Genomic DNA, 72,089 nt, shown 5'->3' with positions numbered 1-72,089 from the left:
AATTAAAGTGAGTATTAGTGACAAAAATAACTTTTAATCTCTACCATAATATAAAAAATACTAAAAAAATGCATTACAAACCAAATTCCTTATTTTAAGAATTTATATATATTTTTTGATTTTTTTTTTAAATACCGATCGATCACCAAAACCGCCCAATACCGGTATCAACATGGAGTTGCCGATTTCCGTGTCGACCTGGGCGCTTCTGAGTCGACTCGTTGCTTTTTAAACCCCTCGTCAGAATCAGTGGTTTAAAAAATGGATCGATGCCTTGGATCGGGCACCCAAAAAACCCATCCGGATCGGTGAATCGACGATCCGGATCGGGAATCGGCGGAATCGGCCAAATTAATCTTTCAAAAAATACCAAAAAAATTATTAAAATTCATTGTAAATGTTGGTTTTTAGGAATCAAATAACAAATGGGGATATTATATTATTAACTTCCATTTTTTTTTATCAATTTACAAATCTTGATATGTTCTTTCCCTGTAAAATATATATATATAATTAGACCACTTATTCCTAGGTTGTATTAAAAAATACTTGTTGTATTAAGAAATACCAATTATGTTTTGTTGTATTAAGAAATACCTTGTATTAAGAAATCCTAGGTCTCAATGTTATATCACCATGTTCAAATCCGACGTCAAAGAAGTACGAGAAGTTTGATGGGAATAAATATCTCCTCAATACCGTAATCGTTCATGTGTTGAGAAAAAGAGACAGCGTAACCTAACACGAGCTACACGTGTAATCTCTATTTTAATGCCCTCGTCCAGTGACTCGCCGATCCGTAACGTCATAGACACGCAATTGACTATACAGAATTGTGATTTATGACATCATGTGAATGATTTACTGTTCATATACGGAGATTCTCCTCTAAAACCGAGCAAGTCTACATTTTTTAGAGGAATCGACACGGGGTCATCGATTCACATGTCGAGCCGGGCAAGTCCATATCGACTCGCCGAGTTTTAGATCACTGGTCAAAACTGAGCAGCCCGATTCATGTACATCATTTAGAATTTTTTTAAGCCAATTTGGAACACATGCAAAAGAAGATAGGCAAAATATAAAAAAAAAGTAGAATTGATTTAAAATTACATGAAAGGGTGGTTATTGTAGACTTTCTATTTTTTTTTGCAAATACCCTTCAATCCGAGGATACGATCTACGCACTGAGTTTAATTTTCCTTTTTTTAGTTTTCTTCATTGTGTCCTATGTTTTAGGATAGTTTGCGACCAGTTCGAGACCCCAATCCTTGGACTACCTAGAGCTCCGAGGTCCCCAAAACCTTGAAAGTCTGAGGATGGAGATCTCGGACCGCTCACTTAGACTCAATCCAGATAGCCGTCTGGGATCCGCATCCCTTGACCGCCCACACTGTCGTGTTCGACCACATTATAGATGGTCCGAGGATGGAGACCTTGGACCACCTATAATGTGATGTAACACTATAATCTGGGTGATCTGAGGATGGAGACCTCGGACTACCTGTAATGTGGTTCTAAGACCACAATGTAGGTGGTCCGAGAATGGGAACCTCCGGGTGGTTGCTAATTGCCCCCAAACATAGGCACAAGGAAGAAAACTAACAAAAAAGAAAAGAAGAATTAAAACCATTATGGGGATGGTATATTTGGACCGAAGGGCATATATATATATATATATATATATATATATATATATATATATATATATATATATATATATATATATATATATATATATATATATATATATATATATATAGTTATCAACCTTTCTTGTAATTTATGAGTCAATTCAACACTTTTTGTATTTTACCTATTTTTTTTGTGTATATGTAATTAGATTTTTTGTTTTTTATTTTATCTGACCAATTTTGCAACATCCTTCATAAAGTTGTAGTATTCTAATTTTATTTGCTGTGTTTTGCGTTTTCGATTTAGTGCTGGTCACCCAAAGCCAAAGGGGCGGGCAATTCAAAGAAAACCAACCTACTGGGTAGGTTACTTATGGAAATGGAGCTCACTACATTTTATCCTCTCCATATGGAAGTGACCCTAGTTTAAGCTTAGATTAAGACTCAGATAAATGTGAATTTATCTATAAAAAATGGAAATGATTCAATACAATATTCGTCGGAAGCATTAGATTAAAAGTCCTATTTGGAATTAGTGTTTTTGTTGATTTCATCAGAGTTTCGGTGATCGAAGTCATAAAACAGACATTGATTCAATTAGATCTAACTTCAAACTTGAAAACATAATTTTCGAATCTTTCAATTTTGATGAAACAAGGCTAAATTTAAAAGAAATAAGCTTCAAATCTAGTAGATTTTTCAAAAAGGACTAGATCATGTAATTTCGGGACGAGCCTAGAAAGCCTCATTCAGAAGAAAAGACGGGAAATAAAAGCATTTTCTTGGATTCAGCTGGCATTTGTGTAATCAGGAACTGCTCAAGCCATATGAATCAATCATCTCATTACCCACAATGCCAAATAAACTGCACAAAATTTTGGGGCTGTTGTGATTTGAGCTGCATTTTGTGGTTTTCATACACAAAATGCCCGATTAAAATTGAATTGAAATGATTGAACACGAGAACTGAATGACTTAATCTAATTTAAATTAATGAATCATATTCAAAGCGAGTTTTTGAAATGCACGACGGAAATCAGATTTAAATGGTTGAATATGATAAATGATCAATGTGACTAGAATTTTAATATGTTGAATCCTCTAAATGCCCTATTGGACAATTTAAATAAGAATTTTGAATGATCTAAATGCAATATTTCACTTGATTATTGCAATTTTGTTTTCTTTGTTAAATTATATAGGAATTTTTATTTGTTAAATTGTATAATAATTCTTAACTTAAATGATTTTTAGATCATTTAAATTTTGATTCTAATTTAAATTTCGAAAAAAGTCGAGTTTTCCTTACTTTTAACAGTTTTCTGCCGTAATATGACTTTGAAAATACGGAAAAAAATTTGTTTTCACCTTTCAATTATTTTGAACCTCGAAACCGACGTTAATTTGTGAAAAGAGTGATGATGTGGTGCGTTACCGGTCCTTGGTACAGTTATGAATCATATTCCCGTCATCAAAAATTGTTCGAGCCTTTATTTTACAAAAGCCAAATTTTTTGTCGCCATCAATTATCTGGGGACCACTAAACGATGGTTGATTGACGTGGTAGGGGACTCGGAACTGTATACGAAGGTAAATGAATAAATATAACAAAAAAAAAATGAAAAAAAAAAAAAAAAATATATATATATATATATAACTCCCAAAACCATATTAACTAAATTTTAAAATTATTAAGGGAAGACCGGATCATAAGCAAAAAATTGAAAAACCAAATTACAAAATTATTAAAAGAGGACCGGATCATAGCCGTATCTTTATTGGTGTGGTAAAAGTAGGAGGAAAGAATTTCACGATCCTATATAGATCCGAAAAAAGAAGCAAAACACAATGTAGCCTATGTTGCCATATCCAAAAGAAGCCATACACAATTGGTAAAAAGAAAAGAAGTAATTAAAATTAAAGATGACGAAGAATAGAAGATCAAAATTACTTATGTTGTCATATCACAATTGGTAAAAATGAAAGAAGTAATTAAAATTAAAAATGACGAAGAATAGAAGATCAAGATTGTAAGGGAGAAATAATTTAAATTAAAGATGAAGAAAAATAGAATATCAAAATTACAAGGGAAGAAAAAAATTTTGATATGAAGAAACATATTGAAAAAGATCTTCGTAATTTTATTGAAAATCATGTACAAAAAATTTAAAAAAATAAAAATTTTCATCTAATGGAGATTGTTAAGGATAATGCAAATAGTATTGGTGTAATAGGAGTTATCTCTCTCTATCTACGTAGTTATCCCTCTGTCTAGTAATGTGTAGTTTCTCTAGATATGGGTAGTTTTTTTCTCTCACTTTCATGTGCTGGGTAGTTTCTCTAGATATGGGTAGTTTTTTTCTCTCTCTATCATGTGTTGGGTAGTTATCCCTCTTTCTAGGTAATGGGTAGTTATGCAGTTTCATTGTACAAGCCTATATATATATGGGCTCTATGAATGAGATAGGGGCAACCTGTGGAAGAAACTTGTGTAATAGAACTCTATGTCTATCTCTCCAAGTGTACCTGTTTTGTCTCCATAAATGCGTTCTTTCAATCTTGAGAGCGTAATGCTTTCTATTAACATAACATCCATAAAAACTAATAGTTGTATATAGCCTTATCCCCATAAATGCGTTCTTTCAATTTTGAGAGCGTAATGCTTTCTATTAACTTAACATCCATTAAAATTATTAGTGGTATATAGCTTTATCCCCTGAATGTCAATATGGTCATCAAAACTAGGTGAATCTTCGAAAAATATAAAAATAATAGTTTACATTAAAAAAAATTGATCAAAATATCTCCGTAATATTACGGGGATATTTTGATCAATTTTGTGTCTTACAGATTATTTTTTTATATTTTTGTTAAGTATTACTTGATGAGAAGAACACACACCTAGAAAAAAATTAAAATTCACACACTAATGAACATTCGTGATAATCAGATCGGCCCAGATTCAATTTGGGCCGTTGGGCCTATTATTTCTTTTGAGTCCACTTGCTCACAACATCATTTTCCATATATATATGAAAAACACTACGCAATGCCTATAGGTGAAACTAAATAGTGATTTTTCCTACCTCCATCACCATCCAAAGTTCATCGTGGGGTCACAATTGCCCGGTAGTATTTCATTTTTTATTTTTTTCTACAAATCGAAATGACCTGAAATTTGGAGCGTGTATTCAATCAAAATAGGGGAATCTTTGAAATGATAAAAATAATATTTTACATGAAAAACATCGACCAAATTACCCCTGAAAAGTTTCGGTGGTATTTTAGTCAATTATTTTTTACGGATAATTTTTTTTATATTTTTATTAGATGCGCCTCAGTAAGATGTACATACCGTACAAATTTCCATTATTCCGATTTTTTAAAAAAAATGAAAAATAAAATACTATCGGACAATCGAGACCGCGTGATGAAATTTAGACGGTGATGAGGGTAGGCGAAATCACTATTCATTTTTTCTTATAGGCGTTGGAAAGACTTTTCTTCTATATATATATATATATATATATATATATATATATATATATATATTGAATTTATGAAATGCTCGATATGACCTAATTTAAATTACATTTAAGAGTTATTTAGATATGATATTTCAATTGATTTTAATGATTTCCTTCTTATTGTTAGATTTTATTTATTTATTTTTAAAAGGGTTTTTGAACCATTAAATTTTTATTGGAATTTTTAGTTTCAAAATTTGGAGATTTAAACTTTTTTTTGTTTTCTTTAGCAATACGTCGTTTCAAAATTATTTTCTTTTTCCTTTTATTTCTCCATTATTTTCAGCCTACCATAAATAATCCCAGCCGGATCAGAACGAAGGAGTACCACCCGGATCACCGAGTCTGCAATCCACAAAAAAGGCGGGGTAAAAGGCCATTTATTGTCCAATCCTTCGTATAATGATCGACTTTTTGTTTCCTTCACCACCAAATCGTGTTGTGAATTCCCCCGGCACAGAACAATTCAAGTTATGACACCTCAAAATGGTCGTCCACCGAGTGGTCCATAGGGTCGTACTCCATGCATGTGATGGACGTGGTCAAAATGGACCTCCACCGAGTGGTCCACAGGGTCGTACTCCATGCATGTGACGGACGTGGTTTAGGACACATGCTTACAAGACGCTCAACTATCTTTTGCCCACCATCCGCCCTCCCTGTTGCTTTTTACTCTACATGAAGGCATGCGTGCTGCATTCGAGAAGCAAAACGGGGGGAAGAATAAGAAGAAGAAATGGCCTCCTCTCGTCCTCCTCTTTATTTCCTCGTTTTTGTTGTCTTGGTGGCAGCAGTAGGTGATCGATGGCTGGGCGTCTGCGCCCTCTCACCACCATGCCCACCAGATTCAGTCTGTGCTCAGTGCCCAGATGACGCATGCTGTAGCAAAGGGGGGGACTGTGGGGTCGGACCACATCCCTCTCCACCACGCCCTCGCTCTCTACCACCACTCCGTCGCTCTCCGCAACCACCCCCTCCCTCTCCACCACCCCCTCGCTCTCCACCACCACCCCGTAGCTCTCCACCACCCCCTCGCTCTCCACCACCTCCCTCTCCACCACCCCCTCGCTCTCCACCCCCCCCTCGCTCTCCACCACCTCCCTCTCCACCACCCCCTCGCTCTCCACCCCCGCCTCGCTCTCCACCACCTCCCTCTCCACCACCCCCTCGCTCTCCACCACCGCCCTCACCACCACCCCCACAGCCCTCACCACCACCCCCTCTCTCTCCACCACCCCCACCCCCGCCCTCGCCCTCTCCACCACCCCCTAGCTCTCCCCCACCCCCTCGCTCTCCACCACCGCCCTCACCACCACCCCCTCGCTCTCCACCACCCCCACCCCCGCCCTCGCCCTCTCCACCACCCCCTCGCTCTCCACCACCCCCACCCCCGCCCTCTCCCTCTCCACCACCCCCTAGCTCTCCCCCACCCCCTCGCTCTCCACCACCGCCCTCACCACCACCCCCTCGCTCTCCACCACCCCCACCCCCGCCCTCGCCCTCTCCACCACCCCCTAGCTCTCCCCCACCCCCTCGCTCTCCACCACCGCCCTCACCACCACCCCCTCGCTCTCCACCACCCCCACCCCCGCCCTCGCCCTCTCCACCACCCCCTAGCTCTCCCCCACCCCCTCGCTCTCCACCACCGCCCTCACCACCACCCCCTCGCTCTCCACCACCCCCACCCCCGCCCTCGCCCTCTCCACCACCCCCTCGCTCTCCACCACCCCCACCCCCGCCCTCGCCCTCACCAGCACCACCATCGCCCCTACCGCCCCCAACGCCCCCCCCCTTCGAAACTCTAATTACTCCTGATCTGTTTAAAGGCATACTCCCGCATAAGGATAGTGAACTTTGCCCCGCACGTGGCTTCTATACATACGAGGCTTTCCTCACTGCTGCGAAGGTGTTTCCTGCCTTTGGGAACACTGGCAACGAAACAATCCGGAGGAGAGAGATCGCTGCTTTTCTCGCTCAGACCTCCCATGAGACCGAACGTATAAACATGCTTCCTATGTTTCTCTCTATTTTTGCTGTGAAAGTTGGGTTGTTTCCTGTTCTGACTAAGACATCTTCTTGGTGTGTACAGCCCAAGATGTGCCTCCTGTAGACCCTTACGCTTGGGGATACTGTATTGCCAATCAGACTCAACCTCCCCCTCATTGCCACTACTGTAAGGAATGTAGTGAAGAGTGGACTTGCTTTCCTGACAAGAAATACTACGGCCGTGGACCCATCCAACTCAAATAGTAAAATTCTATCTCTATATATATATCTTAGCATAGAAAAAAGTTTCCGTGACCCTTAATAGTTGCATATCCATATAAACTTTGAGCTCAATCAGAATTTTAAAAAATATTAAAATAAAATTCAGAAGTCAGAAAAACCCTCCACCATCCAATCATGCTCGGATGATATCCACCAGAATCAATTTAGCAATTTTGTGGCCACCTAAGATTACTCCTTTTGATATAGAAAAGTGTTATACACGTCGGGTGACGTATTTCTACATTTGCGTCCTCTGAGGCATGCACCATCCATCCATAGATGGATATGAATGGTAGTCACTTGGAAAAAGAAAAAAAAACAAGAAAAATGATATCAATAGTCTAAATATGTCTTTCAAAAATGTCATTTTTAGTTTTTCTCTTTATAACATATTAATTACCAGATTATACATTATTTTGAAATTAGTGCCTAAATCCATTTCAAAAGTGAATTATTAAGATGGTGCATTACTACATTCGAGTCTGGGGATTCATAAAAACTTTTTCCTTTTGAGTCCAATAAATATATATATATATATAAAAGCTCCACTCAAACACAATCTATTGTCTGAACGGTTAATTTTGAGGAACACTATGTCCAGTATTACAATAGCTGAATCTTCTTCTTTTTGGAATTGTTCACAGCGAAAATAAAAAATATTGGAAAATATTAAGACCGAAAATAGTGGCCCTGACTAACTTTTGTGCATGATAATGTGTTTACAACGGATTGTTAGAACATCGCATATATGATATATGATTTCTTTTATCAGTCATTTGCTCCAATGCATTCAAATATAAATATATATTATTGAAATATATTTTTATTTATAAATAAGGTGTATCAAATTACCTATAAGAGGTATCTCTTTATTTAATTTCCAACTATCCATATACAAATATATGATCTGAGTTGGATTTAGTTGCAAAACGATAGAATGTTAGATAGGCCGTCTTGACAAATTTGTCTGTTTATAGTTATTTAATTGCACGTCGTGGTGCAGCAACTGTAACTATGGTCCGGCGGGGAAAGCATTAGGATTTAAAGGCTTGGAAGACCCAGACATTGTTGCCAAAGATTGTATAATTTCTTTCAAGACCGCATTCTGGTTTTGGATGAATGCACAACCACCGATACCCTCGCCACACGCTGTGATCACCGATCAGTGGGAGCCCTCAGAAGACGACATCCAGGCGGGTCGGGTCCCTGGCTATGGTGTCATCACGAATATCATCAATGGCGGCTCGGAATGTAACCATATTGATTTACGTTCGGATTCTAGAATTGCATACTACGGACGCGCTTGTGCTTTCATGCGTGTAGATCCCGGTTACAACCGAGATTGCAAAACGCAAGAACCCTTTCTTCCCGCCAAAACCACACGTGACAGCTACAACGAGAGGCGCTTTATAATTTAGATGACGGACCGCACCCGTTTATGGTCGGTCCTGTGTTTCAAATGAAAAACTAGGAGCATGGAAATAAAGCCTTTTTATCGGCTCTTATTATTTGAATATATGTAAATTTCTAGTACCAAAACAGGCATGGTGGTTTTAGTAAATTGATAATGGATATACTATAAATTTTGGTGTTGTAGTTTTGAGCTGTTCTATAAATTACATTGATCTTTGTCATTGATAATGATATTTTAAATTTTCATTGCATGAAGTTCTTCATTAATCTCAATAGGATATATGTTTAACTAGATATATCAAAGTCCAAATAATTTTCCGACGAATACTAGAGTAAGAAGATAAAATTGCGGTAATCCCCTCTAATATCCCCAAGGCAAAAATTGTCACCAAACTTCTAATTAATCGTCACAAGAACGATTAGATCTTCATCTCAAGGGAAATTATTCATGATTTTGCTAAAATGGACACTTAGCAAACAACCCTTCACTTGATATTTTCGAACTTCCCAAAATCCTTTATCTACCCTAATGTACCACGGAGATTCTTTTTGTGGACTTCTCTTTATGATAAAAGAAAAGAAAATAAAGCACCACCAAGGACTCACTTTATTCTGGGATTTTTTAATAAATGGGAGAGAGGGTACATGTGGATGTTTTATTTATTAAAAAAAGAAAAGAAAATAGAGCACACCAAGGACTACTTTTTTCCTCTCTCAAGGGGAGAGAAAGAATTAGCAATAGATGAGAGAGGCAAAACCGTTTTGCAAGTTCTTGTACGAAATATCAAAGAGAGAGCCTTCTCTATTTCTTTTCCTTTTTTATATAAAGAGAGAGAAGAGACGGGACACAGATGAGATGACAATACCACCTTATCGGATCCCTTCTATGTGGGTGATTTCTACGAAGAAGTGATGAGCAAGAATTCTGTTAGGATTCCTGGGAGCAAATTAATAGGCAAAATCACAAGAAAATAGATTATTATTTAGATTTTGAGTTATGCTCCGGGTGCTAATCCTCAAATATGTTACAATTTATTTCGAATTGCAAAACAAAGCAAGAGGAAAATGCCCCTATGCTATAACTACCGTCTTCCTCTTGAAAGGAGCCTTGGCTCTCACTTCTATTTTTATCGAAGCTTAATTTCTGAGATTTTCTCTCAATATCTCTCTTCAAAAAGAGGCTTGTCACTCTAGTTTTTTAAGCTTTAGGAGCCTTCAAGCCAAGGTTCTCTCGAGGGAGTGACATAGCTCTAACAAGAAAATAAATTTGTTTCCCCCACGCCTTAAGGCGAAGGACGATGGTTATATATGTCCTTTGGCGAACTCCATAACTAAATATCCAATGCTGAACTGCCAACGCAAGTCCATCGGATGTTTGGTATTTTTTCCTAAGAAAGGGTAATCTTGTGCGTCAAAGTTATGTAATTTGGTGTTTGTTTGCTTGTGTCCAGTTTTATTAATGACAGGGTACGGTATTTAGCTTCGGAATGTTTCAGCTCAGATCTCCGGTAAAATAATCTTCATATTATTGATCCGTACAATTATGAATTTTGTTCCCTCACCAAAAACGCCAATAACCGTACAATTATGAATTTAAAAACGCCAAATGTTTCCCCTGTGTCCGCGACAAAATCATTTACTCGCCTCCAAATGGGGTTCGAGGCCTTGATGTGTGCGGCTTTTTTAGTTTAATGGATGGAACCGGTGGTTTAAAAACATATTAGTGCTTCGGATCGGACACTTTAAAAATCTATAAGAATTGGTGAATCAACGATTCGGATCGAGAATCGACTGAATCGGTAACATTAAGCTTTAAAATTTTTTTATAAAAAGTATTAAAATTCGTTATAAATATTATCTTTTAGGAATCCAATAAGAAATGAGGGTACTACATTATTAACTTTTATTTTTTTCATCAATTTGTGAATATTGAGATGCTCTTTCCCTGTATAAACTTATGTTAACCATTAAATTTGCATCACATAAAAGAAAAATCATAGAATTACTATGTCTAAGATATATAATTATACATGGACAATAATAAAGAGAAGACTAAATCAATGAAAGAATGGCCATTAAAATATCGTTTTGGAGAGAAACCCTAATTCGTTAAAAAAACCCAAATTATTGCAGCATAACTAACTATAATTCAAAATTATTACAACCTAACTAATTATAATATTATATACTAAAATTATAATTATTAGTTTATAGTTTATAATTATTTTATTAGACAAATAATAACAAATTAAAAATATTTTATAATATTATCTAATTTAAAATGTATTATTGACAACTGTAAGAAAAATAGTACATTACATGATTATAACATAAAAATGAATAAATAAAGTAAAAGATTTGGTTATCAATGTTAAAATTAATAAAATGCATACAAATTTTGGAAATAACATTTCAATTTTTCAAAAATTTAATTTTTTAGGTTTCTATAATAAATTTAATAAAAGAGATTGTTAGTAGAAAGAGGGAGATTTCAAATAGAATAAACTTTTTACTTTTTATTTTTTTATGCCTTTCATATTATTTACAAAAATAATTATACTACTATATACAACAAAAATTAACTGCTATACAAAAATTTAACTTTTTTATTTTTCATTTTTTTATGTCTTTTATATTATTTACAAAAATATTTATACCACTATATACAACAAAAATTGACTACTATACAACAAAAATTAATATCAAATGTAATGCTTAAGGGGATTCGACCTTGGGACCTCAAAGGAAATACCAGAGGTCAGAACCATCACGCCACATCACCGCATGTGATGATATAAGTTGCTTATTAATAGAATATATTTATATTCCATTTTCATTTAATGATGCTTGGAAATTATCTCACATCGAAGGATGGGTATTCAACTTTGCTAAATAAATAACTATGTATTATGAAATAAGGCATACACACAGAAGCATTCGGGCAACCTCACACGTGATATGCGGCACGTGATTTTGTTGCACGTGTCTGCTTGTCCGTGTCGAAGTGGTGACATCTGCACGTGTATGTGTAGAATTGGAGTGGTGACGTTAGAACCGCCGGTTAATGATGTCATTGGGCGGTTCACTGTTTAAAATCGTTTAAAACAGCTCGGTTCTATTTAGACACGAGTGGTTTCGTGTATTATACTAGAACCGAAATAGGGCTACCGATTTCCGTGTCAAACCGGGAGAGTCCGGTTCGACTCGCCAACATTTCAAACACTGGATGGAACCACCTCCCTCTTTTGTCTCCACCCATTAGTGGGGGACCAATATATCAACCATTCATTAATGGGATGCGAGACCAGGAACCGTGTACGAACGCATGCATGTGATTGAGTTCGGGATATTTCTGTAGCAGCGCAGGCTACTGTGGAAACAATGAAGCCTTGTACGGGACAGGCAACGTTGTTTATAATTTTTTGAAATCGAACCTTTGGCTTCGAAGAATCTCACAAAAGTTTTGAAATTCATGTAACTTCACATAACATACTTGAAGGCATCGATCCCTATGACCTTTTCCATGTATGCATAGCCAAGTAGAGATGAATTACTAACAAGAATCTTGTTTACATAAATATCATAACCGTAAATAGCAAGTGCAAGTATTAACTGCTGCTTACACCATTGTTTCTCATGTTGTCTAACCAATTCCTTATCAATCATGATCGTTGTTTATTATGCTTGCCTTCACTGTATAAAATGAATGATTTGGTGTGCCAATGTCATCTAATTTGGTGTTTGCTTGTGCCGAGTTTTATAAATGACAGGGTATAATCTTCTAGCTTAGATCCCATGCAAAAAATCCTTATATTATTGAATGTCATGTGCAACGGTATGCAGCTGATTCAATATATCCATCGAGCCTATCTTCTATTTGCTTCCAAATCTTGAACGATTCCTCTTGATTTCCATATAGGATTATAAAAAAGTGAAAGAAGATTCAACAACCCAAATTTCCATTGAATAAACCGAAGGATGAGTGGCTCTACTAAAACTGCGAGCTTTCAGGTCCACTTGTGCTCTTATTGAACTTTCTCTTGGAAAATTGCGTCAATATTAATAATAATAATAATAATAATAATAATACTTATAATAATTATTATTATTATAATAATAATAGAGGTAATAGTAATAGCAGCAATAATAATAAATATTTAATGTAAAATATTATAGTTACAGAATAATGGCATTATTATGAGAAAAGGAATGTATACAATGATACTATTTACCTTTTGTACAGGCAACCATCCGATGTGAAATACGATAGCTTGGGTGTGTCTCAAAGTTCGAGAAAGTAGCTTTTGAAGTTTGAGCTTCATCAATGAAGTAAATGTAGCCACCCAATTTTACCTCAAATAGTCAAAATTAATTGTGACCATCTTGTACCAAAAGTAAATAGTCTCATCATATACTTTCCCTTATGAGAATCAAAAAAGAAAGAGAGCAGGAGGCACATGACCTAATGCAAAAGCCAGCTTTTCCAATACTATACATTTTCTCATTCAAGTTACTTTTGGAATGAGCAAATGTTGGATATGAGAGGTTTCAAGGATGTGGATAACAAGTATATGATCTCAATAAATACACCCAAACGACCAAAGGGCATCAAAACCTAGATATGCAAAAGATGGATTAGCATATCTTAGGGTACCAAACGACCCATAAATCCCTAATCTTGAAATCGAGAACCACGATGCTTAAGGACCTCCATGATGTTGGGATGTGAAGCAAAGATCACACCTTATGGCCCTATGGTTTCCCCCTCTTATTAAAGGGTTTTTTTGTCACAATAAATAGACCTTCTTTAGTGGAGGCTCGTAAAAGGGGTTTGATAGAGAGAGAAACGTCTGGGTGAGTGAAAGAGAAAGGGAAACTTGTAGAGAGAGAGAAGCTTCGGGTTGGAAATTGTAGGTTTTACAAGAAAACTCTAGCACCACCATTTGGGGCTTATCTTGGGCCATTTTGTCGGCATTTCTTCGCAGCATCAGTAAAGCAAAAAAATGAGTCGATTGTTAGGTAGTTTTGTGGTAGGAAGTTCTTTTGTTTGAGCTTTCTTTGAGATTGTATGATGAAACTCTACGTGACCCCAATCATGTAAGTTTTCCTCTTGATAGTGAATACATATTTACCGTTTTACCTGTGGACGTAACCCATTTTAGGTGAACCACGTGTTTACAACACATTAACCATACTAATGTAAAGTTGATTATTCAAAAAAAGACCTTATGATTTCTCTAGCCCATGGTGTACCCTAAGTAATGGTATAACTGTATAAGGAATCCAAGCCTTTAGATATCCTAAATCTCAACGCCTATCCACTTTAGTACAAGACTCCAACCTTGGGTGCCGGAATATCTATAGTTTTGAACAAGGCTCCAACCTTGGGTGTCGGAATTGAGCGGCCCAGCTCACATATGTCATTTAGATTATTATTTTTTTTGAGCCAATTATGTGCACATAAAAAATAGTAAAAATATAAAAATAGTCAAATTGAATTGAAAATTACATGAAAGGTAGCTTATTGTAAACTTTTTAATTTTTAGTATTCTTCATTGTGTCTTATATTTTAGGACAGTTCGCAACTGGTCTGCGGTCTCCGCTCTTGTACTGCCCAGTTATTTGAGGTCCCCACTATTTGGGCTACCTGAGGATGGAGTATTGGATTTAGTGTTATCCAAAATCACCCACATAAGGAAATCCCATACTTTGGGATTGATTGAAATATTTCCATATTGTGTGGAATTGAGATATTTGTAGAATTGCGATTAACCAATTAGATATTCTTTAGGAATTAGTAATTGGGATAAGTTCTATTGGGATTAGGATGAACTTGAAGGCCCATATTTAAAGAGATAAAAATTAGTTTCCCATAAAAGAAGGAATTGAAAGCATGTATGGAAAAGTACGCCATACGTTGTTGCATTTTGGGTTTGTCCTCTCTTATTGAGTTATATTGTAGAGAGAGAAAGTGCATAGAGAAAAAATAGACAGAAATTTTGGGGGGTTTTGCAGAGAAAGAAAATTGTAGAGAAGAAGCCTTTGTAGGAGATTAAGTCTCTGGTTCTCTCAAGTAAGTTACCTTGTAAGTTTCTTTCTTTTGATTTTGTAAAATAACATCGACCGTCTTTGCGCGTGGATGTAGTCACATCTGTGACGAACCACGTAAATCCTGGTATTTTTTTTCTGTTTTACTTTTGTTGCTTGTTGCATGTTTTTGTCAATTCTTTTTCTCGTACTTTATTTGTCAAAGATCAACCTATCGGGTTCCGAGCACAACAAGTGGTATCAGAGCCCGATTTGATGTTTTCAATATAGTAGTAAATGTTTCGAATGCAAAGTTTGAGGTGAAGAAATTTGATGTCAAACACTATTTTTTAGCAAGAATGACGGACAAATTTATTTGGCAAAGGATGAAGAATTTGTGAAGGTATCAAATAGATGTTGATATGGTGAGCAAATGATTTTGATATCAATTTGGAGATAGTTGGATTTGTTGCGATCCAAAATCACCCACAAAAGGAAATCTCATATTTTGTGGGATTGATTTGATATTCCTATATGTTGTGGGATTGAGATATTCCCATATATTGTGGGAGGGATTGAGATATTAGATTTGGTGCTATCCAATCACCTACATAAGAAAATCCCATATTTTATGGGATTGATTGAGATATTCTCATATGTTGTGGGATTGAGATATTCTCATATTATGTGGGATGAGATGTTTGTGGATATTCTTCAGGAGTTGATTATTGGGATAAGTTCTATTTTGATTACTATGAACTTGTATACTCATATTTAAAGAGATAAATATTAGTTTCGCATAAAAGAAAGAATAAAATGCATGTGTGGAAAAAGTAGGGCATACATTGGTGCACTTTTGGGTTTATCCTCTCTTATTGAGATATATTGTAGATAGAGAAGGTGCATAGAGAAAAAATAGAGGAAATCTTTGGAGGATTTGCAGACAGAGAAAATTGTAGAGAAAAAGGGAAGCTTTGGGTGCTTTGCAGAGAGAGAAAATTATGGAGAAAAAGGCTTTGTATGAGATTGAGTCTCTAGCTCTCTCAAGTAAGTTGTCTAGTATTTTTTTTTTTTTTGATTTAGTGAAAAAATATTAATCGTCTTCGCCCGTGGATGTAGTAACATCTGTGACGTACCACGTAAATCCTAGTGTTCTTTTATGTTATTTATTTTCAGCTATATTTTTGTTGCTTGTTGCATGTTTTTGTCGATTCTTTTTCTCGTACTTTATTTGCCAAAAATCAACCCTTCGGGTTTCGCCCATAAAAAATGGTATCAGAGCTCGATTTGGGGTTTTCGGTATAACAGTAAAAGTTTCGAATGCAAAGTTCGAGGTAGAGAAATTTGATGGCAAACACTATTTTTAAGCGAGAATAACAGACGAATTTATTTGGCAAAGGATGAAGAATTTGTCAAGCTATCCAATGGATGTTTGGCATGGTGAGCAGGTGATTTTGATATCAAGGTGGAGAATGTTGGATTTGGTGCTATCCAAAATTACCAACATAAGTAAATCCCATATTTCATGGGATTGATTGAGATATTCTCATATGCTGTGGGATTGAGATATTGGATTTGGTGCTATCCAAAATCCCATATTTCATTAGATTAGTTGAGATATACCTATATGTTATGAGAATGAGATACTCTCATATATTGTGAGATTGAGATATTCCCATATTATATGGGATTGACATATTTGTGGGATTGCTTTTCGGAGTTGGTTATTGAGATAAATTCAATTTGGATTAGGATGAACTTGAAGGCCCAAATTTAAAGAGATAAAGAATAGTTTCCCATAAAAGAAGGAATAAAAAGCATGTGTGGAAAAGGTACGCCATACGTGGTTGCATTTTGGGTTTGTCATCTCTTATTTCGATATATTGTAGAGAGTTATTGCAGAGAGAGAAAGTGCATAGAGAAAAAATAGAGGAAAACTTTGAGGGGTTTTTCAAAGAGAAAAAATTGTAAAGAAGAAGGTTTTGTAGGAGATTGAGACTCTGGTTCTCTCAAGTAAGTTGCATTGTAATTTTTTTTCTTTTTGATTTACTAAAAAACATCGATCGTTTTCGCCCGTGGATTCACATCTATGACAAACATCGTAAATCCAAGTGTTCTTTTTCTGTTATTTATTTTTTACTTTATTTTTATTGCTTGTTATGTGTTTTTGTCAATTCTTTTTCTCGTACTTTATTTGCCAAAGATCAACCCATCGGATTTAGAGCTTCTGGTCACAACAAGCGATATCAGAGCCTGATTTGGGGTTTTTGGTATAGCAGTAAAGGTTTTGAATACAAAGTTTGACGTGGAGAAATTTTATGTCAAAAGCTAATTTTTAGCAAGATTTATGAACGAATTATTTGGCAAATGATGAAGAATTTGTAGAGCTATCCAATAGATATTGTTATAGTGAGCAAATGATTTTGATATCAAGGTGGAGATAGTTGGATTTGGTGCGATCCAAAATTACTCACATAAAGAAATCTCATATTCGGTGGGATTGATTGAGATATTCCTATATATTGTGGGATTGAGATATTCACATGTATTGTGGGAGGGATTGAGATATTGAATTTGGTGTTATCCAATCACCTACATAAGAAAATCCCCTATTTCGTGGGATTGATTGAGATATTCCCATATGTTGTGGGATTAATATATTCTCATGTTGTGTGGGATTAAGATATTTGTGAATATTCTTTAAGAGTTTATTATTGGGATAAGATCTATTTCGATTAGGATGAATATGTATGCCCATATTTAAAGAGATAAATATTAGTTTACAACAAAAGAATGAATAAAATGCATGTATGGAAAAAGTAGGTCATACATAGGTGCACTTTTGGGTTTGTCCTCTCTTATTGAGATATATTGTAGAGAGAGAAAATGTATAGAGAAAAAATAGAGGGTTGGGCTTTTGCAGAGAGAAAATTGTAGAGAAAAATGCTTTGTATGAGATTGAGTCTCTGGTTCTCTCAAGTAGGTTGCCTTGTAATTTTTTTTCTTTTTAATTTAGTGAAAAACTATCGATTGTCTTCACTTGTGGATGTAGTCACATCTGTGATGAATGACGTAAAGCATTGTGAGCAGGTGATTTTGATATCAAGGTGGAGATTATTGGATTTGATGCTATCCAAAATCACCCACATAAGTAAATCCGGTGGGATTCATAGAGATATTCCCATATGTTAGGATTGAAATATTGGATTTGGTGCTATCCAAAATCTCATATTTTGATTGAGATATTCCTTGGGATTGAGATATTCTCATATGTTGTAGGATGGCGATATTCCTATTTTATGTGGGATTGGGATTGTTATTTACCCATTTACATATTCTTTAGGAGTTGGTTATTGGGGTAAGTTCAATTTGGATTAGGATAAACTTGAATGCACATATTTAAAGAGATAAAGATTAGTTTCCCCATAAAAGAAGGAATAGAAAGCATGTGTGGATAAGTACGCCATACATGGGTGCATTTTGGGTTTGTCTTCTCTTATTGAGATATATTGTAAAGAGTTATTGTAGTAATAGAAATTGCATAGAGGAAACTTTAGGGGGTTTTGCAGAGAGAGAAACTTGTAGAGAATAAAGCTTCATAGGATATTGAGTTTCTAGTCCTCTCAAGTGCTTTGTAATTTTCTTTATTTTTAATTTAGTGAAAAAATATCGATCGTTTTCGCCTGTGGATGTAATCACATCGTTGAGAACCACATAAATCCTGATGTTTTTTTTCTGTTATTTATTTCTACTTTATTTTTATTGTATGTTGCGTATTTTTGTCAATTTTTTTTCTCGTACTTTATTTGCCAAAAATCAACCCATCGGATTTAGAGCTTCCACGCACAACATGGAGATCTCGAACCGCTCACTTAGGCTCAATCAAATTAGTAGTCTGAGGTCCTCATCCCCAGACCACCAACGCTATGGTGTTCGACCACATTATAGGCGATCTAAGGATGGTGATTATCGACCTCCTGTAATGCGATATAACACTACAATCTGGGTTGTCCGAGGATGGGGACCTCGGACCTCTTGTAATATAGTGTAAGACCACAGTGTGGGTGGTCTGAGGATGAGGACCTTCGACCGGTTGTCAACTACCCTAAAACATAAAGCACAACTACGAAAGCTAAAAAAATAAAAAACAGAATAAAAACTAAAATTGCTCTAGGGATGATATCCTCAGATATAGGGGAATTTTAGGGAAATCTCATAGCTTACAGCTATATACACTCAGATCCATTGGAAATCTGACCAATACATTTAATCAAGTACAATAACCGCACACTTCAGTGATCTACGCTCCATTCAAATATCATACTTCATATAAGTGTTTGATGTTGCGGTCCATGGAATCTTTCCCTTCAATATTTTTATTGTTTGTTACTTCATTTTAGCAATCCTTTTTCTCTTTCCCTTTTAGTGTTTTTGAATTTGTATTGATTCCAAATCACTTTTTTCGAGGAAGAGGGGGGGGGGGGGGGGGGGGGGGGGTAAATGGACTTTTGCTTCCCTTCATGCTCTAAGCAGCTAGAATTATGTATATGGTGTGACTACAACCATGCATTTGTCTATGGTGCAGTCACTCAAAACATGTCCTTTAGCGAATCTTGTCCATTCCACATCTAAAATTTATGATTGAATTCGAATTTATTAACAATTCTGGAACCCTTGAATATCAATAAATACAATTGTTAGTAAAAAAAATGTTAGGATTTAATAGTCCTCTTAAATACAGAAAGACGAATCCCAAAGGATCCCACCAAGATCGTGTATTTATCCAGCTAGAAATAAAATAGGAGACAACACAAGCCATAATACGAAAAAAAACATGAAACACACACCACAAGAACACAAATATTAATGTGGTTCACCCCAAAAGGGGGTCCACGAAAATGGCAAGTTGAAATACACTATACCAATGCAAGTTACATCATAGATTTTGGGACATAGAGTTACGCCTTTAACCCTAGATAAAACCCAGTCGAGCAATTCCTCTTAGACCTACTCTCCCGATCGACACGACCCACATATCTTTCATCCCTATTCCACAGCTAAAATATTGTCCAGAGCGTGACTCTTGAGAGCAATCGAGAATTTCTCTCACTAAAGGAAAAACCACCTAAAATCTTCATGGGAACCACTTCTCTACAAAAACCACGCTTCTCACTCTATAGGAAACACATATGGTGCTTCTCTCCATAGGAAAAGAGCTTCTCTCTAAAAGGGGAGGCCATACCTCTCATACACAGGAGGCCCCTTCATCTCTCGGTCTCTCTAGAAGAAGCTACATTTCCCATATGGTGACTCAAATAAGACACATCTATTTTTAATCTTTCATCCCATATATATAAAGTTAGGATTCCACACTAAATAGGAAACTTCCAATAAATATTACATATATCTCAAGAACAAAGAAATATATCCCAGAGTTCTAATATTTTTGGATTTCTATTTCATTTAGAAAACTTATCAATATCAATCTCAATCTCAATCTCAATCCCACATAATATAGGATTTTCTTTTATGGGTGCTTTTGGATATTACCGTGTCCAACAATCTCCATCTTGATATCAAAATTACTTGCTCACCATGCCAACATCTAATGGACAACTTTATGAATTAAACATCTTTTGCCATATAAATTCATCGTTGTTGTGAAAAATAGTGCTTGCCATCATATTTCTCCACCGTAAATAAAACACTCACATACTTTGTCATGTGTTTTTCTTCAACCGAACGCACAAACATTAGCCATGTATTAAATCATGAACTCTGATACTACTTGTTATGATTTAATAGTCCTCTTAGATGTGGAAACATGAATCCCAAAAGTTTGATCCCACCAAGATTATGTACTTATTCAGCTAGAAAAAAAAAATAGGAGAGAATACGAGCCATAATACGAGAAATAAAGCATAAAACATACACACCACAAAAACACAAAGATTTATGTGGTTCACCCCAAGAGGGCTACATCCATGAATACTGCAAATTGTAATCCACTGTACCAATGAAAGTTACACTTGAGATTTTGGGACATAGAGTTACATTTTTAACCCTTGACAAAACCCAGTCGAGCAAACTCTTTTAGACCAGCTCAACCGATCGACACGACCCACATCTCTATTCCATAGCTAAACCACTGTCCATGAAGAAATATATCTTCATTCTACAGCTAAACCACTGTTCAAGAAGAGACTCTTGATAACAATCGAAACTTTCTCACACTAGAAGGGAAAACCACCCAAAATCTTCATGAGAACTGCTTCTTTGCAAGAAACCAGCCTAATCCCAAAATATTTATGGGAACTGCTTCTCTATAAGAAAGCAGCCTCTCACTCTGCATGTGACACATCGTGGTATTTATATCCATATGAAGCTCTCTAAAAGAAAAGGCCTTGCCTCCCTTTGCTACAAGAAACCAGTTTCTCACTCTGCAAGAGGCACATCGTGGAATTTCTCTCCATAAGAAGCGTTCTTCTCTTTAAAAGGGGAGGTCTTGCCTCTCATGCACAGGAGGCCCCTGCCAGTCTCTCTCTAGAGGAAGCCAACTGTCCCATATGATCACACAAATAGAGCACACCTATTCTTTCCTCTTTCACCCCATATATATAAGGTTAGGTTTCCACACTAAACAAAAACCTTCCTATAGATGTTACATATAGTTTAAGAACCAAGAGATATATCCCAAAATCCTAATCTTTTTGGATTTATATTGTTCTTTAAAAAATTATCAATATCAATCTCAATCCCACATAACATCAGATTTTCTTATGTGGGTGATTTTGGATATCACCATATCCAACATAAAATTTAAAAATGGCTATGCACCGGATGGGGCTAGTTCTAAAAACAAGGGCCTAGGCCACAAGATATGGCACTAGGGATGGAGCCCCAAGGCCCAATGACAGGTGGGTCAGAGTCACGACAAGGCCGCGCCAGTTTGACCTAGCCCGGCTTTTTTTCCTTTTTGCCTTTTTTATTTTCTTGGATTATATTTGGCCCAGCCCAAGCCCTGAGAGTGCTATGGCTGAGCTAGAGTCAAGCTCCTCTAGCCCACTCAGGGCCAATTCCGCCCTAAAGGGACCAAGGCTAAGGCTAGCTTGGCCCAAAAAAAAAAATACTGCTTTAAGATTGATTAGAAACCACCCAAAATTGAAGGGCGATATCTAAGTGTCAGAAAACTCAAAATTTAATTTTTCCTTTCGAATATAATCATCAAGTGATTTTTGGATAGCTCCCAAAATTTCAGATGAAATAAACCTTCCCAAGTTAGTTGTCTTTCCAAGGGAGTAAATATGCAGTATGCTCCCTCGAGAGCATAGTTACCCACAGTTATTTGATAATCGAAATGCTAACGAAATAATTTTCAATATAACAACCTATCGGCCAGCCAATAAAGCAGTAATAAATTGATTTTTGTTCAAAAATTTGGAGCAAAAATATAGATCGCCAAAGTTGGGATAAGTTATTCTGAATATATCTTTTTTTCCTAAAATAAATAGACTGTAAAATCAGGCATGACAGTCATTGGAGAATACAACAAAGTTATTTAACAATGATTTTTATATCATGACTTGGGAGAATAACCATACTTACAAATTTTATGTTCAAATTTTCATTACAACATGGTATGCTTATTTTGTTATTTTAATTACAAAACATACATTAATTTTATTGGGAACAAACAATGAAACAATACCAACAATAAATACAAAAATTGCATTAATAAATAACAAGAGCAACAGACTAGGGTATGGGTGGATGTGTTGTTAAATAAATAACAAAAATCTTTGTCATAGATGACAAAATTATTGACATATTTATTTATAAAATTTAAAATTTTTAAAATATTGTAAATCAGTCAGATCTATGAATACTTGAAAATCTTTAAAATAGACCGTCTAGATAATGCACCTCAAGATGCACTATTCCTTAGAATGAAAACCCTTTCTTATTCACATCCATACATCTCAAGGTTGAAATGATTAATTAGAGGGTAGTTTTTTGGCACCGGAACATTTCCTTGTAAAATGTTGATGTGCACCATAGTTTTATAATATGATATTGAATATATATATATATATATATATATATATATATATATATATATATATATATATATATATATATATATATATATATATATATATATTCCCTTTTTCTTTAGTTTATTTTTTGTCCAAATTTTTTTTTTTTTTTAGAAATATGGTTTTTAAGAGAAAGTTTATTTTTGGAATACGTATGTAACAATTTATTGGAAGACAATATTTTTAGGGTGCAGTTGGCATATGGATGCATTCGTAGGTGTAGAGGTAAGGTGCGCCTTCAAATTTTTTCATGGTATATAATTTTGATATAAAATATTCTTAGGATCATCTAAAAATCTATTTTTATATCTAACCATAAAATTTTAAATTTCAAAAATGGTTAAAATCAAGTAGATCTATAAACATATGATCGTGAAATTAGACGGTGTAGATAATATGTTCTAAAATGCACTATTTCCGAAACTTAAGGTCTTTTTATTTTTCATAGTCGTACATCTCGATGTCGAGATGATCAATCAAAACGTTTTTCAATATTAAAACTACCTTTTCCGATGGATTTTTTAGGGGCATCAGTAGTTCTACATTATAAGGTTGCATCCTTATATAAATTCTTTCTATATTTTTAAAGAAATACTTCTTCTTTTCTTTTGAAATCATTCACACGTTTCATTCAAACCTTATCAGAGATTATATCAGAAAGCCTCATGGCCATGACTACACAGTATAGAAAACTAAAATATTCAAAAAAGAAAAGAAAATTACAATGCCACATTTATTTGAATCATCATGACCACACCACAGAAATCTCACTACTATTCTCACCCAGCATTGCAAAATTGTTTGCCTCCATATTGCTTTCACGATACACATTGTTAAAACTACATTCCATGTCCCGAATACAATCATTCGCTTCACAAATCAAATTGTGAAGTCTCTATGGATATGCAATTTCTTTCTTTGTCCATTTGACACCACTAGCACTGGCATTTGAAATTTCTTCATCAGTTTGAGTAAACCCTTGAAGCGCAGCCCATGCTCAGATTCATTCGCAATCACCTTCCCTACATGCCCATAACACTTCAACAATACCTTTCCTTCACAATCTCTCACCAAACCCCCTACACCTTCTCTGTCAGGGTTGCATATTTCTCTCCCATCAAAATTCAGTTTTACCCACCATGATTGGGGCATTTCCATACTCCTATACTTATCTTTTTCATTATGATGTTGAAGAATCAAGAAGCTTGATCAAATCCCTCATGTATGAGAGAGTAAAAGTTTTAAGAATGTTTGAAAAATAAAAATATTAAAATTTTAAAATTAAAACAGGGAAGATATATTTTAAAAAACGAAAAAAAAAAGAAAAGAAGAGAAACACAAATACATAACGATGCTTATAAGGGTGCAGTTGGCATACGGATGCCTCCGTAGGTGTAGAGGTAAGGTGCACCTTCAAATTTTATCATGGTATATAACTTTGATGTCAAATGTTCTTAGGATTATCTCAAAATCTATTTTTATATCGAATTATAAAATTTTAAATTACAAAAATGGTTAAAATCAAGCAGATCTATGAACAGATGAAAATCTTGAAAATTGACATGTTTGAACACATTTTTCAGCACCTTGGTTCCCGATGCAGAATAAGGAGGAAGCCGGTCAATAAAGCCTGACAAATAGTGGAAATTTTAATAGTTCTAGAATAGCCCCAAAACTGGTCAAAGTCTTCATAAGGACTCCAAAAGACCACCTGTCAAGTTTCGTCACAATCTGACATGTCTAAGGCAGTGCAGACAAAGAAATAGTTTCTGAAAAATCGGCCTATAGCACCCTGAAACGGACCCTTATAACTGGAACTCTATTTTTCGGTGTATCAAACTTTCGTGGGACCACTGTCATTGGATTCGGCACGGTTGAAAACCCCCTAGGGCCAAATTTCAGCTTAAATAGATAGTCCAAAAAAATGTTATGGGCAAATGATTGAAACAAGAGGAGCCGCATACTATTCATGTATGGCCACCCTGCAATTAAACTCCATTAAAGCACGGTCACGAATAGTGAATTACGACGTCCATATCTCCCTCTTTCGAGGTTAGATCGCCCTCAAACTTGTTGGAGCGTGTTCGTCTCGTCAAGACGAGCGTTTTGATATCTAGTATGCCCGGTGACGACGTCCGAGCAAGGAGAAAAGCTAGAGAGCAGTTATCGATTCGTGAAGAAAGTTGTAGAAAAATCAGCAACGACACGCCTCACTCGAGCGGCCAAATAATGGCACTCGCACATCGGATCAACGCGAGACTAATTCCATCGTGTGCGAAAGGTCCAGGGCCACCATTGGTCTGAATCACATACATGATGAACAGTTGGATTTTGTAGACAAAGACGTCAAAGTGACTATAAATTTCTGCCATCGAATTTTAGATTCCGGCCAAAACCCAAAAGTTGTTAAATCTTCATTTGGGATCTAAATCACGTCTCGTTTGTTGGCAAACGATCGTGACGTCATGCTTAGTATGATCTAACGAAGAAATTGAAGAAATACATCAAGGAACGAGCTATCGATTCGAAATGTGCATCATTCAAGCAAATTTCAAGTCTCATGATCGTGGCTTAAAAACATAATCCGTCGCACAAAATAGGTATCAAATTGATCGTCATGCTGATCCCTACAAGAAAATAATCATCTTTCGATCAAACAAGCATCAGAGCAACCCCGGATCAATCAAGAAAGATCACGTAAGTTTTAAGGCATCTGCAAGGAGTGTTTTGAAATTCTATGAATTGTTGCGCAGGGGCAAAACAATCATTTTACATCTTATTTTCTTAATTTTCTTTAATTCAAAATAATTGTAGTTATCATCAATGAGGCTAGTTTTTGGACATCCACCCATATTTGGGCCCAATTGTATATAAACATGCTAAACCTAATTGTAAAAGACCCACCCGTTCATTCTACGCATTGATCAATAAAATTTCAATTTTTTCCTTGAGTTCGTGGGTAACGTCTTGGAGAGAGAGAGAGAGAGAGAGGAGAAAGAAAAAAATGGTTGGTACCCCTCGATAAGGTAATTTTCTCTCTCCTCTTCTTTTCTCTCTCATCTCATCTTTCTCTCTCCTCTTTTCTCTATCATCTCTATCTCTTTCTCCTTCTTCCTCTTCTGCTCTATCACTTCTTTCCTTCCCTGCTCTTCTCTTTCTTCTCCATTCATGCATGGCAGACCTATCGTCTGATGTGATGTCTTCCTGCTCCTAAGATGTAAACAGTGAGCCGGGCTCTAGCCTGAGTGACGGGTCGGGCCCCTGTCAAAATTCCCTCGTCTCTCTTCTGTCACAGACGGCGAAAGCCCATCACCGTCTGTGTTTTCTCTCTCTTCCTCTTTTGCCACAGACGGTGAAAGTTCATCGCGGTATGTGTCTTCTCTCTCTTCTTCTGCCACAGACGGTAGAAGTTCATCGTCGTCTATGTTCTCCCTCTCTCTCTTCTGCCACAGACGACGGGATGTTCATCGCCGTATGTGTTCTCTCTCTTTCTCTTTTGTCATAGACGGAGGAGGCTCATCGTCGTCAGTGTCTCCTCTCTCTTCTTCTTCTACCATAGATGGCAGGAAGTGCATCGCCGTTTGTGTCTTCTCTCTCTTCTTCTTTTGCCGCCGACAGCGAAGGCTTAACGCCATCTGTGTCCTCTCTATCGTCTTCTTCTGCCATAGACGGCGGAAGTCTATCGTCGTCTGTGTCTTCTCTCTCTTCTTCTTCTGTCACAGACGGTGGAAACCTATCGCCGTTTGTGTTCTCTCTCTTCTTCTTCTACCACAGACAATGGAAGCCAATTGCTGCCTGTGTCATCTCTCTCTTCTTCTTCTTCTTCTGTCATAGACGGTAGAAGCCTATCGCCGACTGAGTTTTTTTCTCACCTCGTCTCATTGCCTTCCATATCTGCCTTCTCTTTTCCTTTTCCTCTTTCTCCCTTTCTTATTCTCCCTACATTTCTCTCTTCCTTCTTCCTCTTCCTCTTTCTTTTCTTTCTCCCTTGTTTTCCTTCTCCTTTCTCTCTCTTTCCCTTTTTCCTTCCATTCTTCTCTTCTTCTCTCATTGTTTTCTCTAGATCTGCTCCCTTTCACAATGCCCCCCTGAAAGACTTTTGTCACCTCCGGCCTAACCTATCGAACTCTCTCTCTCCCTCATCCACCACATGAAGGAGAAATCGGGTTTTGCGGCTGATCGCACAACTTTCAACATCATTTTAGGGCTTTGTTGCTCCAATGCACGACATGGCTGGTGTCCATCAAACCCTAGCTCTCATGAAAGCCAGTGGCTTCCCACCTGATAATGTTTCTTGTGACCTAATTGTTCGGGCGCTATGTTCTTCTGCATTGGAAGATGAGGCTTGTGAATTGTTCAAAGAGATTGCTTCTTCGAATTTGAAGTCCCGTTCCACTTCTCCTCTTGATATGTTCACGTTTAACTTCTTGGTGAGGCATTTGTGCAAGACCAGGGCCATGTCTACGGTTTATGAATTTATCAATGAAGCTCATGCTCTAGGGCTTGAGCCTGACCTTGTGACCTACATCTTGATTGATGCAGTTTGCAGGAGCAAAAACTTGAGGGAGGCCACAAGGCTTCTTGGGGTGCTTTGAGAAGTTGGCTACAAGCCTGATTGCTTCCTTTACAATACCATCATGAAGGGATATTGTATGCTAGATCGAGGAGCTGAGGCGCTAACTGTTTATAAGAAGATGAGAGAAGACGGGAGTGAACCCGACCTTGTGAGTTACAACACTCTCATTTATGGACTTTCGAATGCGGGGAAAGAGGATATTGCTAAGAAGTATTTGAGAGTGATAGTGGAAGAGGGACATTTGCCTGATACTGTGACTTATACATCATTGATGAATGGAATGTGTATGAAAGGGGATGCCATAGGTGCTTTGGAGCTCTTGAAAGAGATGGAGGAGAGAGGGTGTGAGCCTAATTCCTGTACTTATAATACATTGCTTCAAGGGCTGTTCAAGGCAGGGAATATGGATAAAGGGTTGGACTTGTATGCGGTGATGTAGGTGGCGTCTATGAAGGTGGAGGCTGCTTGCTATGCAGCCATTGTGAGGGCGCTTTGTAGGGGGGAAGGGTGTCAGATGCATAAGAGGTGTTTGATTATGCGGTGGCAAGCAAGAGCTTGGCAGAGGTTGCAGCATATTCAGCTCTCAAGAGTTCACTTAAATGGCTAAAGAAGTCTTTGAATAATGTAAGAATCCTCTCCTCTCTCTAGTTCTTTTATATTTTGAGTTTCCTTTAATGTGTTTGTTTGTTAGATGTACTTGCAAACTCTTCGCAGCATTGTCATCCATGATATTTCTTCAATTTCAGCTTTGAAATTGCATTTTTAACTGTTGGTAAGCAAATATGATCTGTCTTCAGAAGGACAGTGTATTTATGTTGGTCTGAATCTGCCTTACTCTCATAGAATAAACTTTCATCGTACTATTCCGCTTCATTCTTGGATTTGCATAAGCATGATGGCTGGGATTTTCAAGTTGCATTAATTTTTAATGAGTACACCTTTGAGGAAATGTTTATTTGCATAGACTGAGCTTGATCCGGTTCTGTCTTCTTGTTTACCTCGTTTGATCAACTAACTTGTTAGGCCAGGCAAAAATAGAATGTATGAGCCTCCGAGCTAACTATTTCTTTAGTCACAATGACCCTATCTTCATTTGTGCTTTCTTCTTTTCTTTTATTATGCTCAACTTGATTCTAGAAACACTGATATGTTTCTAAAGGATCATTGAGTGCTCGAACTATTGTCGTATAGAGGCTTTTTTTGGTTGGCAGTTGTGTTAATGTTTCTTCCAGTAGCACAATTGGGACTGTGTTCTACATGCACTGGGCTAGTTTCCTCCTAGTCAAAAGTACGACTGGGTGTTAGAGACAGCATTTTTCTTTATTTTGTTTGTTCTAGTGACATTTTGAACTTCAGTTTCTGACATTGTATCTGTATCACAGCAATTCATGGGAGTTTATTAATCATTAATTCAAAGCTTGTGACTTAGGTTTGCCTCTTTAGATTTGCTACCAAAACTGTAGGGATAAAATAAAAAACTGCCATCTAGCAGGGATCTCCTTGCTTTATGAAGCTGTTGGAAGTAGCTCTTTGTAGATTCATTCATATCATCTTTGCCTTCAGAATATCTCTCATCTATATAATAGAATTTTCTCATACATAAACAGACATTAAAAACATAGATTTTGGCATCGTCCTTCAGGATTGAAATGAATATTTTTCATTCAGAATTCAGGGATGACTGAAATAAATTCTTCCCCACTCATAAGGATTTTGTAAACCTTTCTTCCAGTTGATCTTCACTTTTCGCATGAGTCGGCCACAAAATCCTCTTACAGAACTTTTCTTTTATTTCAAGACCTGTGGCTTCAAAATGTTTGGTGTCTTTGTGAGAACCTGAGTTCACAGCGAATTCTAATTCAATCATGTTGTGACTTTTCAATGCTTTTCTAGTTTTTTTTTAAAAATCTAGGAAATGGTGCGACATAAGTTTGCAGAATTTGCTGCTGTGTTAGAATTTGGGAAAGTACAATAAGATTGTTGCGACTTTTCAATGTAATGGGAGAAGGGATGGCATATCTAAAATACTTCATTGAGTGTTGAACCATATTGAGTTATTAATTCTTGATGCTTTGGGATATCCGGATCTGTTATCAATCTGATGTGGTGGTTGGTTTTTCAATCTCGAAAACTAGGCATTTCCTCCTAGAAGGAACAATATAGTTGATTCCCTGACATTTTAAGCACTAGGCCTAATGGGCATCATAAAAATATGTGATGCAACGATCTGTTTTGCAAATAGGTTATTCCTAGAATCCTACTAAAAGGGTCCTCTTTATGTATCTCAAAACTCTGTGTTTATCTTAAATACAAGCCTCTACGCTAATTGCAAGGAGCTGCTCTCAATTGGGCATGAGATTTTCTATAGATGATTGCGAGATTGGTCAATTTCCAACTAGTTATGAGTATACTGTGCGAATCCTATAGTCCAGAGTTTTGTAGCTATTTTGGACCTTTGGAAGGCTAAATCTCTCTCTTTGGGAGTGAAAATTACATTGATGAAGTCCACTTTGTCTGTTATCTCCGTTCTCTATTGGTTATTCCTAATGAGGTGGCAAGGAAGCTTGAGCATTTGATATAGAATTTGGTTATTGGGATAAAGAAATGGAGTCAAGAAATATCATTTGGTTATTGGGATAAAGTTTGCACCAGTGTTTTAAAAATCGGCGAGTCGAACCGGACTCGCTCGGTTCAACTCAGGAACCGGCACAGCCGATGCCGGTTTCGATACAACTCGTACCGGTTCCGATACAAAATCGGGAACCGCCCGATTCTAGAGAAAAACTGCCGGTTCCAATCCGGTTCTACCTGGTTCCCTCCTTGCACGCGTACGTCACGCACGTGCACGCGTGCGACACGCCACGTGCACGCGTGTGTCACGCACGTGAGGTTACCCTAATATTTCTACACAAACATTTTAATCTATATTACATAGGTATTTATATACCAAAGTGGAATACCTATCTTTCGATTAGGGATAATTCTCAAACATCATTAAATGAAAAGGGAATTTAAATATATTCTATTAATCATCAAATTATAACTACATATGGTGAGGTGGCGTGGTAGTTAAGACCTTTGACTCTTTATGTGACCTCTCAAGGTCGAGTCCCTCCATGGGCGTTATTTTTTTGTGTTGTATAGTTTTTGTTGCATATATTGTATAAATATTTTTGTAAATAATATAAAAATCATAAAAAAATGAAAAATTAAAAAGTTATTTTTTTGTATAGCAGTTAATTTTTATTGTATATAGTGGTATAATTATTTTTTAAAATAATATGAAAGGCATAAAAAAATAAAACATAAAAAATTTATTCTATTTGAAATCTCCAGCTTTCTACTAACAATCTCTTTCACTAAATTTATTATAGAAACCTAAAAAAATAAATTTTTGAAAAATTGAAGTGTTATTTTCAAAATTATTACGCATTTTATTACTTTTTAAATTGATAACCAAATCTTTTACTTTATTTATTAATTTTTACATTATAAATCATGTAATGTATTATTTTTCTTACAGTTGTCAATAATACATTTTAAATTAGATAATATTATAAAATATTTTTAATTTGTTATTATTTGTCTAATAAAATAATTATAAAATATAAACTAATAATTATAATTTCAGTATATAATATTATAATTAGTTAGGTTTTAATAATTTTGGATTATAGTTAGTTAGGCCGTAATAATTTGGATTTTTTTAGCGGATTAGGGTTTTTCACCAAAACGAGATTTTAATGACCATTATTTCATTAATTAGTCTATTCTTTATAATAGTTCATGTATAATTATATATTTTATCTATGATAATTCTATGATTTTTCTTTTATGTAATGTAAATTTAATAGTTAACATAAGTTTGTATAGGGAAAGAGCATCTCACTATACACAAATTGATGAAAAAAATGAAAGTTAATAATATAGTAATTTCATTTCTTATTGGATTCCTAAAAAATAATATTTATAATGAATTTTAATAATTTTTTCGAATTTTTTTGAAGCTTTAATCCGACCGATTCAGCCAATTCTCGATCCAAATCGCCGATTCACCGATCCGAATCGATTTTTGAGATACCCAATCCGAATCACCGATCTACTTTTTAAACCACTGGTTTGCACATTTAAGTGCGATAAGGGTTCGGAATTAGAACACCGTGAGTAAAGTGTTTAGTACAATAGGTCAAAAAAGACGATACTTTTGGACATTGTCCGTACAGTGATTACTCTGCAAGTAGATATAATAATTCGCCAGCAGCCTGCACAATATGATAAGCGTCCGGGCCGAAGCGCTTTCTTTTTAAGTTAGATATTCCTGGTTCTAAGCCGCTTTGCTTTTTGAGCCATTATTTTGTAAAAGACATACCATTGCTTTCATAAAGATAAGTGGCTCCTTGGTGGTAGAGCAAACCTCACCATGCCAACGATCCCCATTTAAAAAGGGCTTTTTGTTGCCTTAATTAAGAAAATACCGATTTTGGGTTGGGTGGGGTTCCAACACACAACCCCTTGAAGTTACGTGCTCATGCCACTTCGCCATTCCAATATACGTGAAAAAAAAGAAGAAGAAGAAGACTCCTGTAATAAAACTTGAGTGGTTCACGCCACCCAATGTGAACGGTCTTGTATTGATGATGTGTCAGCAGTTGTTGACGTGTTGACATATGTTGACACATAATATTCGGGCTATTATAGAAAATAATACTGATTGCCACTCGTGTATAAGATATATTAACTAAAGGGAAAATTTTATATATAGCAAAGGCTCTAAACAATCAAATTAAAGGTTACTTAAAATTTTTTACTAGAAGATGATTTTTTGATACCCAAATATCTTTAAATTGATCATCTAAACATCAAGATGCACATGCATGAGAAAAAAATGGATTTCAAGTTTTGAAATAGTGTACTTTGTAATGTATTTTTGGACCATCAATTTTCAAAATTTTCAAGTTTTTATTGATCTATCAATCTACACTATTTACGAAGCTTTAAACTTTATAAATAAAGGTAAAAATATATTTTAATGCTATCACAATGATTTTCAGTATTGAAACTATATTTTTTGACACTATTTGAAGGTAGGCTCTAATTTGATTGTTTAGAGCTTAGGCTCTATACAAACCGCACCCTTAACTACATGGTGATGGTGAAGTACCCCTACCCTAGGTGAGATGCAACTATGTAAAGAGGTCGTATGGCTAAAGACGGTGTTTCAAAAAAAAGAGAAAGTATCTCAAATTAAGTCAAGTTATCTATTGAAAATAGTTTCATGCAAGCTGCACTGCATTTCTACAATAAGCGGTCCAGAGGTATAAAGCATCCATCTTAAAGATGGATGCAAATAGGTAGTCCATCTAAAAACAAATGTAGCTAGCGGTCCAAAAGTTTTATTAATATAAATATTATTCTTAGTCTTCAATTTTTTATTTTTTTCATATTCATGATCTCCCGGTTAAAGATTATATATTATCTAAAAATTATAATCAAATTATATTTAAAAATATATTTATTGCCAAACCCTCATTTCTACTATATGCGGGCTGGCCGTATAGAAACTGTGTCTTTCTCTATTCCTGTATACTGAGAGAGTAAAGTGGAATGATTGCATAGCGGCCGAAGTGTAGAAGTGGCCGGTTCTTGCCAGTCCCGGAAAAGATTCACGATTTTATTGGCTGGGACGGGTAATAACAGTGATCAACTTTGGAAAAACGGACCTATTGTAATAAATACTGGGTGGAAATTCTACATCTTTGTCAGAACATGGTTATTTCCTTCTAGCATATTTACCGTGAAGAAAATGATAAGGCGGATTCCCTGGTTAAAGATGATGTATTTTTACAATGTGCAATTTCTTTTTTTATTGATGTGTAATACCGTTGTAATACTTTCTTAGTTATACAAGAATGATGTTCAGGATGGTGATCCTTGTGTGGTCTTGGGCTCCTATCAAGATGGGAGTTAGCAGAGTTAGCATACCTTTACCCGATTGACCTCAAAATATCTTGGACCATCTCAATTTGCCCAATTTACCAGAGATTGGCAAGATTATAGAGAAGGATAAGGGTTGCTATTGGACGTGTGGGAAAAAAAAATAGGAGCAATAGTTTAAAACCCAGATTGGTGCGAAAGATCGTTCCTGCAAATCTATGACAGATCGTTGGATCGGTGATTCGAATCCGATCTAAATCAATCCAAAAAATATTAATAAATAAATAAAATAAAACTATGATTTGTGAGATGGGGATTTAAAAGGATCTAAAAAAAAACATTAAACAAGCTTAAAAAAAAAGAGAAAAATAAAATAAGAGGTGGGATTTTAGGGGGAAATCGGGCTTGGACATATACCACACCCAGAACAGGTTCAACTCCAAGTAATTGCCATCCAGATTGGTGATCAGAGTCAAAATTTACCGTGCAAACACTAAATCAAGGAGTTTTTAAGGGCAAAGTGTAAAGTATGGAAATACCACTCAATAGACTTTTTTTAAATGGAAAAATTTTATAGTGCCAAGACTCTAAACAATCAAATTAAAGCCCACCTTAAAATTTTCACTAAAAGAGTTGTTTGATGTCCAAATATCTTCAAATCGATTATCTCAACATCAAGATATATGAACATGAAGAAAAACAAGGGATTTCAAATTTTAGCAATATTGTATCTTGAAACGCATTTTGAACCATCAATTTTCAAGATTTTCAAGTTTTCATCGATCTGCTCGATCTACACTATTTTCGAATCTTTAAACATTATTAAAGATACCAATATATTTTAAGGCTACCACAAAGATTTCCAACATTGAAACCACATTTCTAAACACTATTTTTAGAAACCGCACCCTTTTTAAATTGGATGGATTCTCATAAATGTTGTTCTGAATTTCTAAGGTGGAGTGGACAAAATGTTCCCCCTTAAGTGTCAAAGTCGATTTCATCATAATAAAACACATGGATTGAGTTATTTTTTTACCAACAACTAAGTGCTGCATCAACAACAACATCCATGGATTTGGATACAGCAAATCGAGAGAGAGAGAGAGAGAGAGAGAGAGAGAGAGAGAGAGAGAGAGAGTGGGGAGTGGGCGGTGGAGGGAGGGGGGAGAGAGGGAGATGTCAGGCTCAAGATCTTCAAGTTCACCAGCTGATCACATTATAATAAAACACATGGATTGAGTAATTTTCCAGATATTCTCTGACAAAAAACAATCTTGCTGCACTTCAGCAAATTATAACACAGCAGCAAATCCTGCTGACCGAGGAAAACTATTGCTCTAACTAGAGAAGAAGAGTATTGCTCTAGCTAGAGAAACCAACAAAAGTATAACCTCATATCATAGCAAAAGATTATTAGGACTAGAGCAGATTTAAGGTTTGGTGAAATGCATAGTCATGCACAAATCAATAACAGTTCCCAGCTCTTCGAAATTCTTTAGTAAGAAGCCTGCAAGATGGACACATATAAGAACAAATTCCACCTGTCACACGCATAATGCATGCATGCAAAAATATCAGAGCAAGCAAGCAGCAAGGATAACAGATATATATTCTTCAACATCACAATCATCTTTTGATGAAAGATTAGGTCAATGTATGAAGAGTCACCATGTCCTTCAGAAAGTAAATTTTGATGCCATGTTGCATCTGGTAAAAGAACACAAACCTCCTATATCAACAAGTAGATGGCGTATCGGCATTTTCAAATGTATAATGAAAGTGTAAATATCAAACAATACAATAAAAGAATGATGAGAATGTATATTTCAGCATTCCCCCACAAACTCAACATAGGATAACTACAACACAGATATCTACACGTAAGACTAATCTCTCTCATACGGGCAGTAATCTCATGCAACAGCTGTATCATAAAATCATGCAACCATACCTCTAGAAAACTATATTTATGGTATTTGTATGACCCAAAATTTTGCACACATTCTCTTCTTCTCAATAATCAATCCCCCAAAAAAAAAATTTCAATTTGAACCCTAGATATGGTTAAAATAAGTCCTCTCCAACAACGAATCGAGGCCATTCATTTGGTGAATTTCAAGATCTTAGCCTTTACAAACTTGAAATTATTATTTTCCTTTTTAACATTGTTCATCTAATGCTAATAAAACCATCTAAAAATATTGGAAAAGAATAAATCCCTCTAAGGCCTAGATCTAAGCATCTTATCAAAATGGACGGCCTACGTTAATTGGGTTTAAAAAATACATTCTAAGTTCCGATTTCAAATTTTTCTTTTTTGTGATTGATCATTACAATGAAAAGAGTGTATATTTCAAAATTTGGATCAAACAGATGGCCCTAACATGGTTTTTGAAGATTGTAGCATTATATTACTATACAAACATTGCATGAAATCATTCCCCCTCTCATACTAGATGCCACTATATAATCCATAAGCGTCAGCTGATCCATTGGAAAAGCCTCCAAACAACTTGAGAGTGAAAGGTATCCTCTAAAGTTACTTCTGGCTCCATGACTCTCATATAGCAACTCCTTAAACTCACACCTCCTTCATTTAGATGAAGTCTAGATAAAGTTCAATCCAAGAAAGGTAGAACTTGGACGGACCCAAAATCCATGATTCTTTTTAGGTTCATTGCTAACAATATTGAAACAAACGACATGGAACCGATACCCAACACAAATAAAAGGGCAATTCTACAGAGAAGGTTATACATTTAGTTCAGTTCACCCCCTACCTGGCCTACAACTTCGCATTAAAAGTCAAGGGAAGTGGCCAAGAAAACAAATTATGGATTACGAAGAAGTGAGGAACGAAAGATCCAAAACATGCCTTAAAGAGTACAATCCCGGTTAGGAAACAATAGAATGAATATCCAGAAATATTTGACGGAGGATACTGTTGATACTTGCACTTTGAAAACTCTCACAAAGATTGAAAAACAACATGGCCAGATGATCCAGTAACGACAAACAGACAACACAATATTTATACCTAGATTGCCACAATCTAATGAATGGGGAGGCACAAAGACTATGTCAGATAAAACCATAAAATGAATAAAACGTAAAAACCAAAAACTCCAAAATACAAAATAAGAAGAATAGCACAGGCAAATCACATAAATAATTTTTTCTAATTAGGTCTTAACATGGTGAAAAGGTATGTAAACTACTAATGAAGAGTTCCCAAGTGTTATACACAGTTCAAAGTTTTTTTTTGGAAACTAATGGAACGTGTAGAAAGCAGAAAGTAGTTACAATGGTACCTAAGGTACAAAGACAGAGCACAGAGCCGCACGTTGTTCCTAATAATCTTCATATTCTTCCTAATAATCCCCGCATAAGCCAAAGTATCAGCCACTTTGTTTGCCTTCCTATGTTCATATTTTACAATAGAGAAATTCAACATGTCATCGATTTCCTCGAATATGCTCCCCAGCCTCCAGGTAATTGCAGATTTCTCCCCCTAAACCATCTAATAAACATCAAGGAAGTTGCCCACAAGAATCCCTAGTTGTGTAACCACCTTACTTATATTCTATACTCTTTTTCCCATTACGGAGTCCCAGTTGCTTCTGCTAAAGAAGAATCTATGATTTCTTGATGCCTAAATTAACACTTCAGAATTGCTCCCGCATTCCTCATTGCACCTACAAAACCCACAGGATCCAGGTTTCCCTTTCCAGCTCCATCCAAGTACACAGATTACCACATACTAAAAACATCCAAGACTTCATATTCAACATAGGATTGCATTTCTAAGATACTTTGGGTTGTTTATGTTTTTTTTTTTTTAACAAAATGTAGGTCTTTTATGTTAATACTTAATAGCATTCATTTTAGGAATCTTCCATAACATAATATCCTAACATAACATGCAATCAATTTTTTCTTGGGTCTATGATTGTCTCTACTAGGAACTAGGGTCTATGATTGTCCCTTTAACTCTACAGTTCCTATCCTTTCAAATGCAGTAGGATTTAGCATGAAGAATCAACCACCAGAATATAGATATTTCTCCATATTCCAGATGGTACCCACCCAGCCCAGCAAGAAACCAGGAAGAGAGGCAAGCATAACCTAATGAATTTCAACAGAACATTATCACCCTGGTGCATGTCCACGAACTAAAACTATCAATGAACCAATAAATGGTTCATTGGTTCTTCCTCTCCTTGCATAAAATACACATTTAAACCAAAAATATGCCACATGGTGATAAATGGTCGACCAGAGCCATTTTGCCTTGTAAACATGGGATAAGAAAGTTAGGAGTCGGGCTTGGGTCAAGACGGTAGCGGCTGGGTTTTCTTAGCACAACGTCTCAAGTTCCATTCCTATGTAACCTTGTCAAAAAACAACCAAAAAAAAGGATAAGAAAGTGAAAAGCCATGACGGCCTTCCTCCAAACTCGTTGGATTGGTAAAGCAGGATGGGCCTCCACAAAGTCCACTACATACAAGAACTTTAACTGATAACATGCAAGTAGTATCCAAATCTTACACCAGCTCGTATGGTCAATCACCCCTCCCATGAACCTTTCTGATTCCCACCTCTTCTATCTCTCTGTCTCGTAGATTTCTTCATAGTTCCAATGTTCAACAAGCAACCTGAAGATCAAAAGTCCACCATGCAATCCAGCACGCTTACTGAAGTCATGATTTCCAAGAATTAAACCTCCCACAGAAACTATCCAATCAAACCTTCTCCTGCTCACAGCAAGAACCCTCATGTTTCAACTTAATCATATATGGCGCCTTCATGATTCTTTTCCGCTGCTGACAATTGCAACACCATGTCCCATGTTCCACACCCACCTTTGACCTGCCCATAATCAAATTGCACATAGCCTTCAGAACCTCGACATTGACTTATACCTCACCAATGTTTTAAAATGCGGCCACATCGCCCAATAAGGCGCTATGCGCTGGGCAGCGCATCGAAAATCCCCGCATATGCGGTTTGGAGAGATGCACCCACATATAAGCCGCATCTCTCTGCAACAGAGCCGCATAAGCTTCCGCCATTTTTCTTCTAAACTGTACCCCTCTGGCAAGGGGGAAAGGTCATTTTGACCTTGAAAAATGGACAAAAAGGAATTGGGGGCTATTAAACCTCCAAACAACATATTTCAGCCACATCCATGGCTTTTATTGGATCGATTGAATCAAAAAAAAAAAATTGGGCGGAAATTTTATTTGTTGAAGTTCTTCGATTTGTGCATTTGTAGATGCTTGGTTGATGATTATTGTATTGACTCTTCTTAAGCTTCACTTTAAAACTCTTTAATCTTCATGGACTTCGAGTTTGTAGCATTTTGTAACTTTAAAGTTTGTGGTTGCAGATTTGTGCTTATAGTTGTTGATTGTTGTTGAATGTTTTATGAAGCTAGTTTTAAGTTTCTAATTTTTAGTTTCTATCAAGGGATAGTGGATACAGAATTTCCGACAGCTAGTACTTTTGGAGTTAATGAATAAAGTAAATACTTATTATCACATATATTTCCTCCATATTTTTTTCTATGCATTAAACTATTATTTTAGATTTTTTAGAATTTCTTTATATTTATTGACCGCATCACCGAGATGCACCCGCATCCGGACTGCATCGCCACATCGGCCCCCCCACCGCTTTCGGCCGCATCCCGAATTTTAAAACATTGCCCCTCACAAGGGAATTTGTCTACAATGGATGCCCACCAGGAGATCATTCCATTTGAAACTGAAAAAAAAATTTCCCCCATAATACTAACAATTCTCAAAAGCCCTTTCTCGAAAAGCGCCATTCAAAAGAGGCCATCGGAGGTAAGTTGAAGTAAGGATCTCAACCCCACCACCATTAAGGCAGCTATTCCATCTGATGAAGAACTAAAAGAAAATTTTGTTGACATTTTGTGCGCTGCATTTTCTCTATAGTTTATTGAGGGGTATTTTGGATATTTTTTCTGTAATGGACTTCTCTAGAATTTACAGAAAAGCCAGGGGTTCCATTTAACTTTCGAGTAGGGGAAAGATTAGGAGGGGAAGATTGGAATTTGAATTTGAATTTAAAATTTTTCTTGGGAGGTAATATTGTGCATGGGGGTTAGTATCCATCAATATTCCTAGAAACTTTAATTGTGCATGGCTTGGAAAAGGTATTTTGCATGGTTTGGGAGGGGGTAGAATCCATTGTCGTTCCTAGGAAAGTTAAGAGGGCTTTGATTTAGAAGTCAAGCCAAGTCTATTAAAAGTGGGAGACTCTACCCTGATGGAATCAATGTATTTTGCTATAAAAATCCAGAAATCAGGAACTTAGTTCCTATTTTGGCTGGCTTTGGACCCTTAGACAGGCCACTGAAGCTAGGCTTTGTTAGCTTCAACCCATTGTCATTGAATCACAGTTGAGATCCCTTATATTCTACCAGATTTTGAGCTATTTCTCTCTCTTTTCTCTCTGTTTTAAATCCTCATCCAATCTACCATCATCTGTGGTCATGCTTTCTGCCCCGAAACCACTTTTTGAAACGTCCTAGCATCAATTTTATCCCCAAACTTAGCTCCAATGCATTCCCCATTCATGCCAGACATTAATCACGGTATCATCTGCATATTGAAGTTGAACTTTTTTTAATATACATCCCAGGGAATAGAAGCCCTATATCCACCCTAAAGAATCTCCCTTTCGGGATTAGATAAAGATACGTAAGTTCCCTCACCTCATGTCCTCCAGCTCTTAAAGAGCTTGTTAGATTACCATTTAGAATAATTGGAAATGAGTTAAGAAACATATACACCCAAAACCCACTAAATTCACCTTTCACCAAACCTACCTATCAAAAAGCAAAATTAACAGACCAAAACCTTCAGCTTTGAGATGTTTACTCCAAGATGCATGATGCCAATTCCTCTCCAAAAATTTTTAATCACTAAAAGAAATAAAGTATATTCAGAAGCATGAGGAGACAATTATTTGCTTGCAAATCCATTGCAGATATACTGAAACTAAGGACAAGGTATCCCCAAGGGATGACCACCCATACAGAAGGAGTCCAGAGCAGTGTGGCCATCTATGCTCGATCGCGAAGCTTAAAAAATTTAGGCAGGAAATAATACCATCCGATGAGCCATACTCGTGAGCCTCTAAATCTTGCCAAAATCAAAATCAAATTGGAAACAAATTCACTTGCAAATCATTTGACACCTAGAGGAATATTGGGCAGGAATGCTGAACCTATATTTGCACAAATGTCAGGTCTGTTTTGGCACTAATAATAAATGGCCCGCCCAAGGAGCTGAAAATAAAGCAATAGCCCTTTCACAAGAATTGGGCATCACAACATTGAGATCATGGACTTCTTGAGACTAGTGCAAGGAACAATTAGCAAATTTCTTGTGAATAACTTGTCTCAAAAATTTTCCAGAGATAGCTTCTTTGATTTCATAGTGCTTTTCTGATAACTAAAGAAAAAATAGGCACCAGTGCCACATAGAATAGAGATAAAAAACCATGCATCATCTGGAGTTTAAGATTTACCTAATGTTCATGCCCACCATCAGTATGATCTTCATGGCCCTCCCATGGGTGGCGCAAACCCTGACAAAGATTGGAATGTAAATCCAACTGGAAGTCGGATAAAAGGTTTCCATCAAAAACATAAGGGACATGAAAATTTACCAAAAGGGCAGCTCCATCTTGCTTAGCCCTGTACATAATCCAAAACCTACAAAAAAAATACACAACGAAAAAAAGATTATCATTACTTCCAATAACCAAGTCAGATTAAAAGTGCATGAAAAATCTCAAGAGAAGCAGCCAAGGCTGATTTTTATACCACACAAAAGAAGATAAGGAACATATGATAAACCTCACCAAATGAAATTCATTTACATAAAAGACTAATTGAAATCTAAGTTGAAATTCATCATTTATGTAGAAGAAAAGCCAATATTAAAATACCCTTTTCAAACTACGGTGGCAACAAGTACAGCATAGCAGCATTTGAACTTCAGTAATCCTAAATTGTAAGTTGTGATGTTGTTTTACTGCCTAACATGCCCAGATATGAATAGGGATACAGGAAATTCTTGAAATTTAGGATATGGATATGGATATGAGTATCCTAACTAATAAATCAATAAATATGTAGTATAATTTGTATATCCAACATATTTACACATATATAAAACATGATAAAGCATATTATTATGGGATTGTATAAAATGAGACCGTTTACCTTTTGTATAGGGAGGTCACAATTACTTACAACCATCTGATGTGAAATCTGATAGCTTAGGTGTGTCACAAAGTTCGAGAAGATTTCTTTTGAACTTTGAGCTTGTTCAATGGAATAAATGAGGCCACCAGATTTGACATCCAATGGTCAAGATCAGTGGTTTAAAAATCGGTGAGTCGCAACGGAATCGCCCGAGTCGACACGGGAATCGGTAACCCCATGTCGATTTCTGTGTAAAATAGGGAATCGCCAGATTCTAGAGTAGAATCGCTGGTTCTGAACAGTGAACCGCCCATATGACGTCATAAACCGGTGAGAACCACCCCGTATGACGTCACGGATCGGCTGTGGCTGACATCACAAAACCCCGCGCGTGCGAAGAAATCTCACACAGTGAGTTCATGTTTTGAACGTGGTTCTCGCCTCAAGCAATTCTTCGTGAGGGGAGCAATTGCTTCTTTATATAAGCATTGTTCGTCCCACCTCTCTTTGATGTGGACAATTCTCAATGCCCAACGTTGAGATCTTAATTCAATATAGTGATTTATTATAGTTAAAGTTACATAACGTGGCGGCGTGGGGAGTTGGTTATCACACTGGATTTTCAATGGGAGGTCTCAAGTTTGAGCTTTGGGCCGCTGTTGTAACGTTTTTTCTTTTGTTTTAAATAATGTCATAAAAAATAATGTGTTTTACTTTTGTGTTTTACTTTTGTCTTAAATAATGTCATAAAAAATAATATAAAGGAAGAAAATAATATCATCAAAAAAAAAATAAAGAGGAAGAAAACAATCTCATAAAAAAAAAAGAAAAAAAGGCGTTTTATTTTTATCTTCCAAAAAAAATAAAATGAAGAAACTAATGTCATCAAAAAACTAAAAGAAAAAAGAAAAATAAAAGATAATACAACAAGCATTTCTTGTCAAAAAAACAATTTATCTTCCAAAAAAAATAAGAGGAAGAAAATAATGTCATCAAAAAAATAAAAGAACAAAAAAAATAAAAGATAATACAACAATTCGAGATTTTAGTGGTCATTTTTTCATCGATTTAATCCCTTCTTTATTGTAGTCCATGTATGATTATATATTTTATTCATGATGATTCTATGATTTTTCTTTTATGCAATGCAAATTTAATGATTAACATAAATTCATACAGGAACCAACATAAATTCATACAGGGAAAGAACATCTCAATATTCACAAATTGATGAAAAAAATGAAAATTAATAATGTAGTACCCTCATTTCTTATTGGATTCCTAAAAAACAATATTTATAATGAATTTTAATAAAATTTTTGGATTTTTTTTAAAGCTTAATTGGACCGATTCGGCCGATTCCCGATCCGGATCGCCAATTCACCGATCTGGATGGGTTTTTGGGGAGACCGATCCGGGGCACCGATCCGTTTTTTAAACCATTGGTCAAGATTAATTGTGACCACCTTGCATCAAAGGTAAATGGTCTCATTCTATACTTTCCCTATTATTATATTTTGGGAAAGTATAGAATGAGACCATTTACCTTTGATACAAGGTGGTCACAATAATCTTGACCATTGGATGTCAAATCGGGTGGCTGCAATTATTCCATTGACCAAGCTCAAAGTTCAAAAGAAATTTTCTCGAACTTTGTGACACATCCAAGCTATCAAATTTCACATCAAATGGTTGTAAGGAATTGTGACCACCTTGTATCAAAGGTAAATATGGTCTCATTGTATACAATCCATTATAGTTTATTCACATTCTGTTTTTTATAATTATGTCTTTAAACTTAAAAAGTATTGTAACAAAATCTGGTTTCAGTATCAGTATTAACACAGTTCAACACCGGCACTCTAAGCATGTATAAGTATGCATGCGTAATAGTTTCTTTTAAAAAAATAAAAAATTGTCATGCATCATAGATTGTTACACCTCCTCTCCTACAACCAAATCAAACTTGAAAGGGAAACACATGCTTGAAAATAGAGATAACGCTCTCAAAAGGAATATAGATAATGCTCCCACAAACAAGGAATTATCAACCCCAAAACAAGAATACTATCAAAATGCTAAGAGGTGAGCCTTTTTAACGTAACCAGGAGTTTACAAGGGTCAGATTGCGCTGTATCTAGGTTGAGAGTGATTAATATCCAACTGCACAGAAAAAACTCCAAAAATCCCTACTTATATCAAAATAAGTTTCAACAAACATTATGCATATAGGAAAAGTTTATGCGTTGCCAAAGGTTCATTTGGAACTGAACCTTTAGTTAGCGTTATGGTCAATATCTATCAGAAAATTTGTAATCAAAGTTTTGAACTAATAATCTTTGTTTATAAACCCCTTTCATAGCACATGGATCCTTTTCAACTCCTTGTATTTTTTAAAACAAGCACTTTTTGTCAAGCCTTGTGTATTCAACAAGTAACCTAGAGATGAACACAAATCTCATAGGAAGCAGCCTTGACTTACCACACTTATATAGAGAGTCTATCAAGAGTGTTCTTAACAACTTTATCCACTCCAGTGCAATTAGATTATAGACTCATTAATAGTTTATGAAAAACTCAAACTTTCACTTTACAAGATAGGTGAAAATGACTTGTTATTACCAATTTGAACCTCGTAATCTAGGATTTCCATTTAGCAAGGTTGGGTTCCCGATTGGTATTTTACAATTGGTTTCAGCCTTATTTCTCTCAATGTATGCAGTATCACTTCCCTTGCAAGGCCATTAGTCGGTGGATCTGCCCTTTTTTTTTTCCTTTGATTTGAGATATTCCACGTAAATGTTATCATCCACTAACAATAGCTTATGCTCCCTAGACTTCCGATTATACATCTTGCTTCCATCAACAAATAAGGCTGCTTGGTCATCACAATACACAGTGATCGCAGGCACAAGCTTATCTCCGAAGTTGCTTAGCCACGCTACTTTCCCACTAGCACCACAATGCAAGGAACTCTAACCATGATAGAATGAGTTATGCCCGTCTGTTTCTTTGATCTCCATGAGACCAGTGCTCCTCCAAGAGCAAAAATCCATCCACTCGTGGACATAGATTCATCAGAATCTTTATTCCAATCTTAGTGACAGTTATCCTTATTGGGATATTTTCAGCAAGGATTTTTATAGGGATATTATCAAGTGAGCCCTTTTTATCTGAAATTTATAGGTAATTTATCAGGAATTCAAAATATAAAAAAATACATTTACTATGAATATTTTTATTAAATAATAATTAGATAATACCATGAAAAAATACCATGTTCTTGGACGGTTGGACTTCCATTTTTTATGTTCATAAAAACAAGAAATTGTTTTTTTAACATGATCAACCTCATGCGTACCATATAAAATATTTCAATGCAATCCTCTTTATCTAGCAACTAACAATCAATTATTAATCATTTATTGGTCAATGCAGTTTTTGGGCAAGTTGGCAATTTAAATCAAACATGATATCATCGGGAAGATTAATTAGCACAGTATTATCAGGAAACTCTTGATTATCGCAATAATTTCATATTATCAGGGATGTCACTAAGATTCCAATTAGCAATGTTGTATCCTTCCATTGCAGCTAGGTACACCATGTAACATAGTCCATAGTCTACAGTATGCTTTAGATAACTCAGTACTCTATATACTGCATTCCAACAATCTTGACTAGGATTACTGATGTACCTACTTAACTTTCCTACAGCATATGCAATATATCAGATCTGGTGCAATTCATAGCACACATCAAACTGCCAATGATTTTATATTATTCTAACTGGGATGTGCTACTACCCTTTATTAGCTATAAGCTGCATATTAGAATCATAAGGACTACAAGCATATTTACAGCAAAAAATAATCAAATTTCTCTAAAATCTTTTCTATATAGTGAGATTGAGAACGTATTGTAGGTGCCTAGTTAAGGTGTCCATAACTAAGACAAAGAGGTTGGGCTCAACACTGACCCCTAATGTAAACCTATTGTCATTGAAAACTCATTTGTCTCTCCACTAGTTGTTCACACAGTAGCTAGTGCTCCCTTGTACATATCTCTCACCAAGTCGATATAGCATCTAGATACTCTTTTCTTTTCCAACACTCACCAAATTAAATCTCGAGGTACTCTATCATAAGCTTTATCTAATCAGTAAAAACCATGTGGAGGTCTTTTTCATTCACCCTAAACTTCTCAATCAGTTGCCTATGTAGGAAAATAACCTCAATTGTTGACCTCTATGGCATAAAACCGAATTGGTTTTCTGATACACTCGTTTCATACCTTAATTGTTGCTCAATTATTCTCTTCCACAGCTTCATAGTGTGCCTCATAAGTTTGATCCCTCGATAGTTCGCAACTTTATATATTCATTTGTTCTTATAAATAGGTACAACAGTACTTTTCCTCCATGCATTTGGCATTAGTTTTGCTTTCAACACCTTATTGAACAGCTTGGTCAGTCAATCAAAGTCAACCTTCCCCATGCACATCCAAACCTCTATCGGTATAGCATCTGGTCCTAAAGTTGTTCCCACCTTCGTCCTCTTCAAAGCTTCTTTTACTTTCGATATCCTTATCCTATGAACGTATCTATGATCTCCGCCCTCATTTATGTCAAAAGTTCCTTCTACTATTGTGCTTTTATTGTGTTCATCATTTAATAACTTTTTAAAATAAGCTCTCCACCTTGCATTGACCTCTTAATCCTTCACCAAAACCCTTTGATCCTTACTCTTAATGCATTAAATATTGTCTGGGTCCCCACACTTTTTCTCTCATTTTCTAATTTGAAGACATCTTTTTCACCTTTTCTTGTTCCCAGTATATTGTATAAATTATTATATGCCTTAAGTATAGCCTTACTTACTATTTGTTTAGTGTTTTTCTTAGCATTTTTATACTCTTCTAAGTTTTGATCATTTCTATTAATTCCAAGTTTTATAAGATGATCATTTTTTGTTCATGGCCATCGGAAGCTCATCACTCCACCACCACTTTTTTTTTTTTTTTTTTTTGAATGAAAACGGTAAATATTATAATGGTAAGAGTTTTTACAAAGTAAGGGTCAAGGTAACCCACGAACCGGGTCTCTCAACCAAAGATTGATCACTAGGGAGTGACCTGTTCTAAAAGACTGGCTCTAACATCACCAGTGAAGCAAAAGATAGGGCTTATATAATCTGCCTGTTACAAGATAGAAGGCTACAATCTAGAAAGAGGAGGTCTCCCTGCAGTGCTAACAATATAAAACTCCCTGTTGTGCGTGTCTATACGCGTACAACAGGCTGGTTCCTAGCAGCTTCCTTGGCGAGACGATCTGCAAATGATAGGGGCTCATCACTCCACCACCAAGTTTTCTTATCAGAAGTTCTTTGCCCTCTAGTTTCTCCTAAAACTTCTTTTGTCACTTTCTAAATACAGTCAGCCATCACATTCCACATAACGTTGATCTCATGTTTAGCGTTCAAGTTTCCTTCTTTAAGTAATTTATTCCTAAATAAGTCTTCTCATTTTTTAAATTCTATCACCTAATTCTTGGACACTGTCAATTTCATCCCTTCTCTTTCATCTCTTTATGCAGACGTCCATAACCACTAGTCTGTGTTGTGTAGTCAAACTCTCCTGGATAGCTTTACAGTCTTTACATGATGGTCGATCTACCTTCTTAACTAGGAAGAACTCTGTTGGCTTTTATATAATCCACTTTTACAAGTTATTAAATGTTCATCTCACTTTTAAAATAATTGTTTGCTATTGCTAGGTGTAGGCCATAGCAAAATCTAAAATAGCCTCACACATCTCATTTCCTTCACCAAACCCATATCCCCTATGTATCCTTTCATATCCTCTATTATCCTTCCCTACATGACCATTTAAGTACCCTCCTAAAAAGTCCTCTCTCCATTTGGTATGTCTTCGACTAGTCCATCTATGTCCTCCCAGAATTGTTGCTTAATTCTATCCTCTAGTCCTACTTGTGGTGCATAAGCACTAATTACATTAATTATCTCTTCCCCTAATACAAGCTTAATTAATAGGAGCCTATCACCTACTCTCGACATTAGCTACTATATCTTTCAATCTTTGTCTACTATTATGCCTACTTCATTTTTATTATTATCCTTTAGTTTATACCCATCTATTTCCTTAGCTTTTTTTCCCTTTCAACAGTTTCCTTAGCAATCATCAATGAATGCAATAAAGTATTTCTTACCCCTATTGGTAATGACATTATTTACTTATAAATATCACCATGAACTTAAAGCAAGCAACTCCGAGTTCCTTTCTACATTATGGAATGGTTTTCTAGTGGTCTTTGATCCTACACATGTGGCGCAATTCTGACAATGGTCCTCAAAACATTCAGGTACATGTCCTAAATTAACCATGTTTTTAATTGAATTGAAATTGACAGGTCCTAATCAAGTATGCCACAGGTTATAAGAATCAATCACATACACACGATAAGCATTTCTATTCATCACATTCAAGTTGAACACGCTACTCAAAGCATATCCCTTGCTCCCTAGATTGTCATTCTTCGACAAGATTACATTATCGGACAAGACTACATATTATCGGACAGAAATTCAATTTGAGGCCACAATTAGTAAAATGGTGGGCTGAGGAAGGTTTTAGCACATGCTAGGCCACACATTGGTCAAAGTGAGGAGTTCCAAGAATTGAACTGAAATTCAACATTCCCTTGACCAAATAACTGGGAAGTGGAGTGGGTTCCCATGTCGAGACCTGACTTTTCCCCCACTATCTGATGGGTCTTGAACATGTATCTACTATTCTAAACATGTCAAATGGCTCCCAAATAATGCACCATCCATTGCCTCTTCCCAAAATATTGGCCTCTGATACAACAACCACATGTCTCATTTACTATACTTGGAAATTGCTCATTCTTTCAAAGTTTGGAATCTTCCATGGTGTGACTAGATTTCTTACAAAAGATGCAATATCATTTGGTTTCTCACCATTGACATGCATTTTTATCTTGAAACCAAATCTACCTTTCCTTTTTGTAGGAGGAACCCATAATTAGGCACACCATTAATCCTATTATCATTCTTCAATTCTACATTTCTACTATCATACTCGGACAGAAATTCATGTAACATGATTTCCTATAAATAATTTCACTGAAATGACTAACAAAGTAGTTCTTACATGGATCCTCTTAATACATTGTTTTGAACACTGCCCACAGTCCCTTAATGAGAGTATTGTCCATTTATGGACTCATTAAGTGCAATCCTCCATCTCCCATCCTTGTAGCTTTTCCTTCTCATTCTCATAATTTGTATCTGCTGTGGTGATGTGCGGGTTTCTTTACAACCAATGGGACTTTCAAGAAAATAATATAACAGATAACTTTTTGTATCCATTTTATAATGTCTAATCCTTCAAAACAACCAAGTTCAAGACCGTGGTCCACAGTTTTAATAGAAACCATATAGATATAATGGCCTGAAAGATACATATTAAATGTAAAACTATACATCATTTGGCTCCGAAAGCAAAATGAGGTGAGACTAGACAAATGAAGATCCTCAAAATCGATGCCTCAAATTCTTGTCAAAGCTTCCTCAAATAATCCCAATCAAAACCCCTAAACCAGTTCTGGGTTTTCTGCTCCAATCTAGGGCATCCGAGCACTTAAATATTTTAGTTGAATAGTAAATCCAAATTTCAAATATCTCAAATTCTAATTATTTTGTATTTTTTTGGGTGAAAATCGGGCATGGGATTGGATTACGAACATAAAAATAGGCTTAGGGTTTGATTTTCATCTAACATTAACCACCAGTTTTGAAAAAATTGCAGTTTTTCAAAACCAAGCAAAAACTTGGCAGATTTTTTCGATCTAAAAAATGTAGTTTTGTCCCTCAAATCTGGGTCTTCCAATAGATAGATCAGAGCAAAATCTACTAGGTTAAGGGCTCCAATCAAAAAACCAAAGAAGAAAGGCATGTGAACCTTCAGCCCCTTTTATTATGTAACTTCTACAGTATCAGGGCCCAAGCTTCACAGTACTTGGGCAAGTTTGTACAACACTCGCCCAAGTATTGTACAAGGTACCCTTAGGTACCATGTTCCAAGCTCGGCATTCTGCCCAGCCAAGTAACTCACCTGAGTCCAAGTCAATCCGGGCGAGTTTTTTAGCATTGGTTTGTGCATGACAACTGTCACATAGACACACTAGGGTTCATATATGTTGTACTATGCCTTTCAAAGTACAAAATGCCAAGCTCACACCAGCATAATACCCAAGCAAGCTAACCCAAAACTACCTCATCTACTGCCACTATTGTGTGTGCACTATTGGTGCCATTTACTCCACCTTATGTGATGTACCATCTATTATGAGCAGCCCACACACAAGAATCCTTTCCTGACTTTCGGAAGTGACAAGGACTCTTTCACCACTACAAGCCCTTCTTTCATTTTGTTATTTCCATCACCTTGAAGCAGCCTCATGCTTGTCCATCATCAAGGGAAAAGAACATGGAATGGACTCCAATGCCCAGGTGGCAACACAAAGATAGGAGTAGATGGAATTCTCCAATACAACAGATGACCAATTTACTCATGCAAACCCATGCCATAAGGCATACAATTTAGCCTTGAAAATTATACATGGACAGGATACGCCAAAAAATGTAAGCCACACATGTTGAGATAGAAACGACAATTTTGCTTCAAGAGACCAACATTAAAGAGACAACAAAACAATTTTAAGACATATAGTACCCCTAACTAACATATAGATGCCTCAAAAAGAACGGACATAGAATAGGAACTCACCAATCCCCACAGCACACACCCCTATAGAGATGTCAGTACATCATCCATTGGGGATGCAGCTAGAAATCAGGTGGGTAATTATGATATTAGGGATTTAGGACAGATCCACCCTATCAAGGTAGGCTTTGATATATCAACTTTCGTGGTCTCACCTCCTTGCCCAATATGTCCACTTTTGAACCTGCTAGTAACATCAATTAGCATATGTTAAGGCCAATGATAGGCGTGGTTATGAATCATGCCTAAAGGAGATTGCAAATGCCAGTCAAGAGAGAGAGAGAGAGAGAGAGAGAGATTTTAAATGGAAGCCTTTATACTTCTTGTCCACAACAGTGGTGTGGCCACCTTCTAGTCTATTTTCTATATACTACTCTAATGTTGTGGCCAGATCCTCTCAGAGGTAACCTGATTGAAGATTATTTCTCGTGAAAAAAGACAATCCCCTGATATATATAAAAAAGGAAAAAGCGAAAAGTGTAGTTCCTTCTAAGAAAGGGAACCCTTCTAAGAGCATCACATTGCAATTCCTCAATTAGTAAGTTCCATGTCGCAATGGCAGCGTCAGGTGCCTTGCAATAAGTGTCACACCACTAGATGCCTATGCATACTATTTGCTTGAAAACTGACACTACCTATTGTTTTGAAGTTTCTAGTTTTGGATCTTAGAAACAAGTGAAAGGTGTAGTTAGAACCAATCTGGTTTCGAATCTTGAAGAAAAATGGATTGAGCCTTGGCCCCATTGATACCATTGTGGAAGCCTTTCTTGACAAAAAGAGAGGAGCCCCAATTTCAAACAAACAATTTGAGACCAGTTAGGACTCATTGGGCCAATGTCAAGGTGGCATGTGCTGTTACTAAGAGCGCAAAATAGGTTGATAGGGTGTCACACATGTCGTTCCTGAAAATTCCCTCCATTCAAGTGAAACCGAGGTTGTCACAAGAGCTTCCATTGAAATTATCACTTCAGCCTTCAGCAGGATCCAATGGGAGGGCCATGTGGATGGGGATGAACTCAACCAAACAGTATCTTTTCAGTTAGTATGCTTTGAACAACTGATAGTTGCATGCCTAGAATCTTATAGTGGACCTGATGCAGTCTTTGATGAAGTTGATGTGGTCTGCTTGTTATCAAAGATGCCCCAATTTGTCTGAAGCAAAATTTTCTAAGGGTGAGCAAGGCGGCCCGCCACAGGATGTGGCCAGTGGTGGCAAAGACAGGGCAGAAGTATGAGTGGATAAAATTGGTGATTGAGCTTTGGCGTGATCAAAGAGGTTTAGACCTCACTATCAAATTTGGGAGGAGAAGGCACAATGGAGGAAGAGGTCGTCAAGGTTTTCCTCTAGCTCTTTCACCATAGGGCACCTGTTTTGTAGGGGACTGCCTCCAACTAAATCTGCTTACTCCATTGTCCTTCTTAATTATTCCCTTTTCTTTCTTGCATGAACATATTAACCCAGATCTTAAAGCTTCAATGACATATACTTCAAGCTTTTCTCAAAGGATACAACCTCCCTACAAATATTATATAACCTCTAGGGTACAAATGCATGCAGTCTAAGATAAGCCACACTGGTTACATAATCTTCTTTCATAGTGTTGTCACTGCCATTTAATCCATAAAAATAAACAAATAACTTTTGGATCATTTGAAGTCTTGGCAGGTCAGCTACCAATTTCTAGCAATCATGTTCTTCGCTAAGCCACTTATGAGTTCAGTTAAACTATTTCATCATGTATCCACCAGTGCGCATTTACAATCAACGCAAGTAAAATCCACTGAATGTTTCAATTATGTCTATTCATCATCTAAAAGCACGCATGTATAATTCAGGGTAATCCTGTCGAGATATATTTGTAGTTGTTACTTCATTCAATTTATCATAATCCAAAGCCCGTTTCAAAAGATAAACAATACAATCCCCAAGCCCAAAACTAGAAGATTATCTTAAAGGAAATTATAAGTTGCTCAGAAGGATTGTGGAAAGCGCCATTGAATTGTGTTCAACATCTAGGCAATGGCGCAGAACATCATCTAGATGAGAAAATTGTTTCCATGATCCAAACGTCCAAAAAAGGGCTCCTTTTCATTTAAATGGGGAGAGATCAAAGAGCATATTCATGTTCACCATAGATATCAGTTGAAAATAGCTAGGGCAAGTTCGATGTTTCAAAGAAGTTTGAAAGCATTTTTACATATAACGGAATTTTAAATCATAGAACATACGTATCAAAGAGGAGTGATCAAAAACTCTTTACAATGAGAATGGAAAATTAATGAAATTCCAAAATAGGTCTAGAGAGATAGAGGGTGATTACATACCACATCATTGCACACATGCCTTTGCCAGTGACGACATGCCATCGCTTGGGGTGATGGACTGTGAAACCTTTGTACGTGGTGCTGTGACCATCTCCGCCTCCTCCCATGTCTCTCTCAATATCTGCTTCCTTCTCTTCTTGATTGATTTCCCTCACTCTTTCCCTATTTCCAGCGACTCTCTATCCTGCTTGGAATTTTAACGGCCTTGCTTTCGAGGGATCAGTGGACCGGGTCGGGTTTGGCGAACTGTTAGCAAGTCAATATATTGACCGGCAATAATGGAGTCGATCCGGATCCGAACCCGGATTTCGGACCTATTCGGATCACTCAAAATTTGGATCAGAAATCTGGATCCGGACCCTTAGGTCCAAATTGAAGTTTAGAATCGGATCCAGGTCAGGTGGATCTAATTCGGATCCAAATCCAACCCGATTTTTTTTAAACAGTAAATTTTTATTTTAAATAGTATATATATAGAGTAATTCGGATCCGAATATCTAAGATCCGGTTTGAACCTGGATCCAACTCAGATCCCATGTATATTATTCGAATCCCCCCCCCCCCCAATCCGACCCGTTCTCACCCCTAAATATATCGGCAAACTAAAACATTTGGTAATAAATTGATTTTGTTCTAAAAAGTATGGAGGTAAAAAATCGGGTCACATAAACAAATCGTCAAATATTAGTTAAGTTAGAGAATCATAAATATTTTGGACTGGATATACAAAGAAAACACGGTATAAGATTATGAGTTGCAATCAATGATCCAAAAAATGCCGAGCGGCATCTAGGCCTGCTGGATCCAAGCCGTCCACTCCTAGACGGGAGCTCAGAACCTGGACAGGCCCATAGAATAAAAAATCGTTTTAAGGTCATATTTAATGTATAAAATTAAAAAATACATATTGAGACATATTTTTGTCCATAATTCCATGCATTTCAAATTCAAAAATCAAACTTTTAAGTTTAATCTTCAAAACATTAGCGTATTAAACCATATCCATTGCCCATACCATAATCCAAACTCTACGCACTTCATAGTACATACACAAAAAACCCTCTAATAAAACTATAAAATCTCCAAAACTAAATCTAACATCAATGGGTTATGATGTTTAGATTGATTTCTCGCAACTTTGAGAAACTATTTGATCCTATGAAAATCACAAAAATCTAATTTTTGAGGTTTCTACCTCTCTAAAATGGGCACTAATGGGTTTAGGTTGAAATAAACTTAAATCCCACCTTTTTACCATCTTATTTTTATTAAATAACCCAAAAGTACCAACGAGAGTCATTTTCGCTCTTATGCGGAGTGCAGGCCCTGGGTGGCTGCCAAGGGCTAGGCGGCTGCATAGGCATGTGCCCAAGCACCAAGGGGCCGGCCACCCATTTTTACCGCCTACACATGATTGTCCAGGCTACCATGGACCACATAGGCCCTAGCCGGTTCGCCCTTTGGAAGAATGGTTGCAATTGTTATATGGATTCATAAAACTATTGAACTATAACTTTTATGTCCTTACCTAGTATCTTTAGAGTCATAGTTGACAAAATTTTATTTGAACTATCAAATAAATACAACAACAATGCTTACTTTGTTGTCCCGATACAAAATATATAATAGATTAATTGAGAGCAGCCGATATAACAAGAACAATAATACCTAACACAATAACTACATCAGCAAATAGCAAATGTACCAAAGATATGGAATTATTGTTGGAAAACAAAACAAAAACAAAAACAAAAACAAAATTGACCTTCAATATAGGATTGCTATTAACTAAAACACAAAAATCTAAAAATGTAAAATACCGATCCATCCAAATTGCTATGTTGTATACAATAATAAAATAATATTTTTTTGAAAAGGTGAAATTAAGCAAACTTCTATACAAGGAAAAAACAATAAAATGCTGAGGCAAATCCAAATATTCAAAGCTCAACCTAAATTCCTAGTAGCCTAAATATTTGCTTGTAACTGAATCTTTCTTACTTTTTATAATGACGCTCTATATTATGAAGAACAAAAATTTTTTTATTGACGTACTCTTCCTCTAACTCAAACTAATATATGGTTATTTTGATGGATTATTTTTTGGAGAATATATTACACCTTTTTAAGGGCACATGTTGGGGAAATTTTTTGTTAAATCGATTTATTAATTTACTTCCACTTTTAATATGCTTATCTCTAAACAAAAATTCAAGGGTATTAAATTAATGAGGAGATAAAATTACAGGGAAGAAGTTTTTTTAAACAATATAAAATGTGGATTTATATTGGTTCCATTAAAAAATTACTTTATCTTTTGAAAAATTTGGATTTCTTAATGGATTTCAAAACATAAAATTTTTTGAAAAACTCGTATTTTAAAGGGAGACTTGTTAACAATGATTTGGATTAAAAAATATTTGAAAACGACATAACGGATGGGGGCTGCTCTTGACCCAAAAAAATGGAGGCAACGGGTGTTATATTGGGAGAATAGCGTTTTTCCCAGCGAAACGAAAAACTGAGAGTCTACTTGAATAAAAAAAAAGAGAAAATGGGAAAATAATAGTTAAAGTGGAGTAGTCATGGTGAACTATTCGAAATCTACATTATTTCATATTTGTCAAAAGATATTTTACTTAGTGGGAGTATACAGTCAATTTACTCCCTTGGGTAAAAAACTACCTAGAATTAATTTTAGGATTCCTAAATTTTAAAAACTACCTAGAATTAATTTTAGGACTCCTAAATTTTTGAAATATAACATCTTCAATATATAGATTAACATCAATAAATAAATAAATAAATCCCTAATTGCACCCTTTATGCAGTAAAATAATAATAATAATGTCTTGAGATCGACCATAGATCATCAAATTTTTAGATAGTTTAGAATTTCAAATTTTTCTTTTGTAAATATTCATCTAGTGATTCTTAGGTGGCTACCAAAAGTTTCGATCGAAAAAACCTCCCTAGTAGGCCTTCTGACCAAGAGAGTATAAGTACATTATGCTCCCAAGGGATCGTAGTATATGTGCTCTTTATATTTTAAGAGATTGGCTACTTATGTCGGGGTGGCAACCGGTCGGTTTACGTGCAACGGGTCGACCTTGATCCTGACCCGCATCCGGTCTAAAATATAAAAATTATATGTTGTAATTATATATTTTGTATATATTTTATGTCAGGTATGGTCAACCCCCAACTTGTCATGTCCAAAACATGGACTCAGACCTTGACTCGGTTGGGTTGACCTGCCAGATTGGTGACCAACTCGATTGCCACCCCCTATATTTAGGGCTATTTATACAACAATTGACCATTATTTTTTATAGTTCATATATAATGTGTTATTATTTTTGTTAATATCTATTTTCAAAATTATTTTTGATATTTCATATATAATGTGTTATTATTTATGTTAATATATATTTTCAAAATTATTTTATTGGCACAACTAAGAACTGGACACGATTTTAAAATTTGGTGAAGCTTTTATTTGGTTTGGTTTTTTATTTTTCTAATGCATAAAGAGGGTTTTTTTTTTTTTTTTGGAGGGGGGGGGGGGGGGAGTTACATTTTGAAGATGTTAAATTGAGAATCTCAACAGTAAGAATGGATACCACAATGTGGTAACTGGGTGTGGGGATGCTACCACCTTGACCTGAGCCCCTTTTCCCATAAAAAGGCTGTTATAAAATATATAATCTACATGCGCTCTCATTAATATGAAATACTGTATCTGGGGCAATTGATTATATAACCTATTATTTTTCACACAATTGGTGTTTTTAAGCCTTGTATAAAGCACTAATTTTGAAAATTTTCAATTAAATCCCAAAGAGAACTTTCAATATTTTAGTGTTCCTAAATACGTATGTTCAGTTTTGGATTCAAGGGTTTGACCCTCTTCTTCTCTTTGTTTTGTTTTGGATTCATGTGTCAAAAGAAGTATGCAATTGACTTGTTGCACAAAAGCTCAAATGGAGAAATGTAAAGCTATTTCAACGCCTACTGAAGTTAATAGGAAATTGAGAAATGGCATGGGGAAAGAACTCGTGGATGCATGAATGTACCGGCAACCAGATGAGGGTTCAATCTATTTCACTCTTTCGCGATCAGATATTTGCCGGGACCGTGAAAGCCTCATTTCGAAACATTTTGCATATTTTGTGGTGTGTGAAGGGTACAATCCATTATGGGATTGTGTGTGTGTCAAGTTGTGTGATGCAGATTATGCTGAGTGGTTTGACAACTCGTAGATCAACTAAAAAGTATGTACTCAGGTTGGGATTGCGAGTGATCTCTACCTGAAGTAAGAGGCAACTGATGGTGTCCTTGCCTACTGATGGAACCAGAGTGCCTAGCGGCATCCATTGCTGCTAATGCGATCTATGTGCGTCATGAATTAAGATTCATATTTTGTAGTTAGACTATACTGTGAGAAAGAATGTCATACGACTGATGTTTCATGCAAAGACAAAACACATTGGGGTACAACACCATTTTATTCGAAAAAAAAGTGTTGAGCGGATACATCAACTTTTTACCTGTAGCAACAGGGGAGCAAACCAAACGTGTTCACAAAGGGTTTGCATTTTCTGAAGTTTGTAAAGTTCAAAAGGCAACACAGAGTTATGAGCAGAACGTCAATGCTGAGGGTAGTGTTGAGAGTCACTGCTGACTCTCGCACATGGGCGAGGCGCCGTGCTGGCTAGTGTGGTGAAAAACATTCCACTGTGGGTGTGGCGAAAAATACATAAGATAAAACAAGTTTCTCATGGATCAATTGAAGTTTACTTGAATGTAATGGTCTTTATTTTAGGTTAATTTATTTGGTTTCTATATTTTGTTTAGCCAAAATATTTCGGTAAATATTATGCTATAGTTTTTTGGAAGGTGAATATCAAAATGTATTCCATGGTGGGAATCAGGTACATATCATGGGTACGGTTGTAAAAGGTTTCAAAACCTTGATCATGGGTGTTATGTTTATTAGTTACCATTAGCATATTAATGATTCAGATAGTTACTAGCAAAGGGTACGTGCTCAGCACGTGTTTTGGGGACACTATAATTAAAATTTAATTTTGCCTGATGATTAGAAATATTGCTTGATTTAAAAAAATATTAATTATATTTTAAATTTCTAAAAGTTTATTTTTCTATGGGATAACTTTGTTTTGAGGAACGTAGAGAGCCCTATTTAATTTTTTCCAATGAGATTGGTTATTAGGTTCTTGAGGTCGAATCCCCAAAATTTGAGGTCCAAGAAACATTCATGATTTAAGCTTTACGCAATGGAGCAAATACAAAGTAAGCACTATGCAGCAAATCTTTTCACATCATTTATTACACAATAATATATTCTCTTCTCTAAAACATTCAAAAAAAAAATTTCTCCACTGAGTATTAGACCCTCATTAAACCACCCAGGCACTACCTTCATGCACGACAATAATCATGATATAAGAAGTTATCAATACCACTTAAAAAACAAGTGATCTTTTGGCGCATTATATTGCATTATCTTACTATAATTTAGAGTTAAGCTACAGGCTCGAAGTCTACCGGAGAGAAAAGGTAAAGTTGAGAGTGGACCAAGCCAAACATAATATACTATTAACATTTGGAAGAATAATATGGTCATATGGCGCCTGGATTTTGATCCATGAAATTGACTATAATTTTGCTCTAAACTGTTGGATTTGGTGCTATCCAAAATCACCCAATACAGAAATCTGGATTGAGATATTGATATTTCCTTGTGAGAGATTGATATGGATAAGTTTTTTAAAGGAAATAGAAATAAAAAAAGATTGGTACTCTTTGGATATATCTCTGGTTTGAGATATATGCAATATCTATAAGATGAGAAATATGTAATATCTACATGAAGTTTTTTATTTTGTGTAGATTTTTTACTTTATATCTTTATATATATATATATATATATATATATATATATATATATAGGGGATGAAATGTGTAGAGAATTTGTGTGCTCAATTTGGATCACCATATGAGAATGGTGGTTCCTGAATAGTGACGAGTTGATTTCTAATACTTTATTTGCCAAAAAAACAACCAGTTGGTTTAGAGTTTTTGTACGCAATATAAACCACTCCAATATGAACGGTAGAATTTATAAAATTCAAATATCTAGCTAGCATCTTTCAAATCTTAAAAAATTCCTCCCATTTGTATAAATTACAGTAAAAGAGATTTTTTGTGATACAAGTTATAGGGACTATAGCTTATTTTCGATAAGAATAGATATGAGATATCCGACTTCATTTATGGTATAACTCTTGATATAGTAAAATATAACTTTCGACGATAATGATGATGGTAAGGAGGATTTTTCTTTGTTTTTTTTATTACATTTCACACAATTAGTTTATTACAAAATTGCACTACAATTTTCTCCTTTTTCTTTTGTCACTACATACACGTGTTTTTGTTTAACTTAAACGATGTCATTTCACTAGTGAGTAGTGACTGGTGAGGGATTTCTATGAGTGCCAGTCTTCTGAATCACAGGGCGAGCAACCTTCTTGAGCAATGTCGTGTATCTGAACGCCTGAATCATATACAGCCCCTTTTGTCCAATCAGCGGGAAGAACACTTTGTGCCCATATCCATTTACCATCGTACCCCCCTGTCACAACTAACCTAAATTGCAAAGCCCCTTGCGGTACTCTGTTTGTATCCCAAATTGCTCCATGATTCCTCGTCATATAACGCCAATTCGAAGAACCCACCTGCAAAAAAATTCCACATTTTTCATGAAAGACCTTAAAGATCTCTATTTTTTTTTTACTTGTTTTGGGGAAAAAATGGGTATAGTTTCTTATGACCTATGAAGCCTTAGGCTAGGAATTCATGCATGGATTTTATTTTATTTTTTTGTGTGATTTACGTATGTACTTTAAATTTTTTCTTAAGATACAAAAATACATTTATAGGTGAGAATTACAACGAAGGTCCGTCAATCTTTTTTTTTTATATATTTTTTCAAAATTGCATCTCGGTAAATCTTCGTGCCTTTTTCTTTCTTTTCTTTTTTTTTTTTTTTTTTTTTTTTTTTTTTTTTTTTTTTTTTTTGCCGTACTACCCTAAGGGCTGCCCTACTAACGAAAAAACTAAAAAGAAAAAATTAAAATTCAGATCGAAGATTCCATCTGACCAAAAGGTAATTTTAGAAAAAATAAAAATAAAAGGCAGCTTGGCTGATCTTTTTTTGTAATTTCTGGTATAAACGAAATATTTTGTATTTTAGAAGAAAGTTTAGGCTCTGTATGTAAATCACTCTTTTTTTGTTTTAAAAAGATTTTCTCAACTTACTTGAGCAACATCGACTGCAACTATGTCTGTTTGGCCCCCTTGATACACGAATTTGACGGCCAGATAGTATGGATATTGGCTACTCTCTTCCACCATTACAGAGAGGTTCTTATTCTTATAGTCACATGGTACCCTGCAACGCAACAATACATTACAACAAAGAACCCAACTGTTAAAAAAATAAATAAATAAATTAAAAAAAAAAAAGAAAAAAGAAGAAGAGTAGAGAGAGAGAGAATTGGGTTTTCACCTTTTATATTCAACAACTGCAACCCCAATTTTTTTTAGTTGTTGTTTCATTCCCTTTCTAGCCATCCCGAAAAAGGCAGCACCACTCAGCACAAATTCGGTGTGGTTGTCGTAATTGAGGTCAGTGACGATAATCTGTGATCCCCCTTTGCTACATACAGTCCAATCTGTGCACCTAATCTGCTCAAGCCCAAACCCAATTCAAGAATCAAGAGAGAAAAACGAGAGAAGAGAAAGAAGTTTTAGAGAGAGAAAATAGTAAAGCAAGCACCTGAAAACAGGCGCCACAACCAATTCCTTCTCGGTACAAAGCAGAGCTTGTAGCAGCAACGTATCCACCATTGAAAGCCAGTGCCATGGAGCCATAACCGCACGCCCCAGCTGAAAATCACAATCTCCGATCAACAACATAAGGCAACCGCAAAACCCATAAAAAAAATCCACACAAAATACGGATTAAAGGAAGAAAGACAATGGAATCGTGAAATGGTACCTGGAATTGCAGAAGGGGAGGAATAGTAGGCGACCTTTGATCGATGGACGCATCGATCACAGGCCATCGCAGAAGAGAGCGAAAGAAGGAGAATAAAGATGAAGAATGCCATGCTTTCTTCGATTTGAAGGTTCAACAAACTACGAATGTGAAGAGTGTGAAAATGGGGAGGTTTTATAAGCAATTTGTGTGTGGATAGAAGTTGTCAAAATGCATAGAAGGTGAAAGAAAGCAGGCAGTGGAATACAGGTGAGTCAAACCTACTACCATTTAGAGAGAGAGAGAGAGAGAGAGAGAGAGCTAGCTGGCTATTGTGTTGGCCAAAATAATCAGTGCTCCTTAGTGGGACGGAAAGAGACGGATAGGCGCGCGGCTACGCGTCGAGAGGAAGACAGAGGAGAGAGAGACAGAGAGAGAGAGGAAGCGGACATGAATTTGTTATGGATGGCACGCCGCACGCGCAGGCTCAACGGTGGCGGTCGGCCCACAAAGACGATGACACTGATTGGGCGCGTTTGGGCCTCTATATATATTGGGAAGATTGTGGGGACCATGGCAATGGCTTGAGTTGTGCGCACTCTACCAAAAATATGGTGCACCTATGGGGTCGGTTTGTATAGAGCCGAGCACTTTCAAATAAAGTCGAGAAATGTGGTTTTCATATTAGAAATCTTTGTGATAGCTTTAAAATATATTTTCATCTTCAATTATAATATTTAAAGCTTCAAAAATATTATAGATCTAGTTGATATATAAAAACTTGAAAACCTTGAAAATTGATGGTCAAAAAATACATTACAAGATACACTATTTTTAAAACTTGAAATCTATTTTTTCTCATGTCCATGCATCTTGATGTCGTGAAATGATCAATTTGAGAGTATTTGGGCATCAAAACAACCCCTTGTAATGAAATTTTTGAGGTGAGCTCCAATTTGATTATTTAAAGCCTCGACTTCCGTACGAACTTTTTCAAGTACGTATTCCAACGTATTTATTCCACTGCCTTCACTTGCAAGCCAGAATCAATCATGAGACCCCAGGTTATTATATGTGATTATATGATTAGGGATGGCGATGGGATGTGCGGCCTCGCCCAGCCCTAAAAAAAAGTAAGGCTTTAAGGCTTGAGCCGCAAACTGCAGCTGGAGGGCCTAGCTAGAGCCAGAGCCAGTGCCATCCCATTTGGTCTGGTTTGGCCTTTTTGTTTTTTTCTTTCATTTGTTTTTAGCCCGGCAAGACCCAGCCTGGCCTTAATAAGGCCTAAGCCAGGCCTAAGCCACCCCGTAAGGGCAAGGGCCGGGCTAGGCTAGGATTAGGGCTAGCCTGACCCTTAATTTTAGCCTTGCCCGGCCCGACCCATTCCCACTCTTATATATGACACAGTTGGAGAAATTTTCTTTGGCGTTTTTATTTTTCCCATTTGAATTAAGTTATTGGGTGAACATGGTGTATGTTTGCTCCCGTCGGTGAAAATCTAGATAGGACCTATTCAACTCAACAAGTCTATGAGAAATTGCACATGCACTATATAAAGCACAGGGAGTGGACATAGACTTTTAAAGTGTTTAAAAACCTAAAATCAATGTTTTATGGAATCACCTTTTTAAGGATTTTAAGGTGGATACCAAAATTTTTATGTAAAGAAAATCGGAGTTTTCGCTTGAGGAAGCAAATATATAATTCTCTCCCTCAGGATTGCTGTGCACGATCGAGATAATGGATCCATGATTAGAGTATTTCATGTTATTATTTCGTAGTCTTTCATCTGATTGTTTCCATGAGATTGATAATAAATAAATAAAAGATACGAGAGAGAGATAGTTTATCATTGTTATAAATTATTTATGTGACTTTTTTTTTTTGAGAGGGTTTTTATGTGACTTGTGTGTTAATAAGATATATAGTAGAAAGAACGGATTCATGTATGTCGGGTTAGAAATCTTATTTAGGTACATCCGAGAGAGAAAAACCGCACAATACTAAAAGGGCCCGATGCTGGTCCTGTCTAAGCAGGATTTCAAGATGGGTGGGCTAAAAACGATCCTAACCTTTGATATAGTATAAAATCACTGCTCTCAGAATTCGAACCCGTGCTCTTTTCCTAACTGCCCGAGCCTTTTACCATCTCAACAATACAATACTACTTCGTAATAATCAAACCATATTAGATGTTCCTGAGAGAGAAAGTCACTCATTATTACTTGTAACTGTTGTAAGGTTCCACTGGAGAGAGAAGCCACGTTTAGTTTAGATGCGAGAACAAACTAGCCCACCCCCACTAACACGGTTGCTTGCGTCAAAAGATTAGGGACACTTTTTAGATTTTAAAATTTTGGAGATGTAATCTCTTCGACCCCATAGAACATAAAAAAAAAGTTAAGAGATAAACCCTCTATAAGTTAGAAAAAATTAATGCCTTTAAATTGAATAAAGACCATCTAATTTTCAAGGGATAGACCTCACAAGACTCAAAATTCAAAAAATTTCTTTTAAAATAATCATCTAGTAATTTTTATATGATTTTCCAAGTTTTAAACTAGTGCTTTGATGAGGGAGTAGGTCCACAGTGGGCTCACACTATATGCGCCATTTAAGAATTAGGACCGTGGAGAAAATGGGGAAATTCCATCTACTTGCGACTCCTCATATCTCGTTGTTAAGGGCATATGATCCCGCATGATCACACTATACTAATCTATGGACAGAAGACTTGTTGAGGATGATTGTTTTGATTTAAAATTGAATAATGATCCTATGAAACCCTCCCACACTCATGTGTATAGGACTCCAAAGGATCACCATTAATTTGGCATAGATCTCTAAAAAAGTCAAGTCTCATATCCATTTGATAACTTTTTTAGAGATTTATGCCAAATTTAATGATCATCTTTTAAAGTCCTACACACATAGGTGTTGGAGGGTCTCATAAGATCATTACTCTTTAAAATTTTAAAAACATCCAAAAATCACTAGAAGATTATATTAAAATAAAAAAATAAATTTTAGGTTTTCTAACACTTAGAAATCATGCTTAAAAAATTGGACGTTTTCTATTTAATTTTGTGACATCATGTTTTCAGGCCCATTAAGAATGTGATTTAAAATTGTTTTATTAACATTGGCACATGTGTTGAGAAGGTTTTACCCCTACAATTTGAGATCCTAAAAATACTCCTAGGTTGGAATGTATCATAGAGTAAATGAACGGTATGCTCCCTCGGAAGCATGAAATATATGACACCCTGTTTGGTTCTAATTCATAAAAAATTAAAGCGAAAAGCATGCTTTCTTTCTTAAATAGGTTTCTGCAGGTAATGCGAATTCCCCTGGGATAAGATATGTTTGGATGTTAACGTGGCGATATTATCCCTCTCAAGGCCCATTGGTAAGAGAAGAAGTCGCTGGGTGGATTAAACGGCATTAAATGTAACCACCCTGTTCCAATAGAGAATTTTTTTTATTATTTTTTTATTTTTTATTTTGGATAATTTAGTTGGATTTTATTTTGGGTAATTTAGTTGGATGACGAGCTTTATCCGGTTTTTGAAATTATTAATGGTTTTTTAATTTATTTGATGAGAATAAAAGCTTAAACTTTTGCTGAGGCACAAATGATGCTACTACCCCAACCCAACCCCATTCTAGGTTTCAATAGAGAATTCAAAATGACACTGCACAATTTCAAAATACTACCCCGACCCAACCCCATTCTGGATTTCAATAGAGAATTCAAAATGACACTGCACAATTTCAAAATAGACGTGTATACCATAAATGAACGTGTATACCATAGTTTTAGAATGTTCATATACTACCGGGATGATCCAATCAATGAAAGATATATAAATTTTTTCTCCTTTCACTTTTTTATAATTCCTTTCACCTTTATTTTACTCTCTCTACCGAGACAATTCTTGATCTCTCTCTACCCGCCAAAGAACCCCACAGCATCTCTGTTCTCCATTGAACCTCTCTTTCTATCAACCCACCTAAGACGCCCACAACATCTCTCCTCTCTTCGACATAAACAGTTCTCTCTCTATTTTCCACCACCTATCCTCTATGTTTATGCAAATTCAAAAGTCCCTCCCTACAAATCATTCAAGAATCATTTTTCTTGGGTCAAAATCTTGAAAGTTGGATAAGGTGATGCAACACAATGTTTATAGTTTTTAATTTTAATTTTTCTCACCGATTAGAGCACTTACAAAGGTCTAATTGAGACTCACTTGAAATAAATAACTAAATAACAAAAAATATTTTTTACCTGTTGCCACTTATTACATCTTCTTTTATTCAATAAATAAAAGCAACATAATGCTTATGGAATAAGAAAACACAAGAAATAAAGAGACTGTAAAGCACCAAATAAAGATATTGGAAGATTACCTCAAGTAGACTCAATACACCCCATACCGGGTCTCTTGTACACAGAATCAATGGTCTATCTTAGATATACCAAGTATGGGAAAGCTAAGACTACAACCCTTTCACAACATGAGAGTATAGAACAATTAGGGTCGAGTCAAGGCCTCGATGCCCTAAGCAACTTATGTATGGGTGGGGCACCCCTCCCTCTTGAGCTTATCTTGGGCGTGCCACCTATTTTTTCTAATCTAAGAGAGATGAGCATAGAACAACTAGGATCGAGTCAATGCATCATTGCCTTAAGCAACTTATGTATGGGTTGAGTCTATCTTGGGACGTGCCGCCTAGTTTTTCTAATCTAAGAGAGATGAAAGAGATGAGCGAGAGAAGAGAAGAACCCTATGGTGTGGTGTGCCACCCTAGGAAAGAGAGAACATAGAGATGAGAGGTGTGGAGATTTAGAGTTGGAAGAGTCCCGATTTCTAGAGTTTCCAGGAGTTAGGGTTTTTTTATGGATAACCATCCTTATGGAGATTCAATCTAGATCATTGATTATAGGAAACCTATGGTGTGAGAGATCTAAGCTATCTATTCCTTAGATCAACCATCATGATTCAAAGAAAAATGTTATAACCTTATCATTCAGCTTCCTAAACATTATAATGAAAAATATTAGATAATGTCCTACTTCTCATATAATTCATACATATTTTTAAATATTCCAACTTCTTATACATCAAAATTTTCCATAATAAATATCTTGTTAATTGCCTTGGTTAACAAGATATAGATAATAGGAAAAAGATCTACCCACTAAGGGTGGCGTGATATCCATGAGGCTCCCAAGTGGCCCCCACACGCATATCTCATGTATTCCTATGGTGGGCGCACATGGACCCTCATATTATATATAATTTATGAAAATATAAAATTGAATTTTAAAATATGGGAAATAAATTTTATTTCTCTCTGAATATTTAAATACTGAAAAAATAATATCTCTTAATTTACAAATCATTTTTGCAAAAATAAAATATCTTGAGACTTATAAAAAGTCAAATAATCAATCTAAAAATTAATCATCAAAATAATTAAATCCAAATAATTTTGATGGGAATCGAATCCGTCTAGATCTAAGAATTATAATATCGTTGAAGCGCTCTATTTTCTTTTGTGGACTATAATCCACACAGTTCACATGACCCACAAACCTCTGGAGGGGTTCATGATTGAGCTACCAAAGTTAGTCAATAGGCAAGATGTCACAATCTTAGTCTATAGATTTTAGGTTCTCATCTAGGTACAAGTCCAATGTCATGATTTTAGGTTCTACTATAGAGACGAGTCCAAGGTCACACAGACCTGATGCAACCGCATCTTTATGGTATATAAAGGTAATCTCTTGCACGTGTGTATACTTCACTTTTAATAGTGACTCACTTTCTCAATACGACTATCATATGCACATGTTATGTGATGATTCAATGATGAGGCTTTAGCCCTCATCTTTAAAGGCTCACCATCACATACAAGGATCACATAGTCCCTTGTCTCACAAACCTGTGCAACTCTGACCTCATCAAGGGATGACCGATCAAACCCTCATTAGTTTTGTTCCATGCCCAGGCAATTGAGGTTTTATAACTCGACTGGCCTAATACATCAAGCCAAGTCTAAGTATTGGTAAATAACATTTACCAAATCTTGGCCCAGCAAGATCATACTGCCATTGAGTTTTTGTTCCACTATATCAAATATTTGAATACAAGTTGTTATAAGACATTTAATGGCCGTAGAAACCCAACAAAGCTCTAAAAACTCCTCTCTCTGACTATACAAGAAAAAATCAATATTGATGATCCTTTGCACACCCACCCCAACTTTCAAAATGCTAAAAACCCATCATATTGGTACGTGTGTGTGTAGCCATAGGACCTTTAAACATGTCATTTTTCTCTCTCTTATAATTTAATGCTTATCACTAAATGGAGAGGCTTCTTAGAGAGAGAAAGTGTCGTTATCTAACGGGCAGAAAATAACCACCCACCTCCCAGAATTATAGGGCTACGTTTATCAAAGATTTCAGTAACTCAGCCAAACGTTGGAGAACGACATCCTTCCATCCCTCTTAAAGAAGGGTTTCATGGCCATGGAGAGGAAGACCACAAAATTAATTTTGAATTCTCATTGATATGGGAAAATGCCTAATCTCTGCTATCCCAAGTCTCACGACGCTGCCAGTAATCCTGGGACAGGGTTCCATCTTTTCCCTAATAATCCAACATTGGTATCAGAGCGGGTTGTGGATGCATGGTGGGCGTATATCCTACTGTTCCCAGGTCCCTGTAATAATCCTAAAAAAAAAAAAAAAATTTGAGAGAGAGAAAAAAAACTTTTAATAAGTAATAGTCCATATGAGTATGATGGTCCTTAGGGACCATCACTATTTTCAAAAGCTTTTGCTTCAAGCTTTTCCTCACCTTTGCCGCGTTCATCAGTGGACGTGGGCTTTAAGCGTATACGAAGTAATATTACTGTTACAGATGTAACTTAATAAAAGAATATAATAAAGTGTCAAGAATTTAAATAGAAGAAGTAAGGACTCCCACCCTAAAAAATTTTGAGATCTCTCTCTAGTCGAAACGCAATGAGCTCTTTCTCTCTCTAGCCGAATTTTTATCAGAAGCTCCCTCTCAAATATTTTAAGAAAGTGACTTCATTATCTTGAAAAATAATTTGTTCTTTTTAAAAATGAAATGAAATAATTATTTCTGCTTATTATCATAAATTTTAAGCGTGATAAATTTTATGCGCAAGTGACCTCATTATTTTGAAAAATAATCTTTTTAATAAAATTATAATATTAGAAATTTTAAATGCTGTAAATTCTTAGAAATAAATTCATTTATTTATTTTTCTTGTCTATTGTTAGAAAATTTTAGAAATAAAATTATTAGAAATAAATGTGATATTTCTGCTGTAGTAAAATTGTGAGATTTCTTTCTACTGTTTTTGAATATTTAGACATTGTAAATTTCATGTGCAATAACTGCCTTATTATTTAAAAAAATTGATACTTTTGCAATTGATTATAGCATTGTTGTGAAATGTTTAATTGCGAATTGACATCTCATAAATTGTGATAATTTCGTGTTCTTGAAATTCTATAAGAGTTTTTTTCTATACATATTAAACTAGCAATTATGCTAGAATGTCTTTACGAATTGCTACTTTTCTAAATTTGAGCCCAAAATATTTGATTGGTTATTTTTGAAATGTTATTGAAAGTGACTGTTATTAATGGTTTCAGTGAAATTCATATTAATGATTTCAGTGGTACGTTGAGTACATGATACTGCTGCTTTCGAATGTTTAAAGAGATTTAGAAATACTTTAAGTATACAAGTGGACTCATCTGGTTCGCCGGTGAGCTTTAAGTGGGCCTATCTGGGAAGCAGGTAGGGATTAAGTGGACTCATCCGGTACGTCGGTGAGGTATAAGTGGATCTGCAGGGATTAAATGGACATGTCTGAGACGTCGATAGGGATTAAGTGGACCCATCAAGACGCTGATGGGGTACATAGGTGACCTACTTGAGATGCCAGTAGGGTAATTTGTGAAATCTTTTGAATTATACATCGCCGTTAAAATGTTATACGCATTTCAATTATTCGAATTATACTTAATTATGCATTTTTTTTTAAAGTGAAACTGTTAATGCATTTCTGTTAATAGATCTCATTTTTTAAAATATTGATATCTTTCAATCATGATTATTTTTAGGATTATGATGATCACTTACTGAGTACCCAAACTCATCAAATTATGGTAAACTTTGGAAGATACTGCAGTTGTGCTTAAACTTTCTTTTGTTACCTTGTAAGAATTTGCTACTGTAAATTTGTCCTATCAAGTGATGTATATATGTTTTGACTGTCACATCTCAAGAATATTAGTATTGTAAATTCTTGGGTTGTGACAGTCCCATTATTTATTTATTATTTGATTCTTGCTCTCTTCATATTATCTTCATGTTTAATTCGTATTCATCAATTATCTTATCTAACTTTGCAACCTAATTACGCAAAGACAGAGAGAAACAAATCACATATTTTTTTTCTCTCTTCGTCTTTTTTAATTTTTAATGCTAAATTTTTTTTTTTTTGCGTGCTACGGTATAAACAATATTTTTTTTTTTTGCGGCGAACTCTTAGAATAGAAGTCATTCTTGCCGGCTTAAAATAAAATTGGCTGCGAGTATTTTGTTCACATTGCAGCTTTGGGATAGAGCAAAGATAATTGTTGAGAGAGAAAAGTTGCTGTTAAAACATGGGGTTATTGAGAAAGAAAAGATACAGAGAAAAATTTGGTTCAGAAATACTCGCAACGAATTAGAGAGAGAGAAGTTAGTAGCAACAAATTGAGAGAGAACTTTTGTTGAAAAACAAAAGTCGCTGTTAACAATTGGTGAGAGAGAGAAAGAGCTAGCGCCGCAAAGATAATATTTTATTGTGAAAATTTTTACTTCATCCCTTCTCGACTTGATTGTTTCAAGCGAATTGATAAGCACGTAAGTCTCACTGTAGCGACCCTTACTGTAAATAACTTATGCTTGAAATTTCTAATTGATGATCACTGCAAATAACCTCTTCTTATCAAAAGTCTCACTGTAGCGATAAGCTAATTGATTATCTAGCAAAATTTGATTATCGCTGTTTTTCGTGTGCGCCCTGCAATCCGCGAGGGTAACCTTTATTCTCGATGGTAGATTACCTTACTGTTATATACTTTTTACTAACCATGGACGGCTGAAAATCAGTCGGCTTGCATCTTCTTTCTTTCATCTTTTTTTTGCTGAAAATTAGTGCATATTTTTTTTATTTTTAAAAATTATTATGCACACGTCAATTCTACTGGAGTAATCAATTGCATGCATTTTTTTGTGACCTATAATTTAGGGATTTTTGTTATATTTTATTGGCATAATAATTGTCATTGCATTGCATAATCATCCTATGGTTTGGTCTCTTTAAGTTATAAAATTTCATGATCTTGATTTTGTGAATATTTTTTTTGTGATTATGCAATGCAATATTTTTGGTGTCAAATATCATTGTAGACTCTCTCTTGTGCTAAAACATATTCACATATTTATGAAAACTATTCTTATGCAAGATTTGACATAATTGTAGTTGTTGCCTTACTTTATTAATTTTTTGTTGCATCACAGTAGTGCGAATATAAATTGTTCGAGAAAAGCTTTTTCTGAGGTTGCAGCTCATTGAGAGTCAACAAACTTATAGATTTAACTAGCAGACAACCTTTTTTTTAAACCCAATTAAATTTTTTGAACTTTTAGGTAATATCTACAAAATTTAAAATGGCATTTAGGCTAGTTATGTCAAAACTATACAAACTTGAAAAACTCAATAAGACCAATTTGAATATTCTTTTCCAAGACAAGGTAGATTATGTCTTAGAAACAGAACCACCTGTCTTAGAACCTAATATCAATGGTCAAGTGAGAAGACGACTTGACAAATGGTTAAAAGATGACTATGTTAAACTTTATGGAAGGTGATTTAATTAGAGTCTTTGAGGATCACGCTACAGCTCAAAGTATGATGGGTGCCATATCTGAAAAGTATGGGACCACTTCTGAGACCCATGTGCAATTATTATTAGAAAAATACAATTCTTGTAGAATGAAAAAATCAAACTTAGTGACCGAGCATGTTAATAAAATGACAGTGTTCGTAAAGGACCTTGTAGCAGCCGAGAATCCAGTCCCCGATCACATGCAAGTGTCGATTGTCCTTAACAGTCTCCTTCCATCTTGGGAGTCTGTTATAATTGCATTGAATCATTCTGCACAAAGGATAACAATGTCAAATCTTCTCATGCATCTCAGTATTGAAGCTGAGAGAAGAATGATGAAGAAGTCAAATGAGTTCCACTTTGCCCAAAGTTTACCTTTTTAGATCCCCAAAAAATCTTTCAATCATAAAAAAAAAAATAGGTTTAAGGAAAATGGTAGAAATTTTAAAAATCAAAAGAATAAGGTTTAGAAGACCTGTTTTTATTGTAAGGAAATTGGGCACATCAGACTTAATTGTCCTAAGCTAAAAAATAAAAATAAGAACCAGAATAACAACCTTACTCGAAATAATCAAAATAAGATAAATGACTTGATTTGCGTAGTCCTAGAATTAATAGTTGCCGATTATGACCTGAGAAATTGGTGGGTCGACTCAGCTTCCACTCGACATGTATTGAGGACTAAGGATGGATTCACATAATTGAAGGAGATTACATCCTGTAACCAGCGGATTTATATAGGAAATGACACCTACTACGATGTACTAGGTGTCGATACTTTCAAGCTGTGTGTACCAGGATAAACAAATCTCTTATTGACTGATACATTGTATGCGCCCAATATGAGGCGCAATTTGATTTCTGTCCCTAGGCTAGACAACAAGGGTTATGAACTAAGATTCAAGTCTGGTAGGGTTACCATTAAGAAGTATTCTAGAGCATTGGTGTACGGTACTAAAGTTGACAATTTATACCGATTGAATATTAATGAAAGTTCATCTCTTTCTGGTTATTTTGATGCATCTTTTGATACTTATGTATGTATGGATGATCCATATTTATGGCACATAAGATTAAGACATATAAATAAAAACAAAATAAATCAAATGGTTAAAAGAGGCTTGCACCTCAATTTAGGAGAAATTGTATTCAAAACATG

At 35.8% G+C, this 72,089-nt stretch overlaps 3 protein-coding genes and 1 pseudogene across 4 annotated transcripts; 2 read left to right on the top strand and 2 right to left on the bottom strand.

Annotated features, from left to right (window-relative positions):
* Nucleotides 1-5,764: 5,764 nt before the first annotated feature.
* Nucleotides 5,765-9,025, top strand: LOC18424332 (uncharacterized). The gene is made up of 3 exons (XM_020676617.2): nucleotides 5,765-7,158; nucleotides 7,251-7,410; nucleotides 8,433-9,025. The coding sequence occupies exons 1-3, from the start codon at nucleotides 5,898-5,900 to the stop codon at nucleotides 8,845-8,847; spliced, it is 1,836 nt and encodes a 611-aa protein (XP_020532276.2). The 5' UTR covers nucleotides 5,765-5,897; the 3' UTR covers nucleotides 8,848-9,025.
* Nucleotides 9,026-27,194: 18,169 nt separating this feature from the next.
* LOC105421834 (uncharacterized) lies at nucleotides 27,195-28,350 on the top strand (annotated as a pseudogene).
* A 6,319-nt stretch (nucleotides 28,351-34,669) lies between these two features.
* On the bottom strand, nucleotides 34,670-53,010 carry LOC18424329 (NADH dehydrogenase ubiquinone 1 beta subcomplex subunit). Of its 2 annotated transcripts, none has more exons than XM_020661713.2 (4): nucleotides 52,872-53,010; nucleotides 41,180-41,225; nucleotides 41,039-41,098; nucleotides 34,670-35,019 (listed from the first exon to the last, which is right to left on the bottom strand). In XM_020661713.2, the coding sequence occupies exons 1-3, from the start codon at nucleotides 52,976-52,978 to the stop codon at nucleotides 41,039-41,041; spliced, it is 213 nt and encodes a 70-aa protein (XP_020517372.1). In that variant the 5' UTR covers nucleotides 52,979-53,010; the 3' UTR covers nucleotides 34,670-35,019. The 2 variants fall into 2 exon arrangements, with proteins under 2 accessions (XP_020517372.1, XP_006828981.1); XM_006828918.4 differs by having other exon boundaries at nucleotides 34,670-34,985.
* Nucleotides 53,011-59,217: 6,207 nt separating this feature from the next.
* Nucleotides 59,218-61,462, bottom strand: LOC18424328 (expansin-like A2). Its single transcript, XM_006828917.4, has 5 exons — nucleotides 60,961-61,462; nucleotides 60,739-60,848; nucleotides 60,469-60,647; nucleotides 60,219-60,351; nucleotides 59,218-59,635 (listed from the first exon to the last, which is right to left on the bottom strand). Exons 1-5 carry the CDS (start codon nucleotides 61,070-61,072, stop codon nucleotides 59,387-59,389), a joined length of 783 nt encoding a protein of 260 aa, XP_006828980.1. The 5' UTR covers nucleotides 61,073-61,462; the 3' UTR covers nucleotides 59,218-59,386.
* Nucleotides 61,463-72,089: the final 10,627 nt, after the last annotated feature.

The sequence above is a fragment of the Amborella trichopoda genome, chromosome 9 (assembly GCF_054954075.1).
Source record: "Amborella trichopoda isolate Santa Cruz 75 chromosome 9, AtrichopodaSantaCruz75HAP2 v2.0, whole genome shotgun sequence".
Taxonomy (NCBI): Eukaryota; Viridiplantae; Streptophyta; class Magnoliopsida; order Amborellales; family Amborellaceae; genus Amborella; species Amborella trichopoda.
The sequence above is the reverse complement of the archived record's forward strand: the minus strand, read 5'-3'. Positions and strand labels throughout refer to the sequence as shown.

Coding starts and splice junctions, on each gene's coding strand:
- LOC18424329 (XM_020661713.2), bottom strand. CDS start 52,978: ATGGGAGGAGGCGGAGATGGTCACAGCACCACGTACAAAGGTTTCACA. Junction 41,226..52,871: donor GGCATGTGTGCAATGATGTG/GTATGTAATCAC, acceptor TTTTTTTTGTAG/GTTTTGGATTATGTACAGGG. Junction 41,099..41,179: donor AAGATGGAGCTGCCCTTTTG/GTAAATTTTCAT, acceptor AATCTTTGTCAG/GGTTTGCGCCACCCATGGGA.
- LOC18424332 (XM_020676617.2), top strand. CDS start 5,898: ATGGCCTCCTCTCGTCCTCCTCTTTATTTCCTCGTTTTTGTTGTCTTG. Junction 7,159..7,250: donor GACCTCCCATGAGACCGAAC/GTATAAACATGC, acceptor TGGTGTGTACAG/CCCAAGATGTGCCTCCTGTA. Junction 7,411..8,432: donor GGACCCATCCAACTCAAATA/GTAAAATTCTAT, acceptor GTCGTGGTGCAG/CAACTGTAACTATGGTCCGG.
- LOC18424328 (XM_006828917.4), bottom strand. CDS start 61,072: ATGGCATTCTTCATCTTTATTCTCCTTCTTTCGCTCTCTTCTGCGATG. Junction 60,849..60,960: donor CTCCCCTTCTGCAATTCCAG/GTACCATTTCAC, acceptor TGTGATTTTCAG/CTGGGGCGTGCGGTTATGGC. Junction 59,636..60,218: donor TTGCAGTCGATGTTGCTCAA/GTAAGTTGAGAA, acceptor ATTTTTTTGCAG/GTGGGTTCTTCGAATTGGCG.